Consider the following 72,089-nt stretch of genomic DNA (forward strand, 5'->3'; position numbering starts at 1 on the left):
GAATCGCTTACATCGGTATGCATTATTTCCAATAAGTCGTTAGCTCGCTCCATTGTTTTGGAGAACGGAGTTTTAGTCATCTTGCCCATGAGGCATGGTTCGCAAGTATCAAATGATTCATAATCAAGTGATTCCAAAAGTCAATTCACATGGAGTTTCTTCATGCGCTTTACACCAATATGACCTAAACGACAGTGCCACAAGTATGTTTGCACTATCATTATCAACTTTGTATCTTTTGGCATCAATATTATGGATATGTGTATTACTACGATCGAGATTTAGTAAACCATTCACATTGGGTGTATGACCATAGAAGGTTTTATTCATCTAAACAGAATAACAATTATTCATAATTCATGTAAGTTAGAGAATAATTGTTGTTCAGTTTACATGAATAAAACCTTCTATGGTCATACACCCAATGAAAATGGTTTGTTGGATCTCGATCGTGTGATACACATATTCATAATATTGAAGCCAAAAGATGTAAAGTTAATAATGATAGTGCAACTTATTTGTGGCACTGCCGTTTAGGTCATATTGGTGTAAAGAGCATAAAGAAACTCCATGCTGATGGGCTTTTGGAATCACTTGATTATGAATCACTTGATGCTTGCGAACCATGCCTCATGGGCAAGATGACTAAGACTCCGTTCTCCGGAACAATGGAGCGAGCAACAGATTTGTTGGAAATTGTAAGTGCATCTAGTGCCACCCCTAGTTGGTTTTGGAGTATTGACGACAAAGTTGGTTGAGGGACTAATGCGTTTGTGAGAATTGCAGGATAACGCAGGTAGTGTCCCTCATTGATTCGGTTTACCTACCGGAGATGACCCCTAAAAATGTATGAAGACATTGAAGACAATGGTGGTATGAGAAGATATTCATATTGAAGACTATGACATGAGAAGACATTGCATGAAGACTATGGAGCACGAAGACTGTGTGGATTCGTTACTTCCTTTTCTTCTTTGTTGACTCATAGGAACCACCGTACTGTTAAGTGGGGTCCAAGTGAACTAAGTCAGAGTGACTGAAGTGATGCTCAACTCAAAGCCTATGTCTTCGAGTGAAGACAATGAGAGCAAACCTTATCCAGAGCTGGATGAGTCAGCTTTGCTTGTAGCCCAAGTAAAGTTGCCGCGTGTGTTTGAAATCTGACCGTTGGAACACGTGTCAGTTCCTTAGTGACCCAGGGTCATTTTGGACAAATCAGGTCGGGTTGCCTAGTGGCTATAAATAGCCCACCCCCTACACCATAAATTGGTGGCTGCTCAGAGTTAGTATACGACTTTTGTCGTTTGAGAGCAACCCACCTCGAAGCATTTGAGAGAGAGAAATCCTTGCGAGGACAAAGCCCAAACACCCAGAGCCAAAGAGTGTTAGGCATCACTGAAGTCTTTCTGTCTGTGTGACCTAAAGACTTATTACACTTGAGGACTGTGTATCCTCCAGCCGGTTAGGCATCGCGTTCTGAGCATCCAAGAGTCATTGTGGATTGCCGAGTGAACAAAGTCTGTGAAGGTTTGGAAGTCTACCTTGAAGACTTACCAGAGTGATTGGGCGAGGACTAAGTGTCCTTAGCTCAAGGGGAATAAGGTGAAGACACGGTCTTTTGAGTTGAATCTCAGCCTCCCTAACCAGACGTACAGTTGTCACAGCAACTGGAACTGGTCCAACAAATCCTGTGTCTTCAACAAGTGACTGGTTCTATCTCTTCCCTCCTTTATTTTGAGTTTGTCTTCGTGAAGTCATTGCTTATCTGTCTTATCTGATTGACTTCATTGCTTGACTACTATTGTTGATTGGCTTCGTACTATCTTCCATCCTGATCCTACTACCTAGCTGCTATTAGTCTTCGTACGTTAACACTATTGCATACTTGACTATGGCTTACTTGTTGTAGTTTACCTTCAGCTGCATATCAATTAGGTCATTTCTATTGTTTGTCTTCGAAACTTCCATGTTTTGAAGACTTTGATAAAAATTGCCTATTCACCCCCCTCTAGTCGATAACTAGCACTTTCAATTGGTATCAGAGCAAGGTACTCCCTTGTTCTGTGTGATTCGGTTTAACCACCTGGAGTTTAGCTATGTCGACTGCAGGGATAATCAAAGTCTCCGCTGCTTGCCCCGTGTTCGATGGAACAGAATATCCCTACTGGAAGAATAAGATGCGCATGCATGTTGAAGCCATTGATGCCGACTGTCGTGGTTCTAAGCCTGACAGTAGAGTGGGGGGTAGGTATTGAGAGGCAAGGTCCTAGCTATGGAGAGGTTGTAAGCACAAAGGATGTACGAGTTCAGGCCCTTCTCGGAGGAAGTAACAGCCCTACGTCTCGGAGCCCGGAGGCGGTCGAGTGGATTATGAGTATATGAGTTACAAGGTGCCGAACCCTTCTGCCTGTGGAGGGGGGTGGCTTATATAGAGTGCGCCAGGACCCCAGCCAGCCCACGTAGGAGAGGGTTTAAGGTGAGTTAAGTCTGGGGCGTTACTGGTAACGCCCCACATAAAGTGCCTTTACTATCATAAAGTCTACTTGATTACAGGCCGTTGCAGTGCAGAGTGCCTCTTGACCTTCTGGTGGTCGAGTGAGTCTTCGTGGTCGAGTCCTTCAAGTCAGTCGAGTGTGTCCCTCGTTAGTCGACTAGAAGGCGACTTCTTCTGAGGGTGTCCTTGGGTAAGGTACTTAGATCAGGTCCATGACCCTACCCTAGGTACATAACCCCATCATTAGCCCCCGAATGGATTGAGGCTTCGAGTGAGGAAGGAGTTGATGTCGTTTCCGATTAACCTTTGTGCCCTGGTCGTGCGTTGTCCTGGACCAAAGAATCTCTTCGTCGACAGGGAGCAATTCGCCTTCAGTCGACTCGATCCATTCTATTTTTGCGTCGAGTGATCTTTCGGGCTTCGACGATCTCCGAGCGACGGATCGCCGGAAACACCGCGTCTGACAAACTAATTTGCTGTTCGTGGATTCCGCGGGATGCGAAATTTGGGGACGCGCGCGAAGCGGGGCGGACCGCGGCGTTTGGATGGGACGGGGCATAGACGCCTCGATCTTCGCGCCGCCTTTTTCGCCACGTATCCCGTCTGCATAACTGCTCCCAGATATGATTAGATCGACGGGCCCACCTGTCATCCACTCGGAAGGGACCTTATAAATGTGCCCGGCGAGGATTTCTGTGCTGCGCCTCAGCATTCTCTCCCTCTCTCTGCTTCCTTCTTCCCCGCCCAGCGTGCTCGCTCTCGCCCCCGCACCACTTCCCTTCGCGCATCTCACCGGCGACCATGGCCAAGGAGAAGACGGCGGCGCTGGAGCGCGCAAAGAAGGCGTCGGCGTAGGAGAAGGCGAAGGGGAGATCCACCAGCCGCGGAGGGTCCTCGTCCAGATCCCGCCTGCCGAAGGGCTGGGTCCAAGGAGACTGGATCCAGTCGACCATCACAGAGAATGACCTCCTCGACATGGCCAACGAGGGCTTGATCCCACACGGAGCTGCGAGGCTTCCGGGGAAGGAGTGGCAGCCTCAGCCTGAAGAGGGTGAGTGTGTGCTTTTGGCCACCCATGTTGATCGTGGGTTTTCTTTGCCGCCGAGTGTTTTCTTCCGTGGCTTCTTGAATTTCTTCGGAGCGCAGCTCCACCACTTTAACCCAAACTCCATTGCCTATCTTGCTGCATTCGTGTCCATGTGTGAGGGTTTCTTGGGCTGTCGACCGCACTGGGGTTTGTTCAAACATATATTCACGTGTCGCTCTCAGACCGTGAAGAAGACGAGCCCAGGTGATGAGAGAACCCGAGTCGTCCAAATGTGTGGGGGCCTGGGGATCCAGGTGAGGAATAAGAGCACCTTCCCGCCCATGACCTTTCCCGAGTCCGTCAGAGGCTGGCAGTTGACTTGGTTCTACTGCCAGGTCCAGTCGACGCCAGGGCAGTCGAGTGGACTCCCTCCGTTTACCATGGACCAAGTGAACAAGCCCTCCCCTCTGAAGCTGATTCCGGAGGAGAAAGCTGACGTGAAGATGTTGATGGAGCGCGTGGTGCAGTTGGTTCGGGAGGGAGTGACGGGCATGGACCTCCTGGAGGTCTTCCTCAGGCGTCGCATCCAGCCCCTTCAGTTCCGGAGCCACTGCATGTGGTTGTACTGTGGGACCGAAGATGAGACTAGAGTCCATCCAGAAGCAGTCGACGACGTCACTCTAGAAAGATGGATGGTAGCCGTTACCGGAAATAAGGATAACCCACGCGGAGCCAGAAGGATTCCTCCACTCGACCACAACAGCGACCCAAACAAGGTACACTTGCCCTGCTCTCCACTGCGCTCTTGTCGCATTCATTTCTGTTTACCCTGCCGACTGGTCGACTGATCCTTGTCTGGACATCTGCTAGGCCCTCACCGAGCTGTACTCGATGCCCAATGGGGCACAAGCTTCGACTGAGAGTGCCGAGACGGATCTCTTGGCCCCTGACCAAAACTCCAACAGACACCATGATGAAAGTACTCGGAAGAATTGCAACTTCTCCACAAAATCGCTAAAACACCTGCCCCACGGTGGGCGCCAACTGTCGTGGTTCTAAGCCTGACAGTAGAGTGGGGGGTAGGTATTGAGAGGCAAGGTCCTAGCTATGGAGAGGTTGTAAGCACAAAGGATGTACGAGTTCAGGCCCTTCTCGGAGGAAGTAACAACCCTACGTCTCGGAGCCCGGAGGCGGTCGAGTGGATTATGAGTATATGAGTTACAAGGTGCCGAACCCTTCTGCCTGTGGAGGGGGGTGGCTTATATAGAGTGCGCCAGGACCCCAGCCAGCCCACGTAGGAGAGGGTTTAAGGTGAGTTAAGTCTGGGGCGTTACTGGTAACGCCCCACATAAAGTGCCTTTACTATCATAAAGTCTACTTGATTACAGGCCGTTGCAGTGCAGAGTGCCTCTTGACCTTCTGGTGGTCGAGTGAGTCTTCGTGGTCGAGTCCTTCAAGTCAGTCGAGTGTGTCCCTCGTTAGTCGACTGGAAGGCGACTTCTTCTGAGGGTGTCCTTGGGTAAGGTACTTAGATCAGGTCCATGACCCTACCCTAGGTACATAACCCCATCACCGACCTCTGGTATGTCGTCAAGAATGGCGTTCCCAAAACTGGTGAAGGTGTCACCCCTACTGATGTCAAGAAGTTCATTCAACATGACTCGACTGCAAAGAACATCATCTGTGGTCATCTGACCAAAGGACAGTATGGCCGTGTGAGTGCTCTGGAAACGTCAAAGCCAGTCTGGGACTGGCTGTCCAAGGTCAATGAAGGCGTATCTACACAGAGAGACCAGAGAATCAGTGTTCTTCGGAATCTCTTCAATCGCTTCAAGAGAAACGACAATGAAAATGTCCAGCTCACGTTTGATCGCCTCATCGACATCACAAATGAGCTTCAGGCTCTCGGCGCCACTGAGATCACCAAGCATGAAATTGTCAAGACACTGCTGAGATCACTTGACACCTCCTTTGACACCCTTGCCCTCATGATACAAGAACGTCCTGACTTCAAGACACTCGATCCGTCTGATATACTTGAGAGGCTCAACACACATGAGTTCCAGCTTTCTGAGAAAAGAGATATCTATGGCCCCAACTATGGCCGAACTCATGCTTTGAAGGCAAAAGTTGTTTCCTCATCTGAAGAAGAAGAATCTGACTGTGGTTCTGACGATCCTGAAGACATTGGAAGGGAGCTTGCTATGCTTGTGAAGAAGTTCCAGAAATTCACCAAGAAGAAGGGCTTCAGAAAGTCTTCATGATCCAGTTCAAGAAATGATGAAGCCTCCACTCAAGACAACAAGAAGAGAACATGTCACAAGTGTAAGAAGCCTGGGCACTACATCTCTGAGTGTACTCAGTGGGACAACGAGAAGAAGAAGAAGAAGAGCAAGGAATATGACTCCGATGACAAGAAGAAGAAGAAATCTTTGAAGTCTTCCTCCAAGTCCTCATCAAGGTCTTCATCTCATAAGAAGAGCTCATCTGGCAAGGCTCGTGCTTTTGTTGGCAAGGAAATGGATTCGAAAGAGGGGTCTGCTTCTGAGGAGGCAGAGGTGGAATCTGAAGCTGAGTCCGACTCTGGCGTTGCAAGTATGGCTCTAGCCACAGCCTACGTCGCAAAGTCCATCTTCAACACTGAAGACAATGACTCCCACACCAACGCTGATGATGACAAGGACGATCCTGCTCCCACCTACTGCTTCATGGCACGCGGTGCCAAGGTAAAATCACGCGATGCTTACTTTCAAACATCAAGTGAAGATGACTCTGATTGTGAATCTAAACCCAGCTACAAAACACTTGCTAAAATTGCTACTGAACAACAAAGGGCTATGGAACATGCTCAAAAACTGTTAGACAAAAGCGATGATCTGTTGGACGCGGAAATGACACGTTCACAGTCCTTAGTTGAAGACATAAAAAATCTTCATGCTAAGTATCAAGAACTTGAAAGTCTTCATGAGACGCTCTCAACCACTTATGAAAAGCTCTCCTATGATTATCTTCAAAGGAAGCAAGAGCTTGAGAAACTGAAAGCGACTCATGAGGATCTTCAAAAAGAGAATGAGTCATTTCGCGCTCAACAGATCAGTCCCGCTCAGGATGAATTTGAACCACCATGCTTAAAATGCATTGAGCGTGATAATGCTGCCTCTGTTGCTGAATGTTCCACTGCTGCTACTGTTGCTCTGTCTTCAACTACTGATGTAGTAACTAACCCCTCTTCTGAGGATACCACTACTATTGCTGATGAAAATGCTAGTTTGAAGACATTGCTTGAAACAGGGATGTATAAAAGTCTGAAAGGGCATCGGACACTTTGTGATGTCCTCAAAAAGCAGATTCTGAACCGAAACCCTAGGAAAGAGGGTGTTGGGTTCGAGAGGAAAATGAATGCTGATGGTTCCTACTGGAAGCCTGAGCAGTATCCCAAAACCACATGGGTTGCTGCAAAGGAACCTTCAGTGGATCCATCCACTTTATCTGGCTTTACCTGTGCTAATCCTATTATCATTGATGAATCCTTTGATGCAAACTAGAAACTGTTCAAAAATCAGAATGGTGAAGTGTTTGCCAGGTATATTGGTACTAACTGCAGGAATGGACCACCAATGAAGAAGATCTGGGTTCCTAAACGCCGTCTTGAGAATCTTCCAGTGAATGTCATCATGACACCACCAGGGAAGAAGACAAACTCCAGACCAAAGGCATCATATGGTCCAACGGCTACTTACGAACACAAGACTCAATTGAGTCACCCTAACGCCAATGTTTTGCAGGGAAATCATACTCAGACTCATAAATATGAGCGTGTGTCTTCAAACCGCTATGTTCATAGAACTAAGAACTTTTCTGCTTATTCACATGAGTATCATTCATCTCCTGCAAGGCTATTTGTTAGGGCTTCAAAGCCGAAATTCTCAGATGCTGCACTTAGACTCATTGCTTCTAAACCACCCCTGAAAATGTGGGTGGTGAAGAAGAATTAACTCTCTTTTGCAGAATGTGGTCTCCAGCCAGCAATCAATGGCGTCCAATATAATTGCTGGGGACCTAAAAATAAAGGGACGCATGATAAAATGACTTACTATGTATTCCACATATGAATCACTTACCTGTCATACTATGTGCTAACTTTCATCTATGCTGTGATAATCCAAGTGTGCATCTACTGCTTATGCTTCACAACATACCTTGTGAAGCCTATCCTCCTAACTGCACTGTAGGGCATGTCACCAAAAGCTTCAGAATGGATTATTGACAGCGGATGCACTAATCATATGACTGGTGATCAAAGTCTTCTCATGGACTCAACCTTATGTCCATCCGAGAAGAGTCAAATCACATTTGCTGACACTGGTAAAGGCAAGGTATTTGGTCTAGGTAGAGTTGCAATCTCAAATGATCAACACATGGATAAAGTGATGCTTGTTGAATCCCTTGGATTCAACTTAATGTATGTCTCAATGCTTTGTGACTTGAACATGATTGTGATATTTGGAAAATATCGTTGCCTTGTACTAATGGAATCTGACAAATCTCTAGTCTTTGAAGGGTATATGAAAGGTGATCTATACATGGTAGATTTCTCAGCAGGTCCAGAGCTTGCCGTATGTCTTCTTGCAAAAGCTTCAGAATGCTGGCTCTGGCATCGAAGGCTGGGGCACGCTGTCATGAGGAACTTGCGCACTCTCGTCAAGAAGAAGCATGTCATCGGCATCGAAGGTGTCAAGTTAAAGAAAGATCATTTGTGTGGTGCTTGTGAAGCCGGAAAGATGACAAGGGCAAAGCACCCCTCGAAGACAATCATGACAACGTCTCAACCCTTCGAGCTGCTACACATGGACTTATTTGGACCTACTCACTACTCCACCCTCACAACAACGTCGTGTCTCTATGGCTTCGTCATTGTTGATGACTACTCAAGATATACATGGGTGCACATAATTCTCTACAAGACTGAAGTACAAGATGTCTTCAGACGATTCGCCAATCGAGCAATGAACAATTATGGCGTCAAGATCAAGCATATCAGAAGTGATAACGGCACTGAATTCAAGAACACCGGGCTTGATCTTTATCATGATACAATGGGAATCACTCATGAATTTTCTGCTCCATACACACCTCAGCAAAACGACATTGTTGAGCGCAAGAACAGAACCCTCATCGAGATGGCTCGAACAATGCTCGACGAGTACAAGACACCAAGAAAGTTCTGGCTTGAAGCCATTTATATAGCTTGTCATATCATCAATCGTGTCTACATCCATAAGCTTCTGGGCAAAACATCCTATGAGCTCCTTACTGGCAAGAAGCCAAATGTCAGTTACTTCAGAGTCTTTGGTGCTAGGTGCTGGATCAAGGATCCCCATCACAGGTCAAAATTTGAACCCAAAGCTCACGAAGGCTTCATGCTTGGCTATGGAAAGGATTCGCACTCTTACAGAGTCTTCAACCTCTCCCACTACAAAATCGTTGAAACAGTGGATGTGCGATTTGATGAAACCAATGGTTCACAAAGAGAAATTCTGCCAAGTACACTTGATGAAGCTCCTTCCAGTGAATCTATCAAGCTGATGGGAACTGGTGAAATCATGCCTTCTGAAGCACAGCCTGAAGAGGAACTTATCATTTCTGCACCAAACCAACCTGAAGACAATGCTCAGACCGAAGACAATACTTCCAATGATGACAATGATCAGCATGAGCAAGGTCTTCGTCCAGTTCATCCTCGTGTTGCGAATGAAGTACAAATTGAGAAGATAATTGACAGCATCAATGCGCCTGGTCTGCTCACTCGCTCAAGAGTAACACAGTTAGCAAACTTCTGTGGGCACTTTTCATTTGTGTCAATATCAGAACCCAAGAAAGTTGTTGAAGCTTTTATGGAACCTGAATGGATTCAAGCCATGCAAGAAGAACTTCAACAGTTCAAGCTGAACAATGTTTGGGAACTGGTCAAGCGCCCTGACCCTCGCAAGCATAACATTATTGGAACAAAGTGGATATATCGAAACAAGCAAGATGAGCATGGTCAAGTCGTCAGAAACAAAGCACATCTTGTGGCTCAAGGATATACTCAAGTTGAAGGAATTGACTTCGATGAAACATTTGCTCCTGTTGCTAGGCTTGAAGCTATTCGCATACTGCTAGCCTATGCTAATCATCACAACATCTTGCTATATCAAATGGATGTAAAGAGTGCATTTCTCAATGGCAAGATTGAAGAAGAAGTATATGTCGCACAACCACCTGGCTTTGAAGATCCAAAACATCCCGATATGGTGTACAAGCTAAACAAAGCACTGTATGGTCTCAAACAAGCTCCTCGTGCCTGGTATGATACAATCAAAGACTTCCTGAAGAGCAAAGGCTTCAAACCCGGATCCCTCGATCCCACACTCTTCACGAAGACATATGATGGTGAACTGTTTGTGTGCCAAATACATGTGGATGACATAATCTTCGGCTGCACCAACCAGAAGTACAGTGGTGAGTTTGGGTACATGATGCAAGAGCAATATCAAATGTCCATGATGGGTGAGCTGAAGTTCTTCCTCGGTCTTCAAATTCGTCAGCAACGAAATGGCATCTTCATATCTCAAGAAAAGTACCTCAAAGATTGTCTGAAGAAGTTTTGAATGGAAGACTGCAAAGGCTACACGACGCCAATGCCAGCCAAACACCACCTTGGTCCCGACGACAATGGTAAAGAGTTTGATCAAAAGCTATACCGCTCCATGATTGGTTCTTTGCTTTATTTATGTGCATCTAGGCCAGATATTATGCTTAGTGTTTGCATGTGTGCTCGATTCCACGCGGCACCAAAGGAATCGCATCACTTAGCTGTGAAGCGAATTCTTCGATAGTTGGCTTACACCCCAACACTCGGATTATGGTATCCAAAGGGCTCAAGGTTTGACCTAGTTGGATTCTCAGATGCTGATTATGCTGGTGACAAGGTGGATCGCAAGTCAACATCAGGCACATGTCATTTTCTTGGTCGATCACTTGTCTGTTGGTCTTCAAAGAAGCAGAACTGTGTATCACTCTCAAATGCTGAATCTGAATACATTGCTGCTGGATCCTGTTGTGCTCAGCTTCTATGGATGAAGCAAACTCTCAAGGATTATGGCATCAACCTGAAACAAGTACCTCTCTTCTATGACAACGAAAGTGCCATCAAGATTGCCAACAATCCAGTCCAGCACCCGAAGACAAAGCACATTGAAATTCGTCATCACTTTCTCAGAGATCATGTTATGAAGAAATATATAGATATCATGCATGTCAACACTGAAGAGCAACTGGCAGATATCTTCACAAAGCCCTTGGATGAGAAAAGGTTTTGCAAGTTACGGTGTGAGCTAAATATCTTGGAATCCTCGAATGTCCTGTGATTAGGCACACATCCTAACACTTATGCATATTGATGACTTAGATGTGCAACACATAAAGAAATGTATATCTTCAATCAATGAAGATTTACACTCTGAGTGTGAATACATTAACATGGAATTTGACTTCGGAGCGCCATGATAATTGTGCGCCGTGTCTGGGTCTAATACTTCCTATACGGTGGGTAATGCCACCACCAAATTTCTCTGTTTGAAGTGTTTCACTCATGGCGTTACTTTTGCAAAGACTTCGCATTTGGTTTGTCTTCAGTTTCAATTTATCTTCATGATTTTCCGCGCTATGATGATTTGATTGCATATATGTATACACACTAGCGCTCTGTCCTCTACATCATTCACTTATAGCTATGTCTTCAAGCTGAATCTTTTGAACTAAGTGAATGTGATCGGACCCTAACCTCTCTATGCTTCCTATCTCAAACTCTATCTGTCCAAATCATATGCATTCTATTGAAACTGTCGAATGTCTTCTCTGTGTCCTAGTCAGCAGAAGACAAAGAGACAAACATTAAATCTGTTTTAAATGACTTATCTTTATTGTTGAAATCCGGAGAAGCCGGAACAACTCTCCGACATGCCTGGCGGGCGTGGGAACGTGGGACAATTCTAAGTATGTTGCATGCTTGCCACATACCCCTCAGATGTGAACCGCCAAGGGCACCAGCGTAATTGCGATGTGTCTGTCACCTACTTATAAATACTTGTCCCCTGCGGTACAGAAATCTTTCTTCCACCTCTCCACCTCCGTCAAAAGCCTAGCGCCACCGCTAGCTCGCGACGACGCCGGCGACGAAGCGCTTAGCTGCCGCGACTTCTCCGACGCCGTCCTCACGCCGGCCGCGGACATCGTCCTCTCCGCCGTCACCGTAGGTGTCCTCCGTCGCCAAGTTAGGGCACGGTGGGCTGAACTGCTCGGTCTCTCATTCTTCCCATCTAACAGTTCGTCATGCGGTAATTATTACTCTATTTTTACCACCTTTTTGATCTTCATAGATTCATCCTACTTACCGAAAGTGGTTTCTACCTACTCAATGTTATATCTATTCTGTCTGCATCTCATAATGCCTAGTCTATTCACTTAGATTTCCTATCTAGTTTGATTCCTCACTTGTACTTATTCACGGATTGGTACAAATCTGGAACCAACTCACCACATATAAGTGAATGTCTTCGCATCATGAGGTCAATGTCTTCAAACTGATTTATCTTCAAAATCTTCTGAGAATGCATATGACCTCTTCCCCTTCCCTCGCATCTCTAATGCTGTCACAGGTACATGTCCGTGGGAGAATCCCTTGGTTCTCATAGTCTGCATTCGTTTGCAGAATACTTACAACATCATATCAATTCTCCTGAAGCCAGTTCCTGCTTGACCAACAAGCGTAAATCTCTGAAGCCTCTGACCATACTGAAGCCATTCAGCTTGAAGTTCATGGCTGCAGAAAAATCAGCAAGGAAGGATGGCAGACAGCGTCGTGGGGGAACTTCAAAGGATCTGCCTGAGGATCTGGCAGAAATGTATAAAACAAATCCTGAAGAAGATTACAATCAGCGCAAGACTCGAATCCAATGGATTCGACGCTATTGGGTTGAACAGTGGTACAAGTACAAGTTCGTCACCCAGGAGTACACAGAGAAAAATGCTATCAAGAGCCCTTAGGGTGATATTCTCTATCGAGGCCTTCCCCCCAAGAACAAAGCTGAAGCCATTGCACAAGAATTCTATCCTTGCATGGTCCGTGGGCCACAGCCTGAAGAAGCCGACCCAACATCATTGCTCTGGTGTCGTGACGACAATCTCTTCAAGCGCAACTTCCAGTTTGCTAAGGCTTCGGCAAAGAAAAACAAGAAGTCACGGGGATTAGACTTCAATCCTGGTCCCTCTGCTCCCCGTGATGATGGCACACGTGAAGCTGAAGAAAACAGAATTGGCCCCTTTGCAAACCTTGATGGCCTCATCACTTACATCTTGGTCCAAGGTGCCAAGGTAGATCATTCTGATAATGATGCTGACACTGATGAAGCCCCAGCTCCTCCTTCGAAGCCACAGAAGCAAAAGAAGCTAAAGGCTTCTAAATCAGCACCTCCAAATGCTTAGCGCGCGAAGCCTCTGGCCACTGCACCTCCTGAAGCCAGTGTGCAGTCTGAAGATCAATCCTGTATCTCCAAGAAGACGGAGAAGAAAAAGAACTTGTCAGGCATACGGATCAAACCTTGACTCCTGCCGCCATTCTGCGTGAAGAACCCATTGATCTATTAAGTGATGAAGATCTTGCTGATGATGCTCTTGAGCAGCTGATAAAGAGCAAGGAAGAAGCAGAAATCTTCAACAACTTGCCTCTCTTTGATGTGGCCATCATCCACAATTTCATTGATGAGTGGTTCGACACCCCCAATGTTAGCTTTGAAGATTTACAGCTTCCCATTGGCCTCAGTGTCGCCTTCAATGGCGCCATTGCTTCTGAGCTGGCTCTCGCTCAGCAAATCATTGAGCTCAAGAACAAGATTGATTATGAGAAGGCTCAATTCAAGAAGCATGTGGCCAAGCTAAGTGTTCAAGACATCCGAAACTTCAAAGTCATGCTGCATGAGCTTAAAGAAGCTTTTCTGAAGAAGCGCCAAGAAGCTCAAGGCTCTCGCGAGCGTATGAAAAATTTGGCTGATAAGTGTGTGCTTGCCTACAATGAGGCTGAGAAGCGCAAGTCACTTGGCCGTCCTGGCATTGACCCCAGGATGGCTGCAAAGAAAAAGAAGAAGCTTCCTGCTGATCAGCCTGCACCTTCAAGCCAAGAAGCTCCTCGCATTATCTTCCCAAGTAGCATGACTGGCTCGAAGCCAAAGGCCACCACAACCGCTTCAGAACAGAAGAAGACGAGGGCTGCCGAGGCTGAAGCCAGAAAGAGAAAGAATACTGAAGCCTCTGAGGCCGCTCCCTCCATGAAGAAGCGCAAGACCAAGAAGGGTTGGGCTGCTCCCACAGAGCCCCTTGTTGTTGAACCCATCTCAGTGGTTCGTCCTACATCTGCATCCCAAGAACTTCGCATAACTGTTCATGAGCCTGCTTCCACAGAGGCTCCTGAAGCTAAAGATATACCAGCAACTGAAGACATTGGTCATCATGACAATGTTGAAGATGATGAAGTTCTTCCTCAGATTGAATATAATGTGGTATCATCGCCTGTTCGTATGAACAGCGAAATCATCAGCATTGGTCGTCCTCTGACGCCAATTGCTCAGGATGCTTCATGGGCTGATCGCCCGCAAGAACAAGAAACCCCAAGTACTCCCCAACAACATCAACAAACCACACCATCCATCCAAGTTGAAGAGGATGAGGACCTTCCCACTCCATCTCCAAAGGCGTCGCCTGTACTACAAAGGCTTCACAAAGGACCAAGGCCTCAAGTCTCTCTTCCGAGCGTTCCAGAAGGAGAAGTGCAATGTCAACCTGTTGCACGTCAAGTGTTCTCTGAAGCCACTCCAACTGTGAATGTCTCTGTGTCTGAAGCACAAGCTGCTGAAGACAATCCGGCTGCATCAGCCGATGAAGAACATCAAGAAGAGCTTGTCTCTACTCCCTCCATGCCTGAAGAAACAGTTCATGAAGTGAATGTGTCTGTGCCTGACCCTCTAGCTCGTCAAGAGGAGGTTGAAAATCCTGAAGCTGCCACAACCAATGCAAGTGAAGCCAATGACATTGTCATGGCTGACGCTAATGTGGAGCTTGAACCAACCAGTGTGCCTAAAGCTAATGAGGCCACTGCACCTGCAGCTAATGAGGCTACTGCTCCTGAAGCACCTGTTGTGCAGCCTGAAGCCTCAGCTGCTGCCACTGCTCCTGTTCCGCCCCCAAGGCCCTATACAATTGAGCAAGCATACAACCATGGCGAGCTCATCACAGTAAGATGGCCCGTTCTGGTCCCTCCGCCTAATGTCTCTGGTCCTCAATTTGACTATCAGATTGAGCATAGGCCTCAGGTCCAAAAGCCCAAGCCAAGACTGCCAAGGTTTCCTGGTACTGCCACCGCTGTCGGGTCTTTCAATGCAAATGGCTTCAAGAGCCACAACACATTCTTTGACAGCTCGAAGAACCCCTACACGAAGCCACGAATATCATCAGATCGGTTCTGGAGTCATCAGCAGCGAAGCTATTACTCCTATATTCTATATGATCAAGGGCACATTTTCCCTCATATGCGCCTCGACACTGAAGCCATTACTGGACTGCCCTGCTTAGAAGAAGCACTTGACTGCTTTCGTGATGCTGGGCTGCTCAGTTTTGTCACAGATAAAGAACACTGGAATGAAGAGCTATTGCTTCAATTCTATGCTACTCTGCACATTCGCGGCTACAACAGAGATACGAAGACATGGGTTCTCAAGTGGATGACCGGAAATGTCCATCATGAAGCCAAAGCTATGGATATCATCGAGCCTATAGGCCTATCCACTCCAGGAGAACTCTATGAACCTGGTTGTCAAAATCACCGCAATGCTTTGGAAAGCATCTTTCATAAGCCTGAACCCAATATGAGTCAGATGTTGAGCATGATGAAGCCTTTGCCACGTGATGCTGAATATCCAACAAAGTTCTTTGTTGAAGACCTTGAGTATCTGCCACGCACCATATATCACATCATTAGGCGAACTCTATGGCCTATCAAAGGACATTCATCAGCGGCAAAGCTTGAAGGAGCTATGAAGACTTTGGTCTTCTACATTCTCAATGGCATCAGCTTCAATGCGCAAGATTTCTTCATCAGACAACTTGCTGCTTCCGGCTCCGACCTATTTGGTCTGAAGTTTTATGCTCCATGGGTCATGCGCCTCATCAAGCGACACTCATCTGTCAACTATCAACCTTGTGCTCGCAATCATGTGATTTTTCTACCTGAAGTTGATATGTCAGTTGAAGCTATATACCCTGATCCTGCCAAGAAGCCTCTTTGTCTTCAGAATGCCGAGCACCAAAGCTTCACTCAGCCTATTGAAGGTGTTCAAGCAGCGACACGGATCTATCCTTTGGCTGGAAATACTCGCCTGCCTCATCGAGCACCTACTGAAGCCACTGAAAGCACCATTGCCCAAAGGCCTCGGAAGCATTCTCGTGTTCTCAATGACCGAGAACTTCTTGTGGCCCTTCATCAGAAACAGGATAAGCATCATTTCTGGCTCAAGAGACAGATGCAAAGCATCTTAGTGGATGTCAATCGCATTCACATCCTTGCCACCAAGAATGCCTTTGTTGCTCATGAGACTTGCCGGCGATCATGGAAGAGTTTGACCCTGCTTAGTGCTGAAGCAGATCTTCAAGACGATGGCTTCAATTAAAGATTCCAGTTTGACTCCACTCCTCCCCGGACTGCTGTCCTACATCGTACTCCATCTCTTGAAGACTCTGAATATTCTTCCTCCGCGGCAACGGTAAATGCCAGAGTGATCGATGATGAATATGATGCTACTTCACCACCTCCTACAACTGCGCGCATCGACACTGCACCAAGTTCATCTGCACCGCCACCCAACGACGACGACCCTGCTGCTTCACCTACTCATGTTGGCGAGTAGATGCTCTGTGTCTTCAAACCTTTTTGGTCCTTACTGACAAAAGGGGGAGAAGCATATGAGTTGATAGTCTTCAAGCGGGTTCATATGGGCGGTTGCATTATATTTTGCTGCGTGCTTACAACTCTTGCCTTTTTTTTGAAACATTTGGTTCTCTGAGTTGTAACACCTAAACTTGATGGTCGTTTGCTACTTATTTGCTTCACTGTGATGCGATGATAAATTCCGCATGTGCGATGGTAACTTCCGCACTTAGATCATTCTGCAGACGTCCATTTTTCATTATGCATGTCATTCTACTTGCTATATCAGTTCATGCATGATAAATTATCTTCATAAGTTGAAGTGGATCTCCACAAGTACAACCTGCCATGTGCATTTGCATTCCAAAAGCAAATTACTTACATGCACATCTTCAGCGGGAGCCCTTGCAACTTATGAAGACTATTTCCTATCCTTACAATTTCACATATTTATCCCCGTTGAAAACTTCAACCAGTTTGTCACCAATCACCAAAAAAGGGGAGATTGTAAGTGCATCTAGTGCCACCCTTAGTTGGTTTTGGAGTATTGACGACAAAGTTGGTTGAGGGACTAATGCGTTTGTGCGAATTGCAGGATAACGCAGGTAGTGTCCCTCATTGATTCGGTTTACCTACCGGAGATGACCCCTAAAAATGTATGAAGACATTGAAGACAATGGTGGTATGAGAAGATATTCATATTGAAGACTATGACATGAGAAGACATTGCATGAAGACTATGGAGTGCGAAGACTGTGTGGATTCGTTACTTCCTTTTCTTCTTTGTTGAGTCATAGGAACCACCGTACTATTAAGTGGGGTCCAAGTGAACTAAGTCAGAGTGACTGAAGTGATGCTCAACTCAAAGCCTATGTCTTCGAGTGAAGATAATGAGAGCAAACCTTATCCAGAGCTGGATGAGTCAGCTTTGCTTGTAGCCCAAGTAAAGTTGCCGCGTGTGTTTGAAATCTGACCGTTGGAACACGTGTCAGTTCCTTAGTGACCCAGGGTCATTTTGGACAAATCAGGTCGGCTTGCCTAGTGGCTATAAATAGCCCACCCCCTACACCATAAATTGGTGGCTGCTCAGAGTTAGTATACGACTTTTGTCGTTTGAGAGCAACCCACCTCGAAGCATTTGAGAGAGAGAAATCCTTGTGAGGACAAAGCCCAAACACCCAGAGCCAAAGAGTGTTAGGCATCACTGAAGTCTTTCTGTCTGTGTGACCTGAAGACTTATTACACTTGAGGACTGTGTATCCTCCAGCCGGTTAGGCGTCGTGTTCTGAGCATCCAAGAGTCATTGTGGATTGCCGAGTGAACGAAGTCTGTGAAGGTTTGTAAGTCTACCTTGCAGACTTACCAGAGTGATTGGGCAAGGACTAAGTGTCCTTAGCTCAAGGGGAATAAGGTGAAGACATGGTCTTCTGAGTTGAATCTCAGCCTCCCTAACCAGATGTACAGTTGTCACAACAACTGGAACTGGTCCAACAAATCCTGTGTCTTCAACAAGTGATTGGTTCTATCTCTTCCCTCCTTTATTTTGAGTTTGTCTTCGCGAAGTCATTGCTTATCTGTCTTATCTGATTGACTTCATTGCTTGACTACTATTGTTGATTGGCTTCGTACTATCTTCCATCCTGATCCTACTACCTAGCTGCTATTAGTCTTCGTACGTTAACGCTATTGCATACTTGACTATGGCTTACTTGTTGTAGTTTACCTTCCGCTGCATATCAATTAGGTCATTTCTATTGTTTGTCTTCGAAACTTCCACGTTTTGAAGACTTTGATAAAAATCGCCTATTCACCCCCCCTCTAGTCGATAACTAGCACTTTCAGAAATAATACATACTGATGTGTGCGATCCAATGAGTGTTGATGCTCGTGGCAAGTATCGTTATTTTCTGACCTTCACAGATGATTTGAGCAGATATGGGTATATCTACTTAATGAAACACAAGTCTAAAACATTTGAAAAGTTCAAAGCATTTCAGAGTGAAGTGGAGAATCATTGTAACAAGAAAATAAAGTTTCTACAATCTGATTGTGGAGGAAATTATTTGAGTTACGAGTTTGGCCTTCATATAAAACAATGTGGAATAGTTTCACAGCTCACGCCACCTGGAACACCACAACGTTATGGTGTGTCCGAACGTCGTAACCACACTTTATTGGATATGGTGTGATCTATGATGTATCTTACCGATTTACCACTATCGTTTTGGGGTCTTGCATTAGAGACAGCAGCATTCACGTTTAAATAGGGCACCATCAAAATCCGTTTGAGACGACGCCTTATGAACTGTGGTTTGGCAAGAAACCAAAGTTGTTGTTTCTTAAATTTTGGGGCTGCGATGCTTATGTGAAAAAAGTTCAACCTGATAAGCTCGAACCCAAATCGGAGAAGTGCGTCTTCATAGAATACCCAAAGGTACTATTGGGTACACCTTCTATCACAGATCCGAAGGCAAGTTATTCGTTGCTAAGATGGATCCTTTCTAGAGAAGAAGTTTCTCTCGAAAGAAGTGAGTGGGAGGAAATTAAGAGCTTGATAAGGTAATTTGTACCTTCTCCCGAATTGGAAAGTAGTTCATCACAGAAATCAGTTCCAGTGATTCCTACACCAATTAGTGAGGAAGCTAATGATGATGATCATGAAACTTCAGATCAAGTTACTACAAAACCTCATAGGTCTTCCAAAGTACAGTCCGCACCAGAGTGGTACGGATCCTGTTCTGGAAGTCATGTTACTAGACCATGATGAACCTACAAACTATGGGGAAGCGATGATGAGCCCAGATTCCGCGAAATGGCATGAGGCCATGAAATCTGAGATGGGATCCATGTATGAGAACAAAGTGTGGACTTTGGTGGATTTTCCCGATGATCGGCAAGCCATATTGTATAAATGGATCTTCAAGAGGAAGATAGATGCTGATAGTAGTGTTACTATCTACAAAGCTCGACTTGTCGCAAAAAGGTTTTTGACAAGTTCAAGGTGTTGACTACAATGATATTTTCTCAACTGTAGCGATGCTTAAGTCTGTCCGAATCATATTAGCAATTGCCACATTTTATGAAATCTGGCAAAAGGATGTCAAAACTGCATTCCTTAATGGATTTATTAAAGAAGAGTTGTATATGATGCAACCAGAAGGTTTTGTCAATCCTAAAGGTGCTAATAAAGTGTGCAAGCTCCAGCGATCCATTTATGGACTGGTGCAAGCCTCTCGGAGTTGGAATATACGCTTTGATGAGTTGGTCAAAGCATATGGTTTTATACAGACTTTTAGAGAAGCCTGTATTTACAAGAAAGTGAGTGGGAGCTCTGTAGCATTTCTAATATTATATGTGGATGACATATTGTTGATTGGAAGTTATATAGAAATTCTGGATAGCATGAAAGGATACTTGAATAAGAGTTTTTTAAAGAAAGACCTCGGTGAAGCTGCTTACACATTGAGCATCAAGATTTATATAGATAGATCAAGACGCTTGATACGATTTTTCAATGAGTACATACCTTGATAAAATTTTGAAATAGTTCAAAATGGAACAGTCAAAGAAGTTCTTGCCTATGTTGCAAGGTGTGAAGTTGAGTAAGACTCAAGACCCGACCATGGCAGAAAATAGAAAGAGAATGAAAAGTCATTCCCTATGCCTCAGTCATAGGTTCTATAAAGTATGCTATGCTGTGTACCAGACCTATTGTATACCTTACTCTGAGTTTGGCAAAGGAATACAATTTTTATCTAAGAGTAGATCACTGGATAGCAATCAAGAATATCCTTAGTGAGGACTAAGGAGATGTTTCTCGATTATGGAGGTGATAAAAAGAGCCCGTCGTAAAGAGTTACATTGGTGCAAGCTTTTACACCAATCCAGATGACTCTAAGTCTCAATCTGGATACATATTGAAAGTGGGAGCAATTAGCTAGAGTAGCTCCGTGCAGAGCATTGTAGACATAGAATATCTGCAAAATACATACAGCTCTGAATGTGACATACCCGTTGACTAAGCTTCTCTCACGAGCAAAACATGATCACACCTTAGTACTCTTTGGGTGTAATCACATAGCAATGTGAACTAGATTATTGACTCTAGTAAACCCTTTGGGTGTTGATCACATGATGATGTGAACTATGAGTATTAATCACATACAGATGTGGATATTGGTATTGAATCACATGATGATGTGAACTAGATTATTGACTCTAGTGCAAGTGGGAGACTGAAGGAAATATGCCCTAGAGGCAATAATAAAGATATTATTTATTTCCTTATATCATGATAAATGTTTATTATTTATGCTAGAATTGTATTAACCGGAAACATAATACATGTGTGAATACATAGGCAAACATATTGTCACTAGTATGCCTCTACTTGACTAGCTCGTTGATCAAAGATGGTTATGTTTCCTAGCCATAGACATGAGTTGTCATTTGATTAATGGGATCACATCATTAGGAGAATGATGTGATTGACATGACCCATTTCATTAGCTTAGCACACGATCATTTAGTATTCTGCTATTGCTTTCTTCATGACTTATACATGTTCCTATGACTATAAGATTATGCAACTCCCGTTTACCGGAGGAACACTTTGTGTGCTACCAAATGTCACAACATAACTGGGTGATCATAAAGGTGCTCTACAGGTGTCTCCGAAGGTACTTGTTGGGTCGGCGTATTTCGAGATTAGGATTTGTCACTCTGATTGTCGGATAGGTATCTCTGGGCCCTCTCGATAATGCCACTTAAGCTTTGCAAGCATTGCAACTAATGAGTTAGTTGCAAGATGATGTATTACAGAACGAGTAAAGAGACTTGCCGGTAACGAGATTGAACTAGGTATTGAGATACTGACGATCGAATCTCGGGCAAGTAACATAGCGATGACAAAGGGAACAACATATGTTGTTATGCGGTTTGACCGATAAAGATCTTCGTAGAATATGTGGGAGCCAATATGGGCATCCAGGTCCCGCTTTTGGTTATTAACCGTAAACGTGTCTCGGTCATGTCTACATAGTTCTCGAACCCGTAGGGTCCGCACGCTTAACGTTTCGTTGACGATATAGTATTATATGAGTTAATGTATGTTGGTAACCGAATGTTGTTCGGAGTCCCAGATGATATCATGGACATGACGAGGAACTCCGGAAAGGTCCGGAGATAAAGTTTGATATATGGGATAATAGTGTTTGATCTCCGGAAGGGTTCCGGAATTCACCGGAAGGGGTTCCGGATGTTTCCCGAAATGTTTGGGTACGAGAACACGTTATTTGGGCCAAAGGGGAAAGCCCACAAGGTTTTTGGAAAGCGCAAAAGGAAGTTTTGCGGAGTCTAGGGGCCAGACGCCAGGGTCCCTGGCGTTTGGCCCTGGAGTCCGAGAAGGACTCTTGCCTTTCGGGTGAAACCGACTTTGTGGAGGCTTTTACTCCAAGTTTCAACCCCAAGGCTCAACATATAAATAGAGTGGTAGCGCTAGCACCCAAGACACATCAAGAAATACCAAGCCGTGTGCCGGCAACCCTGTCCCCTCTAGTTTATCCTCCGTCATAGTTTCTGTAGTGCTTAGGTGAAGCCCTGCAGAGATTGTTCTTCACCGACACCGTCACCACGCCGTCGTGCTGCCGGAACTCATCTACTACTTCGCCCGTCTTGCTGGATCGAGAAGGCGAGGACGTCATCGAGCTGAATGTGTGTAGAACTCGGAGGTGCCGTGCGTTCGGTACTTGGATCGGTCGGATCGTGAAGTCGTACGACTACATCAACCGTGTTGATAAATGCTTCCGCTTAGCGATCTTCAAGGGTATGAAGATACACTCCCCCTCTCGTTGATATGCATCACCATGATCTTGCGTGTGCGTAGGAATTTTTTTGAAATTACTACGTTCCCCAACACGTCCATCGGGGACGGCGACTCCTCGTCACCGCGTGGGCAAACCGGCGGCGCCATGGCAGAGATTTGAGAGAGAGAGAGAGAGAGAGAGAGAGAGAGAGGGTGTAGATGAGAATGCAGGCGGGACAACATGAGCAAGGTAGTATTTATTGGTGGCCAGAATCTAGACCAAGGGGAACGTTTACGAGTACTGTAGTTTGAATTACACACAATTCCCGCAGCAAAATTCATGTGTGAACATAATAACTGACGGTTCCCAATACAGAACCGTGTCTAATTAATAATGCTGGCCAATCACCTTCAAAACCTCGGGGCGCGAAATAGAGTGCCAATCGTGTGGGGCTGGTTGTCTGCCAGATTTTACATTTTCTTTTTTGAACACCAGATATTTACATCGTTTGATGATTTTTTAACTATCACACAAGTACACAAATATGATTTTTCAAACTGTTATGGTTAGCGGTTGCATGTAGATGTAGTTCAAATTTGAATTATAGTCATTAGAAAATCACATAAATGTCTTTAAAAAGTAAAATGACCCCTGAAATTTTCCAAATTTTCACATGATAGTTGTATTAGTGCACGTTACGTGTAGAAAAAATTGAAGACCGTAAGAGGAAGCTATCTGCCATTTGTCATTAAACATGCATTGTTCCCTTCTCGGAACCACGAGCCTTCTAGTGAGTTGCTCCGGTTTGTGAGGGATGTGTGTCCAAAATTTCTTCAAACAGACCAATTTTTTTACCACATCTTCTTGGTGGCATGACACTACATCAAGGAAGGTTTCATGTAGTTCAAATTTGAATTACTGTCACTAGAAAATCACTTAAATGTCTTCAAAAGGTCAAATGACCCCTGGAATTTTCCAAATTTTCACATGACAGTTTGTATCAGTGCACACTACATGTAGAAAAATCTTGAAGGCCGTAAGAGGAAGCTATCTGCCATTCGTCATCAAACATGCATTGTTCCCTCTCGGAACCATGAGCCTTCTAGTGAGTTGCTCCGGTTTGTGAGGGGTGTGTGTCCAAACTTTCGTGAAACAGGCCAATTTTTATACCACATCATCTTGGTGGCACGATATTACATCAAGCAATGTTTCATGTTTTCCTGATCATTTTTTAATTTTTTGGAATTAAAATACCATGGCACTCCATGCATGTGTCCATGCCGTGAGATCAATACGTTTGAAAATTTATTCTAATTTTCTGCACATGGAATTAACTTGCACACAAGTAAATAAATATGATTTTTTAAACCATTATGGTTAGCCGTTGCATGTATATCTAGTTCAAATTTGAATTACGGTCATTAAATGGCTAGGAAATCACTTAAATGTCTTCGAAAGGTCAAATGACGCCTGAAATTTTCCAAATTTTCACATGACAGTTTGTATCAATGCACATTACACGTAGAAAAAATTTGAAGGCCATAAGAGGAAGCTATCTACCGTTCGTCATCAAACATGCATTGTTCCCTCTCGGAACCACAAGCCTTCTAGTGAGTTGCTTCGGTTTGTGAGGGGTGTATATACAAACTTTCGTCAAAAATGCCAATTTTTGTACCATATCATCTTGGTGGCATGACATTACAACAAGCAAGGTTTCCTGTTTTCCTGATCATCTTTTAATTTTTTGGAATTAAAATGCCATGGCACTCCATGCATGTGTCCACGCCGTGAGACCAATACGTTTGAAAATTCCTTCTAATTTACTGCACATGGAATTAACTCACACACAAGTACACAAACATGATTTTTCAAACTGTTATGGTTAGCCATTGCATGTACATCTAGTTCAAATTTGAATTACGGTCATTAAATGGCTAGAAAATCACTTAAATGTCTTCAAAAGGTCAAATGACCCCTCAAAATTTCCAAATTTTCACATGATAGTTAGTATCAGTGCACATTACACGGAGAAAAAATTTGAAGGCCGTAAGAGGAAGCTGTCTGCCGTTCATCATCAAACATGCATTGTTCCCTCTCGGAACCACGAGCCTTCTAGTAAGTTGCTCCGGTTTGTGAGGGGTGTGTGTCCAAACTTTCGTCAAAAAGGCCAATTTTTGTACCACATCATCTTGGTGGTATGACATTATATCAAGCAAGGTACCATGTCAAACATGCCAATTTTTGCGACGGCGACAGCAAACGCCGAGAGCGCTCGAGCTGCCGTCCGTGCCACCGATGTCGCCCTGGCCCGAGTCGAGGCCATCCACGCCAAGATATTCCATGCCACCTCGGAATCCAGCATGCAACCCACATCCGAAAAGGCGGTGGTGGCCATGAGGCACCTGCTTCCTCATGAGGTCGTCGAGCGGGAGCTGGAGATGCAAGAGGCGGCGGAGATCAAGGAGCACTGGGAGGAGGACTTGCGCGTAGCCCAGGTCGAGGTAGAGAAGAGTCTGTCCGTCGAGGAATCGGTGGTGGAGTACCAACGCGAGCTCTGGCGCAGCCACTACTACGAGTACTACAACCTTGAGGGCGGTGCCGAGGACGAGGATGAGGACGCGGTCGACTTCAGCAGGGGGGACGCGGAGTTCACCAACGGCGGCATGTCGCCAGGACAAGTCATCAACGTCTCATCTCACACCGGCGATGCATAGGCCGGCACGGCGGCGGATTTGTTAAAATTATTCGTACTTAGGCTTTGTTTTTAATGTTGGTCCTTTGTTAGAGAAATGTTTAGGTGAACTGTCTCTGTTTAATCACTAAAATTGCTCGATTCAGTAAGTCTGGTATGTGTGCTGTACGCTCTTTTCTGTGCCCAAATTAGCAAGCGATGTGAAATTATGCAATGACGTACGCGGGGAAATTTCCACCAAAATTTCAATTATCAAACTCATCCCATGCGCTTTAAGCAGAAGAATCATTTGTGATGCACACTATCGTTCAAAGTGAATGGTGTCCGGCGGCACCGCATGAAGTTTCCCTCCACATTTCGAAATTTTTGGCCTACCGCCGAAATATCTACCCTCCCCCTCCCCATCCCCTTTTCTCCCCGACCACAAGTCACATTTCCCCTGTTTCCCCTTCCTTCCTTCCTCCCTAAGCTATAGCCGCTTCCTCGCTTGCTTCCTCGCTCGCGTTGTCTCCCATCCTACCGTCGGCATAGCCATGGTCTTCTTCAAAGACCTCTCTAGCGGTTCCTCCTCCTCCGACGACTCCTTCACCACCCGGGTATGCCTCTCTTCTCTCTCTCGAGCTATGACTTGGAATGAAGGATTTTTACCCGGCGGTCGATTTGAGTCAATTCTTCCTCTTGTAGTTCCCTAGGACCATCAGTTGCAACGAATGGAGTGGGGTGGCTGAAGATCTGTCTACTTGTTGTCACCATCAATCTCCATGCGTGAAGCTAGTTGCGTTTGAATATGTGGACAGTAGGAGGAAGCTTCTGGCATGTGGAGAGAAGGTTAGACCCTCTTTCGTTGTTACAAATCATTTGTTAGATGTGATTCAGACACTGTCACAGTCCCAACCCATTCATACCACACCTTCAACCAAAGCATCCTAAGACAGTGTCATAGTTTGTACCTAGTATCTAAAAATGTTGCCATGTCATCAGTGGTGCCATTAGAAAATTATTTGGCACCGCTTCAGCAGTTTGTGGAGCCAACTTGTCCACACATCCGAGAAGCCAAGCATTAAAATACTAAACCTTAATGGCACGAAGGAACTGGGCGTCGGAGCAACTAGGTGCTCCTGAGTTCGGGTCCCTGATTTTTTTCCGCTGCATTGGCTCGCCAATGCAGGGCACCGGTGCGAGTTGTAGCAACAGTTTTCTTTACACTAGTTTTGGCATACATAGTGGACGCCTTAGTGCTATTAGTTCTATCTTACTAAATTTGTGCATGTACACACCTGTTAGTATCAATTTGCTGTCATCCAAACATTGTCGCTATGTTGTTGCAATTATATTTACATTCCTCTTAAAATGTTCAATTTGTTATTTATAGTACATGAGTAAGAACTTGTAGTGTTGTTGTAGTTAATTATAGCTTCTCATGTTTCAGAATTTGGTTGTTGTCTCAGTAGCAATTTATTCATTTGCACACTGATCTTTTTGAGAAGATATGTCATAATTAACCTGTTTCTTCATTTTTTTCAAAATAAGTATTGGTGATTTTCTATGTTGCTATAAACCCATTTTCCCTACAATTTTTATTGGTCTAGTTTTAAATATTATAGGATGAATTGAAGTGTTCTTACTTGGAGTGGCCACAGTCTTTGAAGATGTGCCTAGCAAAGCTCTTTATCATGTATCAGGAAGAGAACAGAGGTAGGCTTAGAGAAAGTGTTGTCAACGCTGAAGAATATTTGAAGATGCAGGATAAAAAGAGGAAGGTGGAGAATGAGCTCAGATTTTTTAAATCAGACTTTGCTAAGATGGTGTTGGCGAAGGAGAGACACTTTCCCAGTTGGCCAGTGCAAAACAGGTTCTTACTGAACTGAAATCAGAGGTGGATAAGGCGAGCCTGGATGATCTCGATTAGAGAAATGAATATATTGTTCTAATATTGTTCTTATGAAGTTGAACTATCTATATGCTGTACTGTGCTGTTTTCCGGTAGCTGTCGTACTGTGTTGTTAAAATATATCTATGTGCCTGATATGAAATTGGCAAAAATTTGTTCGATATGAAATGTGAATTTGTGTAATAATGGAATTATTAATTGTAAACTAATAAACCTGCTAAATGGGTCATGGAACTTTGCAAACGGTTCTAGAAGTAAAAGCGCTTGTGATGGATAGCCCAATGCATCACAGTTTTCTTCGTCAAATCGTGTGTGATGTAGTTGATAAAAGCAAATGGTTAACTAAGGCAGAGCGTGTGTGATAGTTACACGTATCACACATGAGCCTATACATAAACCTCTGTGGGATGTACATACGAACGGAAACGTTTTCCCTGGATTGACTGTGTGGGATGTACATACGAACGGAAACGTTTTCCCTGGATTGACTGTGTGGGAAGTACATACGAACGGAAATGTTTTCCCTGGATTCACTGTATGGGATGTACATGAGAACGGAAATGTTCTCCTTGGTTTGACTGTGTGTGATATACATACGAACGGAAATGTTTTTCTGGGATTCACCATATCGGATGTACATACGAACGGAAACAATTGGCTTTCGATGCCTCGCCCGATCGCACACGAGTGGTACGCCTCCAACATATCTATAATTTATGAAGCATTCATGCTATTTTATTATCTGCTTGGAATGTTTATGGGCTTTATTATACACTTCTATATTATTTTTTGGACTAACCTATTAACCGGAGGCCCAGCCGATATTGTTGTTTTCTTGCCTATTTCAGTGTTTCGAAGAAAAGGAATATCAAACGGAGTCCAAACGGAATGAAACCTTCGAGAGCGTTATTTTTGGAATGGAAGCAATCCAGGGGACTTGGAGTGCAAGTCAGGGAAGCTTCAAGGAGGCTATGAGGCAGGGGGGCGCGCCCACCCCCTTGGGCGTGCCCTCCACCCTCATGGGCCCCTCGTGGCTCCCCCGACCGACTTCTTTCGCCTATATATTCCCATATACCCTAAAAACATCGAAGACAACAATAGATCGGGAGTTCTGCTGCCGCAAGCCTCTCTAGCCACCAAAAACCTCTTGGGAGCCCGTTCCGGCACCCTGCCGGAGGGGGCATCCCTCACCGGTGGCCATCTTCATCATCCCGACGCTCTCCATGACGAGGAGGGAGTAGTTCACCCTCGGGGCTGAGGGTATGTACCAGTAGCTATGTGTTTGATCTCTCTCTCTCTCGTGTTCTTGAGGTGATACGATCTTGATGTATCACGAGCTTTGCTATTGTAGTTGGATCTTATGATGTTTCTCCCCCTCTACTCTCTTGTAATGAATTGAGTTTTCCCTTTGAAGTTGTCTTGTCGATCGGATTAAGTCTTTAAGGATTTGAGAACACTTGATGTATGTCTTGCCGTGCTTATCTATGGTGACAATGGGATATTCACGTGATCTACTTGATGTATGTTTTGGTGATCAACTTGCGGTTTCAATGAACTTATGCATAGGGGTTGGCACACGTTTTCGTCTTGACTCCCTGGTAGAAACTTTGGGGCACTCTTTGAAGTCCTTTGTGTTGGTTGAATAGATGAATATGAGATTGTGTGATGCATATTGTATAATCATGCCCACAGATACTTGAGGTGACAATGGAGTGTCTAGGTGACATTAGGGTTTTGGTTGATTTGTGTCTTAAGGTGTTATTCTAGTACGAACTCTATGATAGATTGAACGGAAATAATAGCTTCGTGTTATTTTACTACGGACTCTTGAATAGATCGAGCAGAAAGGATAACTTTGAGGTGGTTTCGTACCCTACCATAATCTCTTCGTTTGTTCTTTGCTATTAGTGGCTTTGGAGTGACTCTTTGTTGCATGTTGAGGTATAGTTATATGATCCAAATATGTTATTATTGTTGAGAGAACTTGCACTAGTGAAAGTATGAACCTTAGGCCTTGTTTCCTACCATTGCAATACCGTTTGTGCTCACTTTTATCTTTAGTTACCTTGCTGTTTTAATATTTTCAGATTACAAAAACTTATATCTACCATCCATATTGCACTTGTATCACCATCTCTTCGCCGAACTAGTGCACCTATACAATTTACCATTGTATTGGCTGTGTTGGGGACACAAGAGACTCTTTGTTATTTGGTTGCAGGGTTGCTTGAGAGAGACCATCTTCATCCTACGCCTCCCACAGATTGATATACCTTAGGTCATCCACTTGAGGGAAATTTTCTACTGTCCTACAAACCTCTGCACTTGGAGGCCCAACAACGTCTACAAGAAGAAGGTTGTGTAGTAGACATCAAGATCTTTTCTGGCGCCGTTGCTGGGGAGGTGAGTGCTTGAAGGTATATCTTTAGATCTTGCAATCAAATCTTTTTGTTTCTTGTTTTATCACTAGTTCAGTTTATAAAAGAAAACTACAAAAAATGGATTTGAGTTTGTCTCATATGCTTCATCTTTTTAATATCTTTCGTGAGTAATGATGAAAAGGAAAATTGTGCTCAACTGCTAGAAGAAGAAGTCTATAAAATGTTTCATACTAAATCTTTGAATGATGAGCATGATTGCAATGTTGTTAGTATGAACGCTTTGAACATCCAGAGTACTAATGATGATTGCACTAGTTATGATGAAATGTCTCCTATAAGCATGTCGATTTTTGTGGAGTACATTGGGTTTGCAAGTACACACCAAATAAGGAAAATAGATATTGCAAGAGGCATAAGCATTTAGAAACTAAATGTTTGCAAGAAAGGCTTAATGTTAGTGCAGAAAATTTAAAATATCTCCGCCGTACTTGTGAACATTTCAATGAACATGGTCATTTAAATCTCCGATGCAAATTGTTTCATGATCGTATCGTGTCCAAAAATTGTGATGATTTGATTTCCCTTGCACATCATAATTAACTTAGTTTCCTTTCGGATTATGAAGAATTGAAACGTGCAACTAAGCATATTCCAGAATTTAACCTTGAGAATTTTCTTGATATTGATCTAGAGAAGATTTATTTGTATTGTGCAGTGAATTGCATTGAAAATCCTTATATTGCCAATTACCTAAAGAAAAGAAAGCAAATAGAAGATGAAGAGAATACTAATGAAAGGGAAGATACTTCCCAATATCCACCTATTATTTCTTATGACGAATCAGGTAACGAGGAGGAGCTTTCTATTAAACCAATCTCATTAATAAGGAGCTCAGAGAAGAAGGTTGAACCCACACATAATGTGAAGAAGAAAAAGAAAAAACGGAGAAGCAAAGGTAAAAAGGTATCCCTCCCAAATGATGTTGCTCCTACCACTCATTGTGATGATGATAATTGCTATACTATTGGTGCTATCCATACTATTAATTATGAGAGTGATTATGCTTATGATATGAAAAGTCCCAAGCTTGGGGATGCTATGTTTGATGAGGATGACATATTTGAGAATATATTTGCTGAAATTAATGTTTGTCCCAAGCTTGGGGATGCTATGTTTGATGAAGATGATATTTTTTGCCCCCCAAGTTTTGATGAGCAAATTTATTATGATGAAAGCATGCCTCCTATTTATGATGATTATATTGATGAAAGTGGATTTGGAGAGGTCATGACTTTATTTAGTGACAAATCCACTATTTCGGAAGAGGTTCCAATTGATTATGAAAATAAAGTTCCTATCTATGATGATTATTGTGATGACATGTATGCTATAAAGAACAATGATAACCATGAAAAATGTCATCTTGATTTTAATCTTCAATTGGATTATGCCTCACATGATAGTTATTTTGTTGAGTTTGCACCCACTACTATTCATGAGAAGAATTTTTCTTATGTGGAGAGTAGTAAATTTTCTATGCTTGTAGATCATGAAAAGAATGCTTTAGGTGCTGGTTATATTGTTGAATTCATTCATGATGCTACTGAAAATTATTATGAGGGAGGAACATATGCTTGTAGGAATTGCAATAATATTAAGTTTCCTCCCTATGTGTTGAAAATCTTGAAGTTATGCTTGTTTAGCCTTCCTATGCTAATTGATTATTGTTCCCATAAGTTGTTTTCTCACAAAATCCCTATGCATATGAAGTGGGTTATACTTAAATGTGCTAGTCATATGCTTCATGATGCTCCCGTTATGTTTCAATTCTTATCTTTTATGTGAGCATCATTGCCATCATCATGCCTAGCTAGAAAGGCATTAAAGAAAATCGCTTGTTGGGAGAGCATTAAAGAAAAGCGCTTGTTGGGAGACAACCCAATATTTACTGTTACTGTTTTGTGTGTCCACATGATTATGCTACTTTAGTAATCATGTTTTATAGCTTTTGTTTCAATAAAGTGCCAAGTAAGACCTTTAGGATAGCTTAAGGTGATAGTTGTGTTGACCCTGCTGAAAATCAGAAACTTTTGCACTCAGTAAATTAGTTTTGATAATTCACAGAAACGTGATTCTGATATGATTCCTTCTGCTCTGGATTGGTACACAAATTTCTTAGGACTTCCTAATTCGGTAGAAGTTTTGGAGTTCTAGAAGTATACGTTTGATACAGATTACTATAGACTGTTCTGTTTTTGACAGATTCTGTTTTCTATGTGTTGTTTGCTTATTTTAATGAATCTATGAGTAGTATCATAGGGTATGAACCATAGATAAGTTGGATTACAGTAGATATTACACCAATAAGAATTTAGAATGAGTTCATTACAGTACCTAAGTGGTGGTTTTATTATACTAACGGAGCTTACGAGTTTTCTGTTGAGTTTTGTGTTGTGAAGTTTTCAAGTTTTGGGTAAAGATTCGATGGGCTATGGAATAAATAGTGGCAAGAGCCTAAGCTTGGGGATTCCCAAGGCACCCCAAGGTAATATTCAAGGACGACCAAGAGCCTAAGCTTGGGGATGCCCCGGATGGCATCCCCTCTTTCGTCTTCATTCATCGGTAACTTTACTTGGAGCCATATTTTGATTCACCACATGATATGTGTTTTGCTTGGAGCTTCATTTTATTTTGTTAGTATTTTCTTTCTGTTATTTAGAATAATGTTTTGCATCTATATTTTCAATAAAAATGTCAAGGATAGCTTTTACCATGCTTATTTTGCTAGTATACGTGTTGCTGTTTGAAAACAGAAAGTTTACCGTTGTTGCAAAAATTCCCTAGAAAAGTCAGAGAATGATATAATGTTGAAACGTTTTGCATAATGAGATATGATAAATCTTCTACAGCGTAGTATTTTTCTCATAATTTTTGAAGTTAGGGAAGTATGATGAATCTTGCATTCTTTACAGACTATACTGTTTTGGCAGATTGCTGTTATGTTTGCGTTGTTTGCATATGTTTGCTTGTTTAATGATTCTATTTGAGGATAGGAGTATTAAATATGCAGATACATTTAGTATGCAATGTTGAATAATAATTTTAGTGATTTGTTACAGTAGAAAATGATAAGGTTTTTGCATTGGTTTATACTAACTTATCTCACGAGTTCTTGTTGAGTTCGTGTGGATGAAGCTTTCGAGATTTAGGAAACCGAGATATAAAAGGAATTAAGGAGACACAAAAGCTCAAGCTTGGGGATGCCCAAGGCAGCCCAATATAATATTTCAAGAAGTCTCAAGCATCCAAGCTTGGGGATGCCCCGGTAGGCATCCCACCTTTCTTCTCGAACAACTATTGGTTAGTATCGGTTGAACCTAAGTTTTTGATTCTTCACATGAGTTGTGGAATCCTTGCAATGTCATTTTATATTGATTTGCTTGTTGTTTGAATAAAATACCAAGATCTGAAATTCTTAAATGAGAGAGAGTCTTCACATAGTCACACAATTATTTAGCTAGTCATTGATCTTCACTTATAGCTTTTTGGAGTAGTTTGTCATTTACTCGTGTGCTTCACTTATATCCTATGAGTAAATGGTTGAATGAGTTGAATGTCATAAATCTGAAATTATATATGTTTCATTTGCTTATCCCATGGGGAGTAATGACTTCACATCTAAGAAGTAGAGGTTGTAAATTTATTGAAGGTTAGCAAGCATTGTATTGGTCATTTGAACAATTCATGAAAGAATATTGAAGGAAGAGAAATTTCACATATAAATATACTATCTTGGACATCTTTTATAATTGTGAGCACTCATTAAGTATGACATGCTAAAGATTTGATGTTGGACAAGGAAGACAATGTAATGGGTTATGTTTTCTCACATCTTAGTTAAAGTATATTGTCATGGATCGTCCAACATGTTGAGCTTGCCTTTCCCCCTCATGCTAGCCAAATTCCTTGCACCAAGTAGAGATACTACTTGTGCTTCCAAATATCCTTAAACCCAGTTTTTTGCCATGAGAGTCCACCATACCTACCTATGGATTGAGTGAGATCCTTCAAGTAAGTTGTCATGTTGCAAGCAATAAAAATTTCTCTCTAAATATGTATGACTTATTAGTGCGGAGAAAATAAGCTTTATACGATCGTGTGATATGGAAGTAATAAAAGCGACGGACTGCATAATAAAGGTTCATATCACAAGTGGCAATATAAAGTGACGTTCTTTTGCATTAAGATTTTGTGCATCCAACCCTAAAAGTACATGACAACCTCTGCTTCCCTCTGCGAAGGGCCTATCTTTTACTTTATGTCTTTTACTTTATGCAAGAGTCAAGGTGATCTTCACCTTTCCCTTTTTCATTTTATCATTTGGCAAGCACCTCGTGTTGGAAAGATCCTGATATATATATCCAATTGGATGTAAGTTAGCATGAACTATTATTGTTGACATCACCCAAAGGTGAATACGTTGGGAGGCGATATTGTAAGCCCCTATCTTTCTCAGTGTCCGATTAAAACTCCATAACCATAAGTATTGTGTGAGTGTTAGCAATTATGGAAGACTATATGATAGTTGAGTATGTGGAGTTTGCTAAATCAAAGCTCTGACATAGACCCTTCCTGAAAATAAGATGAATTGCAATTGTTTGATGACGAAGAATGAAGTTTGCTAGTTTACAAGAAAGTTTATGGTCTTTACTTTAACATGTGAATAGCTTGTTACTTGATCTTGAGAAGTTTTATGAGATGAACTACTGTTATGACATATAATCATGATAGAAAAGGTGATTGAAATTATCATTGATCAAACTTGTGCACCTTCTAGCATTCACACTTCATAAATTCTTTCTTTTATCATTTACCTACTCGAGGACGAGCATGAATTAAGCTTGGGGATGCTGATACGTCTCCAACATATCTATAATTTATGAAGCATTCATGCTATTTTATAATCTGTTTTGAATGTTTATGGGCTTTATTATACACTTTTATATTATTTTTGGGACTAACCTATTAACCGGAGGCCCAGCCCATATTGTTGTTTTCTTGCCTATTTCAGTGTTTCGAAGAAAATGAATATCAAACATAGTCCAAACAGAATGAAACCTTCGGGAGCGTTATTTTTGGAACGGAAGCTATCCAGGGGACTTGGAGTGCAAGTCAGGGAAGCTTTGGGGAGGCCACGAGGCATGGGCGCGCCCACCCCCTGGGCACGCCCTCCACCCTCGTGGGCCCTCATGGCTCCCCCGACTGACTTCTTTCGCCTATATATTCCCATATACCCTAAAAACATCAAAGACAACAATAGATCGGGAGTTCCGCCGCCGCAAGCCTCTGCAGCCACCAAAAAACCTCTCGGGAGCCCGTTCCGGCACCCTGCCGGAGGGGGGATCCATCACCGGTGGCCATCTTCATCATCCCGGCGCTCTCCATGACGAGGAGGGAGTAGTTCACCCTCGGGGCTGAGGGTATGTACCAGTAGCTATGTGTTTGATCTCTCTCTCTCATGTTCTTGAGGTGATACGATCTTGATGTATCGCGAGCTTTGCTATTATATTTGGATCTTATGATGTTTCTCCCCCTATACTCTTTTGTAATGGATTGAGTTTTCCCTTTGAAGTTGTCTTGTCGGATTGAGTCTTTAAGGATTTGAGAACACTTGATGTATGTCTTGCCGTGCTTATCTGTGGTGACAATGGGATATTCACGTGATCTACTTGATGTATGCTTTGGTGATCAACTTGCGGGTTCAATGAACTTATGCATAGGGGTTGGCACACGTTTTCGTCTTGACTCTTCGGTAGAAACTTTGGGGCAATCTTTGAAGTACTTTGTGTTGGTTGAATAGATGAATCTGAGATTGTGTGATGCATATCGTCTAATCATGCCCATGGATACTTGAGGTGACAATGGAGTATCTAGGTGACATTAGGGTTTTGATTGATTTGTGTCTTAAGGTGTTATTCTAGTACGAAATCTATGATAGATTGAACAGAAAGAATAGCTTCGTGTTATTTTACTACGGACTCTTGAATAGATCAAGCAGAAAGGATAACTTTGAGGTGGTTTCGTACCCTACCATAATCTCTTCGTTTGTTCTCCGCTATTAGTGGCTTTGGAGTGACTCTTTGTTTCATGTTGAGGGATAGTTATATGATCCAAATATGTTATTATTGTTGAGAGAACTTGCACTAGTGAAAGTATGAACCTTAGGCCTTGTTTCCTACCATTGCAATACCATTTGTGCTCAGTTTTATCTTTAGTTACCTTGCTGTTTTTATATTTTCATACCATTGCAATACCTTGTTTCCTACCATTGCAATACCATTTGTGCTCACTTTTATCTTTAGTTACCTTGCTGTTTTTATATTTTCAGATTACAAAAACCTATATCTACCATCCATATTGCACTTGTATCACCATCTCTTCGCCGAACTAGTGCACCTATACAATTTACCATTGTATTGGATGTGTTTGGGACACAATAGACTCTTTGTTATTTGGTTGCAGGGTTGTTTGAGAGAGACCATCTTCATCCTACGCCTCCCACGGATTGATAAACCTTAGGTCATCCACTTGAGGGAAATTTGCTACTGTCCTACAAACCTCTGCACTTGGAGGCCCAACAACGTCTACAAGAAGAAAGTTGTGTAGTAGACATCAACAAGCTCATTTTGCCCCAGCTTGTGTGCTAGAAGGGCCTATCCCCGACAGTTTCTGGGTCATGTGGGAAGGACCCCCCTATCGCCCACACTCACTTGGCGAAGGTTCCAAATGCCGTCGCGGAAAGGGGTTAAAAACCATCTGTATAGAACCGACGCGTACTAGTGGACGTCCTCTATTTTGTTGTTGCAAGTTCTAGCAAGAACCGTTCTTAACTAAGCAAAAACCACAACGGTGATTTATCAAGTTTGTTTTTTTAACCTTTTTCAAGGACCGGCCGTAGTCAAATTCGATTCAACTAAAGTAGGAGAAACAAACACCCGCCAACCACCTTTATGCAAAACTAGTTGCATGTCAGTCGGTGAAACCGGTCTCATTGCATGGACATGTAAAGTTGGTCCGGGCCGCTTCATCCCATAATACTGCCAAATAAAAATAAGAGGTTGGTGGTAAGCAGTATGACTATCACCGCCCACAACTCTTTGTGTTCTACTCGTCCATATCATCTACGCATAGACCTGGCTCGGACGCCACTATTGGGAAATGTTGCATGAAAAACAAAATATTTCTACGCACAGGCAAGATCTATCCATGTAGATGCATAGCAACGACGGGGGGAGTGTATCTATGTACCCTCGTAGACCGTAAGCGGAAGTGTTTAGTAACGCGGTTGATGTAGTCTAACTTCTTCGCGATCCAACCGATCAAGTACCGAACGTAGGGCACCTCCGCGTTCAGCTCGGTGACGTCCACGCCTTCTTGATCCAACAAGACGGCGAGGTAGTGGATAAGTTACGGCAGCACGATGGCGTGGTAACGGTGATGGTGATGCTATCTCCGCAGGGCTTTGTCTAAGCACGACGAAAATATGACCGAGGGACGAAATTGTGGAGAGGGTGCCGCACACAGCTAAGAGATTGTCGTGGCCTTGTGTGGCCCTCCCCTCCCACATATATATAGGTGGGGGGGGAGGGAGGAGCAGCCAAGGAGGCACCCCAAGTGGGGCCGAATCCCACTTGGGGTCCTCCCATTGCCGAGCCCCCTGCCTTTCTAGGCGCGCGGGGAAAGTCAGGGGAGGGTGGCGCCCCCTTTTCCTTTGTCCCATGTGGAGGGGAAGGCAGGAGGGGCTAGCCCTCCTCCGTTTCCTTCCCTAGGGCCGGAGGCTAGGGAGAGGGGCGCGCCAGCCCCCTTGTGGCTGGTGTGTCTCTCCCCTTGGCCCATTAGGACCATAGACCTCCCGGGCGTGTCCGGAACCCCTTCCGGCGACCCAATGACTACCCGGTGCACTCCAAAACTCTTCCAGTATCCGAATATCATTGTCCTATATATAAATCTTTACCTCCGGACCATTTCGGAGCTCCTTGTTATGTCCATGATCTCATCCGAGACTACGAACAACATTCGGTCACCAAATCATATAACTCATATAACACTATATCGTTAACGAACGTTAAGCGTAACTCATATAACACTATATCGTCAACGAACGTTAAGCATGCGGACCCTACGGGTTTGAGAACTATGTAGACATGACCGAGAAACCTCTCCGGTCAATAACCAATAGCGGAACCTGGATGCCCATATTGGTTCCTACATATCCTACGAAGATCTTTATCGGTCGAACGTTGTGACAACATACGTAATTCCCTTTGTCTGTCGGTATGTTACTTGCCCGAGATTTGATCGTCGGTATCTTCATACCTAGTTCAATCTCGTTACCGGCAAGTCTCTTTACTCGTTCTGTAATATATCATCTGGTAACTAACTCCTTAGTCATTTTTCTTGCAAGGCTTCTTATGATGTGTATTACCGAGAGGGCCTAGAGATACCTCTCCGATACACGGAGTGACAAATCCTAATCTTGATCCATGCCAACTCAATAGACACCTTCGAAGATACCTATAGAGCATCTTTATGATCACCCAATTATGTTGTGACGTTTAATAGCACATAAGGTATTCCTCTGGTATCCGGGAGTTGTATGATCTCATAGTCGAAGGAATATGATATGAAGAAAGCAATAGCAATAAACTGAATGATCATATGCTAAGCTAACAGATGGGTCTTAACCATCTTTGATCAACAAGCTAGTCTAGTATAGGCTTACTAGGGACACAGTATTTGTTTATGTATTCACACATGTATTGAAGTTTCTGATCAGTACAATTCTAGCGTGAATAATAAACCTTTATCATGAATAAGGAATATAAAATAACAATTTTATTATTGCCTCTAGGGCATATTTCCTTCATGTCATTGTCCGGGATGATGTCTGTAGGGAGTTCAATACTCTAACACAAGCTCTTCCACATATATATCTTTGCCTGCCTACCATGGTTGGGGTGGATAGGGATGGTTGTTTTCGACATATTATTGACAAGGTCTGCCATAGATTAAAAGGTTGGAAGGAAAGGTGTTGTCAATGCAAGGAAATGAGATTTTGTTGAAATATGTAGCTCAAGCACTGCCTTCTTATGGCGTGTCAGTGTTGAAATTACCAAAAGGAACTTGCAAATCCATTACCAATGAAATATCTGGCTTTTGGCGGAGATATGGTGAAGAGAGAAAAAAGATGCATTGGTTTGCATGGTGGAAGATGTGCATTTCAAAGAAGAAATGGGGTATGGGGTTTAGGGACCTTCACAATTTTAATCTTGCTATGTTTTGTTGACCGGTTAATCTTGAGGTGTTAGCAAAACAATGTTTGGCGACTACTCTAGAACCCATATTCTTTGTGTACACGTGTGTTGAGTGAAAAATACTACCCGGCGATATACTTAAGCTGGACCAAGGAAATGGCCCCCCTTTACTTGGCAAAGCATTGTCTCAGAAATCCAAACTTTTAAGAGAGAGTGTATATGGAGAGTTGGCTCGGGCTCACAGATAAATATCTGGCAAGATCTTTAGACCCCGTCAAGTGAAATGAGAAGAGTGATCAAACAACTGTGAGGAATTATGTTGTCAAAGGTTGAGGAAATTATTGATCCACATTCCAAACAGTGGAACAAAGAATTGATTCGGTCAGTTTTCTCCCCTGTCGTTGTAGCTCAGATCTTTTTTTTGAACACTTTTTTGAACATGATGTAGCTTGGATCTTGCAAATTCCCCTTCGTGTACACGCTATCGAAGATTTTATTGCATGTAACTATACTAGATCTGGTACTTTCTCCATTCGGTCGGCCTATCACACTAAATTTGATCATCAGTTTGGGCATCGCCTGGTGTGGTTTGATGGTCAGGGAAGTGTTCTGTTAAACTCTATCTGGAAACAAGTGTGGCAACTGCAAGTCCAGGGAAAAGTCAAACATGTTGGCTAGAATGTGTTGAGAGGAGTTCTTCCATGTTATGGAGTTCTCATAGGAAGACACATACCTCTAATACCCCAATATCCGATATGTAAGAGAGGAATGAAGATACCCAACACTATATTTTTACTTGCCCGCGTGCATTGAAGGTTAGGACATAGCTTAGTTTGAATGAAGTGATTCAGAAGGTTGTTATTGAAGATCGACCAGATTCTGTTATGACAGAAGTTCTTATGAGACAAAATGCAAAGGCTGAAGATTTGCCACAAGCAGAACTAATCATTATGGCTGCTTGGTACATATGGTGGCAATGTGGTCGGTGGGTCAAGGGCGAGACCATCCAGAACCCAGAACGAACTATTACATCGAATAAGGTAATCACTTCTAATTTTGTTAAAGCTTGTACTCCAAACCAGCTGGTTAGAAAGAAGAAACATATGTGGAAGAAGCCTGCGACACGAGTAGTGAAAATCAACGTAGAGGCATCATTTTATGATGATACTATGACGGGAGCCACTGGTGTTGTTGTGTGGACGAGCATGGTGAATTTATAGCAGCTTCAACATGGTACATACCTCATATCGGTGATGTGGATTCAGCGGAGACTATTGGTATTCGGAACGGACTGCTCTTGGCAGCAAATGTCGGCTGCAGTCGAGTGTTTATCTAGTCTGATAGCACCTTTGCGGTTGAAGCAATTGTTTAAGATGAAGCATACCTAGGGTATGAGCTTCCGATTATCATGAAATGCAAACACTTGCCGTTTGAATTAGTACATCGTTTGGTCACTACTTTAGAGAGGCTAATGAAGTAGCTAATAGCCTTGCAAAAATTGTTCTAGTACTAGATTGTTAGGCTTTTGGGATACAAATGTCCCTGATTTTATTTCTCCAATTCTAGTGAATGGCGTCGCCATTATATGAGGAATAAAATCTGGTAATTACATTAAAAAAACTATAAGGGAGGGGGTTTGCGCCCGAGCACTAATATGATGTATTCCTTTACACCACAAAAGAAACTAATATGTATCCCTTATTGCAAGACATATGGAGTCGTAGCCTAACATATGGGCTAGGCTGGCCCATTGGCCCACACCATGGATCGCTAGCTTCAAGCATACATGGAGGATCATCTGAAGGAAGGAACTCCCCTGTCAAGATGAGGACCCCAAAGCCAAAGTCATGTTTCTGAGGAAGATTTGTCGTCCCTGGAATCGAAGACCAGTTAGCGGCTACGAACGGTGTCCTGGACTAGGGGGTACCAACCTAGTTGACCCACAGTCCATGGGCCAAGCTTACGGCCCACCGTTCTTACAAGGAAGGACTCCGGAGGCCTCGCACTTCGGCGTGATCAAGGTGGACTTCACCGAAGACATGCTGTGTACTCAAAGGACTGTGTTGGCCCCCGACATGTGTATCCCTAGATTCGCAACTAGCCATGTGTAACCCTAGGTACCCACTGGCTATATAAACTAAGGGGTTTAGTCCAGAGAGACCACAGTCATAATTACAACCATCTGACCTTAGGGTTAGAACACAATGATCTCGAGGCAGATCAAGCTTGTACTCGATACATCATCGTCGATACAGTCAAAGCAGGGCGTAGAGTTCCACCTCTTCGAGAGGGCCCGAACCTGGGTAAATATTGTCCCCCTTCATCTCTTATTACCTATAGATCTGAGATGCACAGTTCGGGACCCCTTACCCGAGGTCTGCCGGTTTTAATAGTGACACATCTGGGGCTGTCGCCTAGCATATGGGCTGCCCTGGCCCACTGGCACACGCCATGCATCGCTAGATTCAAGCATACATGTAGGTTTTGTGTTTTTCGTACCATCTGTTTTTTTCCTTTTATATGAGTTCAATAAGGTTCGTCAAATTCAAAAAATGTTCTTGAGTTATAAACCAACATTGTTCACAAGTTCCAAAAATATTCATGAATTCAAAAAATGTTTGCGAATTCAAAAATCATCACAAACAAAAAAAGATGTTTGCGAATTTGAAAATATTGTCATGAGTTCAAAAACCATCGTGGATTTGAGAATGGCCATTATTTCAAAAATATTTGGGAATTTAAAAATGTTAATGATTTCAAAACATATTCGTTAATTTATAAATTGTTGATGAGTTTTGAAAACTATTCATGAATTATAATTGAAAAATGTCTGTGAATTCAATAAAGCTCATAAATTTTTAGATGTTCTTGAATGTACATGGAAAAAGAAAGAAAGACAAAAAGAAAAAGGTACAACAAACAAAAACAAATGAAAACGGATCAGAAAACCAAAAACCGATATAGAAGAAAAAACAAGACCAATAGGAAACCTCCCAAAAAATGGTGGTAGAAGCTTCCAAAATCCCCTCTAAGTGTTTCCCCTGATGGGCTGGCCCAACGGAGGCGCTACGTGAGCTATTAGTGTGATATTACTCGCGTTGAGCGAAACATATCATTCTTGGCCATGCACGAAAACATTTCAAACGCCGAATAGTCCTTTTTGGGTGTGGTCCTAATCGGCGCTTAAGGTGCTGGTTGTGCCAACCAGTGCTCACTCACATGGTCAGTTGGGCCAGCAAGCACCGATCGCTCGCTCATTGCTCGCCAAATCGTCGTTCATCCATTGACAATTGATCATTTGACGCTTTGAGCACTAACCGTTTAACCCTTTGAATTTTTCAAAATTTGAAGAAAAATCATTAGTTGAAAAAAAATCATGAATACAAAAAAGTTAATGAATATAAAAAACTCACAAATTGAAAAAAGCTTGTGAATTTACAAATACTTCATGCATTTGGAAAAGAAGCTTGTAAATTTGAAAAAAAATCATGAATTAAAAAAGTTCACAAATTAGAAAAAGAAAAGTGCATGAATTTGGATATTGTTTTGCGAATTTTAAAGAAAATGAAAAACAAAAAACTAAAAGAAAAACTATTCTGAAAACAACAAGGGAAAAACCGCCCCAAAAAACTGGAGAACCATCAAGAAGGTTACCAAAACAGGTTGGAGAAGACTAAAATGGGTCGACCTAGTTACACTACCTAACGAAAAAACACCTAGCCGCCAGCTATGGATAACGCTGTAGCTGGCGCCTTAAGCGCTGAATAGGATTGGGCCTTTTCAAGGCACAACGGTAGAGGGAGCGGTTCACGCTGTAGACCCCTCTGTTGAGTATAATGTTTATTAGGAAAGACGAGATAGACTAGGATTTGTTCTGACTTGTCTTGTACTCCAAGTAGATAATTGTACTTCTATATATATGCCCACGAGGCTCAAGCAATACAACAACTATTCCACCAAATCCCTCTCTCCCTTCTAACACCCTCGAAGGATGTAGATGTAGCTGGCGCCTCGGCACATTGAAGTTCCTCGTCTTGCGGGAGTAGAAAAGATGAAGGTGGATGGTGCAGTGACGAAAGCTGCAAATTTTTTGATCTGTTAGTTTTGTTTGCAGGGATTCTGATGGGGGTTTACCTCAGACCTTGGCCTGCCGGGAGGCCCTGCATCTGGCTTCAGATTTATTGCTGAATCAGGTGATTATTGCCTCAGACAGCAAGGATGTTATTGCGGACATCAACAGTGGTACAGGAGGAATCTACGGGAATATCATTTGCGTGATTGCTATCACGGCCTTTGATTTTCACGCTTGTACCTTCATTTTGGAAGGAAGAAAATGTAATGTCGAGGAACATAAAGTCACTAAGCACGCTCTAGGTCATTTAGAGCATCTCTAGCAGACCCCTTAAAACGTACGAAACTGTAAAATAACCGTCGGTTTATAGTTTTAGGCGAAAAAAACGACCCGAGTAGACCCGTAAACGACTCCGGCCCGTAATTTTTTTAAGGGGCGCGGAAAACATCCCCGCCAAACCCCTGAAAATAAGAATTTTGGAGGCAACCGGAGGGTGTCCTGTATACGCGAAAGACCGTTGGCGGGAATCCAACTGCCATCGGAACCTTCATGAATCGCTCCGGTCCCTAGCCGCCGGCGGTCCGCCCCGGCCGCCGCGCCTGTCCCTACCGCCGCGCCCGCCGGCCGTCCGCCCAGACCGTGATGCCCGCCGGCCGTCCGCCTTACGGAGTAGCTAGCTAGCTACGAGCTCGAATCGGCGGACGAAGGAGATTGGATTGATTTGGCTTCGTATTTTGTTGCTTCCAGCTAGCTGGTCGCCGGGGGCTTCATATTTGACCGCTTCGTGCGCTGTCTGCTGGTTTTGTAGGAGCGAGCTAGCTGATCGTGGATACAAGCGAGAGGAGGAAGAAGACGTGTGGAAAAATATATGTGAAAATTCGGTTTTACAGTTTAAGTTTAAGGGGTCTATTCGGCCGCAGCTCAAACTGGCCCTTAAAACGCGTTTTCCGCGAACTGTAAACTGCGTTTTCAGTTCCGCGGTTTAAGTGGTCGGCTAGAGATGCTCTTAGCCTCCTTGTTGGGGAACGTAGCAGAAATTTAAAATTTTCGTACGTGTCACCAAGATCTATCTATGGAGAAACCAGCAACGAGGGGAAGGAGAGTGCATCTACATACCCTTGTAGATCGCTAAGCGGAAGCGTTCAAGAGAACGGGGTTGAAGGAGTCGTATTCGTCGTGATCCAAATCACCGGAGATCCTCGTGCCGAACGGACGGCACCTCCACGTTCAACACACGTACAGCCCGGTGACGTCTCCCATGCCTTGATCCAGCAAGGAGAGAGGGAGAGGTTGAGGAAGACTCCGTCCAGCAGCAGCACAACGGCGTGGTGGTGGTGGAGGAGCGTGGCAATCCTACAGGGCTTCGCCAAGTACCGCGGGAGAGGAGGAGGGAGAGAGGTAGGGCTGCGCCAGGGAGAGGTCAAAACTCATATGTCTGGCAGCCCCAAAACCTCAAGTATATATAGGGGAGAGGGAGGGGGCTGCGCCCCCTTAGGGTTCCCACCCCAAGGGGTGCGTCTGCCCCAAAAAACCCATCTGGGTGGCGGCCAAGGGGTGAGAGGGGGGAAACTTGCCCCCCAAGTAAGGTGGAAGCACCCCCTCCCCAAACCCTAGGCGCCTTGGGCCCTTGTGGGGGGGGGGGGGGGGCGCACCAGCCCACCTGGGGCTGGTCCCCTCCCACACTTGGCCCATGCAGCCCTCCGGGGCCGGTGGCGCCACATGGTGGACCCCCGAGACCCTCCCGGTGGTCCCGGTACGTTACCGATAAAACCCGAAACTTTTCCGGTGACCAAAACAGGACTTCCCATATATAAATCTTTACCTCTGGACCATTCCGGAACTCCTCGTGATGTCCGGGATCTCATCCGGGACTCCGGACAACATTCGGTAACCACATACAAACTTCCTTTATAACCCTAGCGTCATCGAACCTTAAGTGTGTAGACCCTACGGGTTCGAGAACCATGCAGACATGACCGAGACGTTCTCCGGTCAATAACCATCAGCGGGATCTGGATATCCATGTTGGCTCCCACATGTTCCACGATGATCTCATCGGATGAACCACGATGTCAAGGACTCAATCAATCCCGTATACAATTCCCTTTGTCTAGCGGTATACTTGCCCGAGATTCGATCGTCGGTATACCGATACCTTGTTCAATCTCGTTACCGACAAGTCTCTTTACTCATTCCGTAACACATCATCCCGCGATCAACTCTTTGATCACATTGTGCACATTATGATGATGTCCTACCGAGTGGGCCCAGAGATACCGACAAATCCCAGTCTCGATTCGTGACAACCTAACAGACACTTTCAGAGATACATGTAGTGCACCTTTATAGCCACCCAGTTATGTTGTGACGTTTGGTACACCCAAAGCATTCCTACGGTATCCGGGAGTTGCACAATCTCATGGTCTAAGGAAAAGATACTTGACATTTAGAAAAGCTTTAGCATACGAACTACACGATCTCTATGCTAGGCTTAGGATTGGGCCTTGTCCATCACATCATTCTCCTAATGATGTGATCCCGTTATCAATGACATCCAATGTCCATGGTCAGGAAACCGTAACCATCTATTGATCAACGAGCTAGTCAACTAGAGGCTTACTAGGGACATGGTGTTGTCTATGTATCCACACATGTATCTGAGTTTCCTATACAATTATAGCATGGATAACAAACGATTATCATGAACAAGGAAATATAATAATAACTAATTTATTATTGCCTCTAGGGCATATTTCCAACAGTCTCCCACTTGCACTAGAGTCAATAATCTAGTTCACATCGCCATGTGATTAACACTCACATGTCACATCGCCATGTGACCAACATCCAAAGAGTTTACTAGTGTCACTAAACTAGTTCACATCATCATGTGATTAAGACTCAATGAGTTCTTGGGTTTGATCATGTTTTGCTTGTAAGAGAGGTTTTAGTCAACGGGTCTGCAACATTCAGATCCATATGTACTTTGCAAATCTCTAGGTCATATTGTAAATGCTGCTTCCACGCTCCACTTGGAGCTAGTCCAAATGGTCGCTCCACTATACGTATCCGGTTTGCTACTCAGAGTCATTCGGATAGGTGTTAAAGCTTGCATCGACGTAACCCTTTACGCCGAACTCTTTATCACCTCCATAATCGAGAAACATGTCCTTATTACTCCAAGGACAATTTTGACCGTTATCTGGTGATCCACTCATTGATCACCTTTGTACCCTCTTGCCAGACATGTGGCAAGGCACACATCAGGTGCGGTACACATCATAGCATACTATAGAGCCTACGTCTAAAGCATAGGGGACGACCTTCGTCCTTTCTCTCTTTTCTGCCGTGGTCAAGCTTTAAGTCTTAACTTCATACCTTACAACTCAGCCAAGAACTCCTTCTTTGACTGATCCATCTTGAACACCTTCAAGATCATGTCAAGGTATGTGCTCATTTGAAAGTAGTATTAAGCATTTTGATCTATCCTTATAGATCTTGATGCTCAATGTTCAAGTAGCTTAATCCAGGTTTTCTATTGAAAAACACCTTTCAAATAACCCTATATGCTTTCCAGAAATTCTACATCATTTCTGATCAACAATGTGTTAACAACATATACTCATCATAAATTCTATAGTGCTCCCACTCACCTTTTGGAAATACAAGTTTCTCATAAACTTTGTATAAACCCAAAATCTTTGATCATCTTATCAAAGTGCATATTCCAACTCCAAGATGCTTACTCTAGTCCTTAGAAGGATCGCTGGAGCTAGCATACCTTTTAGCATCCTTAGGATTGACAAAACCTTTCTGATTGTATCACATACAACCTTTCCTTACGAAAACTAGTAAGGAAACTCGTTTTGACATCCATCTGCCAGATTTCATAAATGCAGCTTGTGCTAACATGATTCTGACGGACATAAGCATCGCTACGGATGAGAAAATCTCACCGTAGTCAACTTCCTTGAACTTGTGCAAAACTCTTCGCCACAAGTCAAGCTTCACAGACGGTGACATTACCGTCCACGTCCGTCTTCTTAAAGATCCATTTATCTAAATGGCTTGCCGATCATCGGGCAAGTCCACCAAAGTCCATGCTTTGTTCTGATACATGGATCCTATCTCGGATTTCATGGCTTCTAACCATTTGTCGGAATTTGGGCCCACCATCGCTTCTCCATAGCTCGTAGGTTCATTGTTGTCTAGCAACATGACCTTCAAGACAGGATTACTATACCACTCTGAAGCAGTACGAATCCTTGTCACCCTACGAGGTACGGTAGTGACTTGATCCAAAGTTTCATGATTACTATCATAAGCTTCCACTTCAATTGGTGTAGGTGCCATAGGAACAACTTCCTGTGCCCTACTACACACTAGTTGCAGTGATGGTTCAATAACCATATCAAGTCTCCACCATCCTCCCACTCAATTTTTTCGAGAGAAACTTTTCCTCGGGAAAGGACCTGATTCTAGAAACAATCCTTTTTGCTTCCGGAACTGAGACTGGAGGTATACCCAACTGTTTTGGGTGTCCTATTAAGATGCATTTTATCCGCTTTGGGTTCAATCTCAAAAACCTGAAACTTTTTCACATAAGCGTCGCAGCCCCAAACCTTTAAGAAACGACAACTTAGGTTTCTCCAAACCACAGTTCAAACGGTGTCGTCTCAACGGAATTACGTGGTGCCCTATTAAACTGAGTGCGGTTGTCTCTAATGCCTAACCCATGAACGATAGTGGTAATTCGATAAGAGACATCAAGGTATGCACCATATCCAATAGGGTGCAGTTATGATGTTCGGACACACCATCACACTATGGTGTTCCAGGCGGTATTGGTTGTGAAACAATCTCCACAATGTCTTAATTGTGTGCCAAACTCGTAACTCAGATACTCATCTCTATGATCATATCATAGACATTTTATCCTCTTGTCACAATGATCTTCAACTTCACTCTGAAATTACTTGAACCATTCAATAATTCAGACTTGTGTTTCATCAAGTAAATATAATCAACATCTACTCGAATCATCTATGAAGTAAGAACATAACGATATTTACTGCATGCCTTAGCACTCATTGGACTGCACACATCAAAATGTGTTACTTCCAACAAGTTGATGTCTTGTTCCATCTTACTGAAAACGAGGCTTTTCAGTCATCTTGCCCATGTGGTAAGATTTGCATATCTCAAGTGATTCAAAATCAAGTGAGTCCAAACGATCCATCTGCATGGAGTTTCTTCATGCGTATACACCAATAGACATGGTTCGCATGTCTCAAACTTTTCAAAAACGAGTGAGTCCAAAGATCCATCAACATGGATCTTCTTCATGCGTTTTATACCAATATGACTTACATGGCAGTGCCACAAGTAAGTGGTACTATCATTACTATCTTATATCTTTTGGCATGAAAATGTGTATCACTACCATCGAGATTCAATAAACCATTCCTTTAGGTGCAAGACCATTAAAGGTATTATTCAAATAAATAGAGTAATCATTATTCTCCTTAAATGAATAACCGTATTGCGATAGACATAATCCAATCATGTCTATGCTCAACGCAAACACCAAAAACAATTATTCAGGTTTAATACTAATCTTGATGGTAGAGGGAGCGTGCGATGTTTGATCACATCAAACTTGGAAACACTTCCAACACATATCGTCAGCTCACCTTTAGCTAGTCTCCGTTTATTCCGTAGCCTTTTATTCCGAGTTACTAACACTTAGCAACCGAACCGGTATCTAATACCCTGGTGCTACTAGGGGTACTAGTAAAGTACACATTAACATAATGTATATCCAATATACTTCTATCGACCTTGCCAGCCTTCTCATCTACCAAGTATCTAGGGTAATTCTGCTCCAGTGGCTGTTTCCCTTATCACAGAAGCACTTAGTCTCGGGTTTGGGTTCAACCTTGGGTTTCTTCACTAGAGCAGCGGCTGATTTGCCGTTTCTTGAAGTATCCCTTCTTGCCCTTGCCCCTTTTGAAAAGTAGTGGTTTTTACTAACCATCAACAATTGATGCTCCTACTTGACTTCTACTTTCGCGGTGTCAGACATCGCGAATACTTCAAGGATCATCATATCTATCCCTGATATGTTATAGTTCATCACGAAGCTCTAGTAGCTTGGTGGCAATTACTTTGGAGAAACATCACTATCTCTGGAAGATCAACTCCCACTGGATTCAAGTGATTGTTGCACTCAGACAATCTGAGCACAAGCTCAACGATTGAGCTTTTCTCCCTTAGTTTGCAGGCTAAGAAAATCGTCGGAGGTCTCATACCTCTTGACGTGGGCACGAGCCTGAAATCCCAATTTCCGCCCTCGAAACATCTCATATGTTCCGCGATGTTTTGAAAACATCTTTGGTGCCTCTACTCTAAACCATTTAACTGAACTATCACGTAGTTATCAAAATGTGTATGTCCGATGTTCGCAACATCCACAGACGACGTTTGGGGTTCTGCACACTGAGCGGTGCATTAAGGACATAAGCTTTCTACTGATCGCATAATTGCTACTGTCAACTTTCAACTATATTTTCTCTAGGAACATATCTAAACAGTGGAACTAAAGCGCGAGCAATGACATAATTTGCAAAGGGTCTTTTGACTATGTTCAGGATAATTAATTTCATCTTATGAACTCCCACTCAGAAAGACATCCCTCTAGTCATCTAAGTGATTACATGATCCAAGTCAACTAGGCCGTGTCCGATCATCACGTGAGACGGACTAGTCATCATCGGTGAACATCTTCATGTTGATCGTATCCTCCATACGACTCATGCTCGACCTTTCGGTCTCTTGTGTTCCGAGGCCATGTCTGTACATGCTAGGCTCGTCAAGTTAACCTAAGTGTTTCGCATGTGTAAATCTGGCTTGCACCCGTTCTATGTGAACGTAAGAATCTATCACACCCGATCATCACGTGGTGCTTCGAAACGACGAACTTTCGCAACGGTGCACAGTTATGGGGAACACTTTCTTGAATTTTTTAATGAGGGATCATCTTATTTACTACCATCGTTCTAAGCAAATAAGATGCATAAACATGATAAACATCACATGCAATCAAATAGTGACATGATATGGCCAATATCATTTTGCTCCTTTTGATCTCCATCTTCGGGGCTCCACGATCATCATCGTCACCGGCATGACACCATGATCTCCATCATCATGATCTCCATCATCGTGTCTCCATGAAGTTGTCTCGTCAACTTATTACTTCTACTACTATGGTACCGGTTAGCAATAAAGTAAAGTAATTACATGGCGTTGTTCAATGACACGCAGGTCATACAATAAATAAAGACAACTCCTATGGCTCCTTCCGGTTGTCATACTCATCGACATGCAAGTCGTGATTCCCATTACAAGAAGATGATCAATCTCATACATCACATATCATTTCTCACATTCTTCTTGGCCATATCACATCACATAGCATACCCAGCAAAAACAAGTTAGACATCCTCTAATTGTTGTTTGCATGTTTTACGTGGCTGCTATGGGTTTCTAGCAAGAACGTTTCGTACCTACGCAAAACCACAACGTGATATGTCAATTGCTATTTACCCTTCATAAGGACCCTTTTCATCTAATCCGTTCTGACTAAAGTGGGAGAGACTGGCACCTGCTAGCCACCTTATGCACCAAGTGCATGTCAGTCGGTGGAACCTGTCTCACGTAAGAGTATGTGTAAGGTTGGTCCGGGCCGCTTCATCCCACAATACCGTCGAAACAAGATTGGACTAGTAACGGTAAGCATATTGAACAAAATCAACGCCCACAACTACTTTGTGTTTTACTCGTGCAAAGAATCTACGCGATAGACCTAGCTCATGATGCCACTGTTGGGGAACGTAGCAGAAATTCAAAACTTTCCTACGTGTCACCAAGATCTATCTATGGAGAAACCAGCAACGAGGGGAAGGAGAGTGCATCTACATACCCTTGTAGATCGCTAAGCGGAAGCGTTCAAGAGAACGGGGTTGAAGGAGTCGTACTCGTCGTGATCCAAATCACCGGAGATCCTAGTGCCGAACGGACGACACCTCTGCGTTCAACACACGTACAGCCCGGTGACGTCTCCCATACCTTGATCCAGCAAGGAGAGAGGGAGAGTGTCGTCAGTGTCAAAACCGGCGGATCTCGGGTAGGGGGTCCCGAACTGTGTGTCTAGGCGGATGGTAACAGGAGACAAGGGACACGATGTTTTACCCAGTTTCGGGCCCTCTTGGTGGAGGTAAAACCCTACGTCCTGCTCAATTAATATTGATGATGTGTGTTACAAGAGTAGATCTACCACGAGATCAAGGAGGCTAAACCCTAGAAGCTAGCCTATGGTATGATTGTTGTTCGTCCTATGGACTAAAGCCATCCGGTTTATATAGACACCGGAGAGGGCTAGGGTTACACATAGTCGGTTAGAATGGTAGGAGATCTACATATCCGTATCGCCAAGCTTGCCTTCCACGCCAAGGAAAGTCCCATCCGGACACGGGACGAAGTCTTCAATCTTGTATCTTCATAGTCTTGGAGTCCGGCCGATCACGATAGTTCGGCTATCTGGACACCCCCTATTCCGGAACTCCCTCAGTAGCCCCTGAACCAGGCTTCAATGACGACGAGTTCGGCGCGCATGTTGTCTTCGGCATTGCAAGGCGGGTTCTTCCTCCGAATAATTTATAGAAGATTGTGAACACCAGGATAGTGTTCGGCTCTGCAAAAATAAATTCCACGTACCACCGTAGAGAGAATAATATTACACAAGTTCAATCCGCTGACGTATTTTGTGGCGTGACGTCACACCACTACCAAGCCTTTACTCAAATTATTTTTATTGTTCCACCTCAGCGCGTTTAGCGAAGCGGTTTCCTTGGCACGTCTTGTCGAAGCAGAGATTCTGTTCCCCTTATTCCGGGTTTCCCATCAATACGGACGTGGGTAACCCAACCACGCCATTGATTGTGGCGCTTGGGAGATAAGCGAGTTTTACCAGGCCGGTGGGGACACATGTTTTTATCCGCCCATATAAGGGGATAAAGATCCAACCCTTTTACCTGCGCCTTCTTTCTCCTTGGCTTATCCATCTCGGCGAACTCGAGCTCCAGCGCCCAAGTCCGCACTTCTCACCTCAACCTTCTCCGACTATGTCCGGAGTGGGAGGCAAGTGGATGGCTTCCTCCGTCACGGAGGGGCAGATCCAGAAGCTGCGCGACGCCGGATATTTGTCCAGCAACATTGCGCACCGGCTCCCCGACGAGGGAGAGCTCATTCCCACCCCCAGGCCCCATGAGAGGGTAGTATTTCTTCCCCATTTCCTCCCCGGACTGGGCTTCCCACTTCATCCCTTTGTCCGGGGGCTCATGTTCTACTACGACCTGGATTTCCATGATCTGGCCCCGAATTTCATCCTCAACATCTCGATGTTTATCGTCGTGTGCGAGGCCTTCCTCTGCATCCAGCCTCACTTCGGCTTGTGGCTCAAGACCTTCAGTGTCAAGCCGAAGGTTGTGAAGGGCAGCCAAGCGGAGTGCGGAGGCGCCATGGTGGGCAGGATGTCCCACGTTACTTGGCTGAAGGGCACTTTTGTGGAAACCATTAAGGGGTGGCAATCGGGGTGGTTCTACATCACCGAGCCGCGTGACCCTGATTGGGCAGCGGCCCCCGAATTCAGATCTGGAATCCCTACACGGCTCACCTCCTGGAAAGAGAGTGCCCGGATCTGGGGTGATTCGGAGGAGCTGACCGGACTCCAAGCCTGCATCCAAAAGCTGGTGGACAAGAAGCTCAAGCTTGTCAACGTAGTCCAGGTCATGCTCATCCGCCGGATTCTCCCGTGCCAACGACAGGGCTTCAACATGTGGGAGTTCGATCCGGCGTAGGACCAGACTCTGAGCGGGCTCTTCGACACGACGTACGAAGATGTCTGGAAGGTGCTGTTCAAGGGCGCCGAGGCTCCCGCATCCGCTACCGAAGATCGCAGATTCCGCTCGCAGCGTCCAGCTGACGAGGTAAGTGATTTTGCCACTTGTTTTCCATAGTTTGAATCTATGCGGGATCTAAACTCCCTTTACCTTTGACAGGACTGGCTGGCGAAGGCCGAACAGACCATCTGTCCGGCCCCATTGCTAGAGGACCCAGCGGATGCCCGCCTAACGGGGCTGCTGGCTCCGGCACCCCACGTGGTGCCGGAGAAGAAGGCCAAGAAGAAGGCCAAGAAGAAGGCCACGGGTACTCGAAAGAGTTCCCGTTTTCAAGTGTTATCGGATGATGAATCCGAGGCCGACTCCTCCCACCAAGGCGAGGAGGAGAAGAAGAAAGCCTCTCCGCCAGCGGGGGGAGGGAAGAAAAGGAAGGCCTCCCCAACAAGGGAGGCCGAAGGGTCCAAGAAGGGAAAAACTCTTCCCCCGGCTGCTCTGCCAACGCCAGTGACGACGACGAGGACTGGCCTCCAAGGGCCAAGCCCCTGGCGAGATCGTAAGTATCCAGATTCCCGAATAACTTCAAGGTTTTTCCTTTTCGCCACATAATGTCTTTCTAATGCCGCATACAACCCTGCAGTCCGCCCAAGGATGATCTTCCCGCTTCGTCGAGTGGGTCCTTAGGTCCATCGGATATGGATTCTCTTCCGACTGCCTCCACCCCCCGTGACGCGGACGATGCCAAGGTGGGATCCCAGGAAGGGACCCACCAGGAGGAGGAGGCCCTGGAGGTGTCGCAGGACAACCTCCTGGACTTTACACCGGACTCGGCCTCGGAACCCACAGTGGCTCCGGAGTCCGGTGGGCGACCCCTTCGTAAGAAGGGCAAGACCGTGACGCCGGCAGCCTCCGTCCAACCGGAGGCGCCGGATAACTTGCTGGAGGCGCTCAATGGTGCCTCCATTGAAGAGGAGCACCGCACTGTTATGAGTGCGGTGATTCAGAAGGTTCAGCTCGCCAAGAGTGGGCTGACCGAAGCCTGTAGCAGCCTTCTAACAGGCTTTAAGGTAAGAATTTTGATATATATAAAATGGTACTGCATAGACAGTAGCCCCTGATGCTCGGTTCGGTGTTCGGAAAGAAAAGCCGGACTGAGGATCTAAAAAGATATACGCAGGAGTCATAAAAAATATGTCAATATGGGATTGCAGGCTGCGCTGTTGACCTCTGCCGCACTGACTGCGGAGGTTAATACTTTGAAGGAAATCCTCGAGCGGTCCGAGAACGAGCTCGGCCGTGCCAAGAAGCAGCTCGAGGACAAGGAAGGTGAGTAACACCTTATTAAAATTGTACCTTACAGAAAAGGATTTTGGTTGCAAAAAGAATGACAAGGATAACGTGGGTATTGCAGGGGCCACTAACGAGGTATAGACCCTGAAAGAGGCGGTGGCCGCGGCCGAACGCAATGCGGCCGCGAAGTGCACCGAGCGAGAGAAGCAGGAGGCGCGGGTGGCGGAGGTACAGCAAGAGCTCCAAGATCTCGTGAAAAAACATGAGAGCCTGGAGCGTGACTCGAAGACTCGAGAGTCCGAGCTTGCAACGGCTCTTGAGAGTGCCAAAGCCGCTAAGGCCGAAGCCTACAAGGCCCTCCAGGAAATCGAGGCGTTGAAGAAAATAGCAGCGGGTAAGGCATTTTTCATGCAAAGTAAGCATGTGAGTGTTAATTACCTGTTGCTTACCCGAATTCGGAGCTCTCCAGGAGCGTTCACAGATCTTCCTCGCAGCGTGTCCGATGCTACCGCATTCTACCGGGCCGAGGAGGGGAGCTCAACGGAGAAGGTTTTCTGGTCTCAGTATGCTGAGGCCGGACATCCGGTGCCCCTTAGCGACCAGCTGAAGCAGCTGGTCGAGCTCCACAAGGCGGCCGAGTAGGCCATGAAGGGCCTCGTAGTTCGGCTGTGGCCTAAGGAGGCCATGCCTGGGAGCTACTTCGGCCTGGTGCGGCGGCTGGTGGATGCGTGCTCGTGGGTTGAAGTCATCAAGCACTCCGCCTATATTGAAGGTGCCCGTCGGGCCCTTGCCCGCGCAAAGGTGCACTGGGGCAAGATGGATGCCCAGAAACTCGTGACGGACCCGCCACCAGAGGGCAAGGAGCATCGCACGCCCGAGATGTATTATAAGAGTGTGCTGAAGGGCGCCCGCACTATTGCGGGTGAGTGCTCCAAAGATGTAATATTTGAGTAGACTCACATTTTGTTATCCTGTGTGCTGAAAACTTAGTTCATATGCGCTAAGCAACGCTTGTTAATTTAAAATATTACCTTCTGTGCGGCTGTTTATCAAATCTGAGAGATGGCAAGTCGTCGGCTTCAGCCCCCATGCCACGAGTGCTGGGGTGTTCAGGATAAACTTGAGCACTCTTGTTCCCATTTTTGGGTCCATCTAGGGAGGCGCTCAACACAGCGAACAAGGCAACCGGACTTATAATGCTTGAACACTCTCACTTAGCCATAGAATTCTATAATTTTAAATTTCGGCGAAGCCCCTAGTCTTCGGAAGGCCGAATTTGGGGCGCTATCCACGCCTGGGCCGGACAAGATCCGGCTCCTCGCTCTAAGCGGCATAAGTCTTTAAGGACTCACAAAAAAACTCTTGAACAGCGACCGACTCTCGCCTCATCATGACGGTCAGTTTTAGCTTTCTCCACTGAGGCGTTAACCCAGCTCAACTGGGGCGCAATCGCAGTGGTTCTCCCAGTGCTACCTTAGCCGATACAACGGAACGTAAGGTACCAAAACATGGGAGCCGGGCAAACCCAACTATTGTCCCAAGACATGATTCGGAGCCGATGCATATAATGCTATAAGTTCGGGGTGCCGCACTTGTGAAAGTGTTCGGACTTATCACACCATGATGCGGGAAACATAAGCCCCTGGTGTACTTTAACCGTACCAAAGTGTACGGATGCAACATGTCATAAATGAACATATGTATAAAAAGAAATGCAATTATAAGCAAAAAGGTGCTGCATTGTTTTATTCAAGAAGTGCTGCTATGAATGCAGAACGATACAAATAGTGCGATAAGCAAGGGACGGGACTGTTAAACATGTCCCCCTCCAGGGGTAGGCTGCGAAGTGGTGTATAAAACAGATTTAATGCTCGTAATGGAGACCACCTGGATATTCGTTGTAGCCTTTATCCTTCCCTGGATGTTGCATCGTGAGGTCGGCAGGTCTGCTGCCGGACAGGGCCTCTGACGAACGGAGTCCTGTGGGTAAAAAATAAAAAGGAAAAAGAAAAAACAGAACGACACACTTGATAGCCCCTGGTGTGGTTGAGCCGCAGTCTGGGCTTATCGTGGTCGTGCCCCTCTCCCCATGCCCATGGTATCTTCAGGGCGTAATGGTGTACGCGAAGGACCTATTTTGACGTTTTACAGGGGCTGGGGTTGGGGCCGCACTGCTACGCGTGCTCGGAACATGCCAGGTGGTCTTGTTGTAGGTTACTCCGGGCGCACTTAGCTGTGTCCGGCCGCTTAACGGCCGGACTCGAGAATTGCCTTAAGAGGCTGCATTGTACTTCTGCCGCGAGAGCCGATGTATGTCCTCCGTTCGGAGAGAACGTTCAGTGTTTCCGTTGACCGTGATGACTCCTCGAGGGCCTAGCATCTTGAGCTTGAGGTATGCGTAGTGCGGCACCGCGTTGAACTTTGCAAACGCGGTTCGTCCGAGCAGGGCATGATAGCCGCTGCGGAACGGAACTATGTCGAAGATTAACTCCTCGCTTCGGAAGTTATCCGGGGATCCGAAGACCACTTCCAGTGTGACTGAGCCTGTACAATTGGCTTCTACACCTGGTATGACGCCTTTAAAGGTCGTCTTGGTAGGTTTAATCCTTGAGGGGTCTATGCCCATTGTGTGCACTGTATCCTGATAAAGCAGGTTCAGGCTGCTGCCGCCGTCCATCAGGACTCTGGTGAGGTGAAATCCATCGACGATTGGGTCTAGGACCAATGCGGCGAATCCGCCGTGGCGGATGCTGGTGGGGTGGTCCCTTCGGTCAAAAGTGATCGGGCAGGAGGACCATGGATTGAACTTCGGGGCAACTGGCTCCATCGCGTATACATCCCTGAGTGCACGCTTCCGCTCCCTTTTGGGTATGTGCGTTGCGTATATTATGTTCACCGTCCGCACCCGTGGGGGGAAACCCTTCTGTCCTCTATTGTTCGGTGGTCGGGTCTCTTCCTCGTCATCGCTATGCAGCCCCTTGTCATTGTTTTCAGCAATTAACTTGCCTGCCTACTTGAATACCCAACAGTCCATGTTGGTGTGGTTGGCTGGTTTTTCGGGGGTGCCGTGTATCTGGCATGAGCGGTCGAGTATTCGGTCCAAATTGGACGGACCTAGAGTAGTTCTTTTGAATGGTTTTTTCTGCTGACCGGGTTTAGAGCCTCTGAATCCGGCATTGACTGCCGTATCCTCACTATTGTCGCCGTTGATGCGGCGCTTGTTTTTGTTACGACGCGACCTGCCATTTCGGTCCTTGAAATCCGGACTGCCAGAATTTTTGCTGAGATTGTTGTTGCGTGCTAGCCAGCTGTCCTCACCCGCGTAGAAGCGGGTCATGAGTGATGTGAGGGCTGCCATGGATTTCGGCTTTTCCTGTCCCAGGTGCCGGGCAAGCCACTCGTCGCGGATGTTATGCTTGAAGGCCGCGAGGGCCTCCGCATCCGGACAGTCGACGACTTGTTTTTTCTTGGTTAAGAACCGTGTCCAGAATTGTCTGGCCGATTCGTCTGGCTGCTGAATTATGTGGCTTAGGTCATCAGCATCTGGTGGTTGCACATACGTGCCTTGGAAGTTATCGAGGAATGCGGCTTCCAGGTCTTCCCAACTCCCAATTGACTTTGCTGGCAAGTTGTTAAGCCAATGCCGGGCTGGTCCTTTAAGCTTGAGGGGGAGATATTTGATGGCGTGAAGATCGTCACCGCGGGCCATGTGGATGTGAAGAAGATAGTCTTCGATCCAAACCGCGGGGTCTGTTGTGCCATCGTAAGATTCGATATTCACGGGTTTAAACCCTTCGGGGATCTGATGATCCATTACTTCATCTGTGAAGCATAGTGGGTGTGCGGCGCCTCTGTACTGGGCGATATCACGACGGAGCTCAGAAGAGCTTTGTCTATTTTGTTCGGCCCAGCCGGACTTACTGTGTCCGGCGCGACGGTTGTCGTCACAAACCGTGGGGCGCCCACGCGATCCATAGATCGATCTTAATTGTCTTGCCTTATCCTCCAATATATATCGCAAGTCTGGAGCGTTCCCCTGTGGCCTTGTGCTTTTCGAGCGATGCCAGGGTACGGGTCTAGTGAAGGGCCTAGAGGCCTCTCTGTCGCGACCACGGGGTGGTCGGTCAGCCGTATTGTCTCCTGGTGATGCGGGTTCATACGCTTCCTCCTCTAATCGGGGGAGCAGCTTGTGTTTAGGGTAGCTTTTGGAGGGGCGTTCGAGCTCATGCTCTTCGGCCGCGAGGACTTCAGTCCATCTGTCAGCTAGCAGATCTTGATCAGCTCTAAGCTGTTGCTGCTTTTTCTTGAGGCTGTTCGCCGTGGCCATAAGCCTGCGTTTAAAACGCTCTTGTTCGAGAGGATTCTCAGGCACGACGAATTCATCGCCGTCGAGGCTTGCCTCGTCTCCGGAGGGAGGCATATAATCCTCTACCTCTTCTTCTGCCGCTCTCTCATGAGGGCTGGCGTCTCCGTCCTCCTGCGCTGGATCTTGCTGGAGTGGGTTGTCTTCGGCACTGTCCGGTGTATTATTATCTCCGGTGCCGGAATCTTCATTCTTGCTGTGGCGAGATTTAGAACGGCATCACTGACGCCGGCGCTTGGGCTGTTTCTTGGAGGGGTCATGCTCCGCTGTTCCTTCGCCATTCCCATCCTTTGGGATATCCACCATGTATATGTCATATGATTAGGTGGCTTTCCAGTGCCCGGTGGGCGCTTGTTCTTGGTCGTCTCCAGCATCGTCGTCCATACCGTCGATGTCTTCGGAGTCGTAGTCTAGCATGTCGGTTAGATCGTCGACAGCGGCTACCAAGTGGGTGGTGGGTGGGCTTTGAATTTCTTCGTCGTCCGCATCCCAACCGTCCTGACCGTAGTCCGGCCAGGGCTCTCCTGATAACGAGAGATACTTTAGCGAAATCAAGATGTTGCCGAAAGGTGAGTGTTGAAAGATGTCCGCTGCGGTGAACTCCATGATCAGCGCCCAATCGGATTCGATCGGAGGGGGCGTGGGAGGTTCGGAGTCCGGCGAGGAGTCTGGCACCTCGGAGTCACGAGCTTTATGAGGGACAAGGTCAGTGTTTGGCTCTATCGCCGTAGAGGTTGCAGCCCCCGAGGCGGTGTCTAGCCATCCTTCCTCGATCTGCGCAGCTGGCTCCGAATTGAAGATCGGGGCGGGTTCGAGTGCGGCCTCCAGGGTACTGTCCGGCTGCAAAGCTAAATCATGCTCGCCGTGACAGTGCGGCACGCTCGGCTGTGGCTCGAATCCATCGAGGATCAAGTCCCCGCGGATGTCAGCCATGAAGTTCAAACTTCCAAATCTGACCTGATGGCCAGGGGCGTAGCTTTCGATCTGCTCCAGACGGCCAAGCGAGTTGGCCCGCAGTGCAAAGCCGCCGAATATGAAGATATGTCCGAGGAGAAAGGTCTCACCCTGGACTGCATCGTTGATGATGGTCGAAGAAGCCATCGAGCCTATCGGTGACGACACAGAGGAACTCTCAATGAAAGCACCAATGTCGGTGTCAAAACCGGCGGATCTCGGGTAGGGGGTCCCGAACTGTGTGTCTAGGCGGATGGTAACAGGAGACACGGGACACGATGTTTTACCCAGGTTCGGGCCCTCTTGATGGAGGTAAAACCCTACGTTCTGCTCGATTAATATTGATGATGTGTGTTACAAGAGTAGATCTACCACGAGATCAAGGAGGCAAAACCCTAGAAGCTATCCTATGGTATGATTGTTGTTCGTCCTATGGACTAAAGCCATCCGGTTTATATAGCCACCGGAGAGGGCTAGGGTTACACAGAGTCGGTTACAATGGTAGGAGATCTACATATCCATATCGCCAAGCTTGCCTTCCACGCCAAGGAAAGTCCCGTCCAGACATGGGACGAAGTCTTCAATCTTGTATCTTCATAGTCTTGGAGTCCGGCCGATCACGATAGTTCGGCTATCCGGACACCCCCTAGTCCGGAACTCCCTCAGAGAGGTTGAGGAAGACTCCGTCCAGCAACAGCACAACGGCATGGTGGTGGTGGAGGAGCGTGGCAATCCTACAGGGCTTCGCCAAGCACCGCGGGAGAGGAGGAGGGAGAGAGATAGGGCTGCGCCAGGGAGAGGTCAAAACTCATATGTCTGGCAGCCCCAAAACCTCAAGTATATATAGGGGAGAGGGAGGGGGCTGCGCCCCCCTTAGGGTTCCCACCCCAAGGGGTGCGGCTGCCCCAAATAACCCATCTGGGTGGCGGCCAAGGGAGGGAGAGGGGGGAAACTTGCCCCCCAAGTAAGGTGGAAGCACCCCCTCCCCAAACCCTAGGCGCCTTGGGCCCTTGTGGGGGGGCGCACCAGCCCACCTGGGGCTGGTCCCCTCCCACACTTGGCCCATGCAGCCCTCCGGGGCCGGTGGCCCCACTTGGTGGACCCCCGGGACCCTCCCGATGGTCCCGGTACGTTACCGATAAAACCCGAAACTTTTCCGGTGACCAAAACAGGACTTCCCATATATAAATCCTTACATCCGGACCATTTCGGAACTCCTCGTGATGTCCGTGATCTCACTCGGGACTCCGAACAACATTCGGTAACCACATACAAACTTCCTTCATAACTCTAGCGTCATCGAACCTTAAGTGTGTAGACCCCACGGGTTCGGGAACCATGCAGACATGACCGAGACGTTCTCCGGTCAATAACTATCAGCGGGATCTGGATACCCATGTTGGCTCCCACATGTTCCACGATGATCTCATCGGATGAACCACGATGTCAAGGACTCAATCAATCCCGTATACAATTCCCTTTGTCTAGCGGTATAGTACTTGCCCGAGATTCGATCGTCGGTATACTGATACCTTGTTCAATCACGTTACTGACAAGTCTCTTTACTCGTTCCGTAACACATCATCCCGCGATCAACTCTTTGATCACATTGTGCACATTATGATGATGTCCTACCGAGTGGGCCCAGAGATACCTCTCCGTTACACGGAGTGACAAATCCCAGTCTCGATTCGTGGCAACCTAACAGACACTTTTGGAGATACCTGTAGTGCACCTTTATAGCCACCCAGTTACGTTGTGACGTTTGGTACACCCAAAGCATTCCAACGGTATCTGGGAGTTGCACAATCTCATGGTCTAAGGAAAAGATACTTGACATTTAGAAAAGCTTTAGCATACGAACTACACGATCTCTGTGCTAGGCTTAGGATTGGGTCTTGTCCATCACATCATTCTCCTAATGATGTGATCCCGTTATCAATGACATCCAATGTCCATGGTCAGGAAACCGTAACCATCTATTGATCAACGAGCTAGTCAACTAGAGGCTTACTAGGGACATGGTGTTGTCTATGTATCCACACATGTATCTGAGTTTCCTATCAATACAATTATAGCATGGATAATAAACGATTATCATGAACAAGGAAATATAATAATAACTAATTTATTATTGCCTCTAGGGCATATTTCCAACAGTCTCCCACTTGCACTAGAGTCAATAATCTAGTTCACATCGCCATGTGATTAACACTCACATGTCACATCGCCATGTGACCAACATCCAAAGAGTTTACTAGTGTCACTAAACTAGTTCACATCATCATGTGATTAAGACTCAATGAGTTCTTGGGTTTGATCATGTTTTGCTTGTAAGAGAGGTTTTAGTCAACGGGTCTGCAACATTCAGATCCATATGTACTTTGCAAATCTCTAGGTCATATTGTAAATGCTGCTTCCACGCTCCACTTGGAGCTAGTCCAAATGGTCGCTCCACTATACGTATCCGGTTTGCTACTCAGAGTCATTCGGATAGGTGTTAAAGCTTGCATCGACGTAACCCTTTACGCCGAACTCTTTATCACCTCCATAATCGAGAAACATGTCCTTATTACTCCAAGGAAATTTTGACCGCTATCTGGTGATCCACTCCTTGATCACCTTTGTACCCTCTTGCCAGACATGTGGCAAGGCACACATCAGGTGCGGTACAAAGCATAGCATACCATAGAGCCTACGTCTAAAGCATAGGGGGCGACCTTCGTCCTTTCTCTCTTTTCTGCCGTGGTTGAGCTTTAAGTCTTAACTTCATACCTTACAACTCAGCCAAGAACTCCTTCTTTGACTGATCCATCTTGAACACCTTTAAGATCATGTCAAGGTATGTGCTCATTTGAAAGTATTATTAAGCATTTTGATTTATCCTTATATATCTTAATGCTCAATGTTCAAGTAGCTTAATCCAGGTTTTCTATTGAAAAACACCTTTCAAATAACCCTATATGCTTTCCAGAAAATCTCCATCATTTCTGATCAACAATGTGTCAACAACATATACTCATCATAAATTCTATAGTGCTCCCACTCACCTTTTGGAAATACAAGTTTCTCATAAACTTTGTATAAACCCAAAATCTTTGATCATCTTATCAAAGTGCATATTCCAACTCCGAGATGCTTACTCCAGTCCTTAGAAGGATCGCTGGAGCTAGTATACCGTTTAGCATCCTTAGGATTGACAAAACCTTTCTGATTGTATCACATACAACCTTTCCTTATGAAAACTGGTAAGGAAACTCGTTTTGACATCCTTCTGCCAGATTTCATAAATGCAGCTTGTGCTAACATGATTCCGACGGACTTAAGCATCGCTACGGATGAGAAAATCTCATCGTAGTCCACTTCCTTAAACTTGTGAAAAACTCTTTGCCACAAGTCGAGCTTCACAGACGATGACATTACCGTCCACGTCCGTCTTCTTCTTAAAGATCCATTTATCTAAATGGTTTGCCGATCATCGGGCAAGTCCACCAAAGTACATGCTTTGTTCTGATACATGGATCCTATCTCGGATTTCATGGCTTCTAACCATTTGTAGGAATTTGGGCCCACCATCGCTTCTCCATAGCTCGTAGGTTCATTGTTGTCTAGCAACATGACCTTCAAGTCAGGATTACTATACCACTCTGAAGCAGTACGCATCCTTGTCACCCTACGAGGTACGGTAGTGACTTGATCCAAAGTTTCATGATTACTATCATAAGCTTCCACTTCAATTGGTGTAGGTGCCACAGGAACAACTTCCTGTGCCCTGCTACACACTAGTTGCAGTGATGGTTCAATAACCATATCAAGTCTCCACCATCCTCCCACTCAATTTTTTCGAGAGAAACTTTTCCTCGGGAAAGGACCTAATTCTAGAAACAATCCTTTTTGCTTCCGGAACTGAGACTGGAGGTATACCCAACTGTTTTGGGTGTCCTATGAAGATGCATTTTATCTGCTTTCGGTTCGAGCTTAAAAACCTGAAACTTTTTCACATAAGCGTCGCAGCCCCAAACCTTTAAGAAACGACAACTTAGGTTTCTCCAAACCACAGTTCAAACGGTGTCGTCTCAGCGGAATTACGTGGTGCCCTATTAAAGTGAGTGCGGTTGTCTCTAATGCCTAACCCATGAACGATAGTGGTAATTTGATAAGAGACATCATGGTATGCACCATATCCAATAGGGTGCAGTTATGATGTTCGGACACACCATCACACTATGGTGTTCCAGGCGGTATTGGTTGTGAAACAATCTCCGCAATGTCTTAATTGTGTGCCAAACTCGTAACTCAGATACTCATCTCTATGATCATATCATAGACATTTTATCCTCTTGTCACAATGATCTTCAACTTCACTCTAAAATTACTTGAACCATTCAATAATTCAGACTTGTGTTTCATCAAGTAAATATACTCAAAATCTACTCGAATCATCTGTGAAGTAAGAACATAACGATATTCACTGCATGCCTCAACACTCATTGGACTGCACACATCAAAATGTGTTACTTCCAACAAGTTGCTATCTTGTTCCATCTTACTGAAAACGAGGCTTTTCAGTCATCTTGCCCATGTGGTAAGATTTGCATATCTCAAGTGATTCAAAATCAAGTGAGTCCAAACGATCCATCTGCATGAAGTTTCTTCATGCGTATACACCAATAGACATGGTTCGCATGGCTCAAACTTTTCAAAAATGAGTGAGTCCAAAGATCCATCAACATGGATTCTTCATGCGTTTTATACCAATATGACTTACATGGCAGTGCCACAAGTAAGTGGTACTATCATTACTATCTTATATCTTTTGGCATGAAAATGTGTATCACTATGATCGAGATTCAATAAACCATTCCTTTAGGTGCAAGACCATTAAAGGTATTATTCAAATAAATAGAGTAACCATTATTCTCCTTAAATGAATAACCGTATTGCGATAGACATAATCCAATCATGTCTATGCTCAACGCAAACACCAAAAACAATTATTCAGGTTTAATACTAATCTTGATGGTAGAGGGAGCGTGCGATGTTTGATCACATCAAACTTGGAAACACTTCCAACACATATCATCAGCTCACCTTTAGCTAGTCTCCGTTTATTCCGTAGCCTTTTATTCCGAGTTACTAACACTTAGCAACCGAACCGGTATCTAATACCCTGGTGCTACTAGGGGTACTAGTAAAGTACACATTAACATAATGTATATCCAATATACTTCTATCGACCTTGCCAGCCTTCTCATCTACCAACTATCTAGGGTAATTCTGCTCCAGTGGCTGTTTCCCTTATCACGGAAGCACTTTGTCTCGGGTTTGGGTTCAACCTTGGGTTTCTTCACTAGAGCAGCAGCTGATTTGCCGTTTCATGAAGTATCCCTTCTTGCCCTTGCCCCTTTTGAAAACTAGTGGTTTTTACTAACCATCAACAATTGATGCTCCTACTTGACTTCTACTTTCGCGGTGTCAGACATCGCGAATACTTCAAGGATCATCATATCTATCCCTGATATGTTATAGTTCATCACGAAGCTCTAGTAGCTTGGTGGCAATTACTTTGGAGAAACATCACTATCTCTAGAAGATCAACTCCCACTGGATTCCGGTGATTGTTGCACTCAGACAATCTGACCACAAGCTCAACGATTGAGCTTTTCTCCCTTAGTTTGCAGGCTAAGAAAATCATCGGAGGTCTCATACCTCTTGACGTGGGGATGAGCCTGAAATCCCAATTTCAGCCCTCGAAACATCTCATATGTTCCGCGACGTTTTGAAAACGTCTTTGGTGCCTATACTCTAAACCACTTAACTGAACTATCACGTAGTTATCAAAACGTGTATGTCCGATGTTCGCAACATCCATAGACGACGTTTGGGGTTCTGCACACTGAGCGGTGCATTAAGGACATAAGCTTTCTACTGATCGCATAATCGCTACGGTCAACTTTCAACTATATTTTCTCTAGGAACATATCTAAACAGTGGAACTGAAGCGCGAGCAATGACATAATTTGCAAAGGGTCTTTTGACTATGTTCTGGATAATTAAGTTCATCTTATGAACTCCCACTCAGATAGACATCCCTCTAGTCATCTAAGTGATTACATGATCCGAGTCAACTAGGCCGTGTCCGATCATCACGTGAGACGGACTAGTCATCATCGGTGAACATATTCATGTTGATCGTATCCTCCATATGACTCATGCTCGACCTTTCGGTCTCTTGTGTTCCGGGGCCATGTCTGTACATGCTAGGCTCGTCAAGTTAACCTAAGTGTTTCGTGTGTGTAAATCTGGCTTACACCCATTGTATGTGAACGTAAGAATCTATCACACCCGATCATCACGTGGTGCTTCGAAACGACGAACTTTCGCAATGATGCACAGTTAGGGGGAACACTTTCTTGAATTTTTTTAATGAGGGATCATCTTATTTACTACCGTCGTTCTAAGCAAATAAGATGCATAAACATGATAAACATCACATGCAATCAAATAGTGACATGATATGGCCAAGATCATTTTGCTCCTTTTGATCTCCATCTTCGGGGCTCCACGATCATCATCGTCATCGGAATGACACCATGATCTCCATCACCGTGTCTCCATGAAGTTGTCTCGCCAACTTATTACTTATACTACTATGGCTACCGGTTAGCAATAAAGTAAAGTAATTACATGGCGTTGTTCAATGACACGCAGGTCATACAATAAATAAAGACAACTCCTATGGCTCCTGCCGGTTGTCATACTCATCGACATGCAAGTCGTGATTCCTATTACAAGAACATGATCAATCTCATACATCACATATCATTCATCACATTCTTCTTGGCCATATCACATCACATAGCATACCCTGCAAAAACAAGTTAGACGTCCTGTAATTGTTGTTTGCATGTTTTACGTGGCTGCTATGGGTTTCTAGCAAGAAAGTTTCTTACCTATGCAAAACCACAACGTGATATGTCAATTGCTATTTACCCTTCATAAGGAACCTTTTCATCGAATCCGTTTCGACTAAAGTGGGAGAGACTGGCACCCACTAGCCACCTTATGCACCAAGTGCATGTCAGTCGGTGGAACCTGTCTCACGTAAGAGTACGTGTAAGGTCGGTCCGGGCCGCTTCATCCCACAATACCGTCGAAACAAGATTGGACTAGTAACGGTAAGCATATTGAACAAAATCAATGCCCACAACTACTTTGTGTTCTACTCGTGCAAAGAATCTACGCAATAGACCTTGCTCATGATGCCACTGTTGGGGAACGTAGCAGAAATTCAAAATTTTCCTACGTGTCACCAATATCTATCTATGGAGAAACCAACAATGAGGGGAAGGAGAGTGCATCTACATACCCTTGTAGATCGCTAAGCGGAAGCGTTCAAGAGAACAGGGTTGAAGGAGTCGTACTCGTCGTGATCCAAATCACCGGAGATCCTAGTGCCAAACGGACGGCACCTCCGCGTTCAACACACGTACAGCCCGGTGACGTCTTCGATGCCTTGATCCAGCAAGGAGAGAGGGAGAGGTTGAGGAAGACTCCGTCCAGCAGCAGCAAAACGGCGTGGTGGTGGTGGAGGAGCATGGCAATCCTGCAGGGCTTCGCCAAGCACCGCGGGAGAGGAGGAGGGAGAGAGGTAGGGCTGCGCCAGGGAGAGGTCAAAACTCATATGTCTGGCAGCCCCAAAACCTCAAGTATATATAGGGGAGAGGGAGGGGGCTGCGCCCCCCTTAGGGTTCCCACCCCAAGGGGTGCGGCTGCCCCAAAAAACCCATCTGGGTGGCGGCCAAGGGGGGGAGAGGGGGGAAACTTGCCCCCCAAGTAAGGTGGAAGCACCCCCTCCCCAAACCCTAGGCGCCTTGGGCCCTTGTGGGGGGGGGGGGGCGCACCAGCCCACATGGGGCTGGTCCCCTCCCACACTTGACCCATGCAGCCCTCCGGGGCCGGTGGCCCCAATTGGTGGACCCCCGGGACCCTCCCGGTGGTCCCGGTACGTTACCGATAAAACCCGAAACTTTTCCGGTGACCAAAACAGGACTTCCCATATATAAATCTTTACCTCCGGACCATTCCGGAACTCCTCATGATGTCCGGGATCTCATCCGGGACTCCGAACAACATTCGGTAACCACATACAAACTTCCTTTATAACCCTAGCGTCATCGAACCTTAAGTGTGTAGACCCTACGGGTTCGGGAACCATGCAGACATGACCGAGACGTTCTCCGGTCAATAACCATCAGCGGGATCTGGATACCCATGTTGGTTCCCACATGTTCCACGATGATCTCATCGGATGAACCACGATGTCAAGGACTCAATCAATCCCGTATACAATTCCCTTTGTCTAGCGGTATAGTACTTGCCCAAGATTCGATCGTCGGTATACCGATACCTTGTTCAATCTCGTTACCGACAAGTCTCTTTACTAGTTCCGTAACACATCATCCCGTGATCAACTATTTGATCACATTGTGCACATTATGATGATGTCCTACCGAGTGGGCCCAGAGATACCTCTCCGTCACACGGAGTGACAAATCCCAGTCTCGATTCGTGACAACCCAACAGACACTTTCGGAGATACCTATAGTGCACCTTTATAGCCACCCAGTTATGTTGTGACGTTTGGTACACCCAAACATTCCTACGGTATCCGGGAGTTGCACAATCTCATGGTCTAAGGAAAAGATACTTGACATTTAGAAAAGCTTTAGCATACGAACTACACGATCTCTGTGCTAGGCTTAGGATTGGGTCTTGTCCATCACATCATTCTCCTAATGATGTGATCCTGTTATCAATGACATCCAATGTACATTGAGGGAGTCCCGGATTAGGGGGTGTTCGGATAGCCGAACTATCATCATCGGCCGGACTCCAAGACTATGAAGATACAAGATTGAAGACTTCGTCCCGTGTCCGGATGGGACTTTCCTTGGCATGGAAGGCAAGGTTGGCGATACTGATATGTAGATCTCCTACCATTATCACTGACTCTGTGTAACCCTAGCCCTCTCCGGTGTCTATATAAACCGGAGGGTTTTAGTCCGTAGTACCCAACAACAATCATACCATAGGCTAGCTTCTAGGGTTTAGCCTCCTTGATCTCGTGGTAGATCTACTCTTGTAATACCCACATCATCAATACCAATCAAGCAGGACGTAGGGTTTTACCTCCATCAAGAGGGCCCAAACCTGGGTAAAACATCATGTCCCTTGTCTCCTGTTACCATCCGCCTAGACGCACAGTTCGGGACCCCCTACCCGAGATCCGCCGGTTTTGACACCGACATTGGTGCTTTCATTGAGAGTTCCTCTATGTCGTCGCAATCAGGAAGGATGCCTCTTCCCGTCTTTAAAGACGGTACCATTGCCAAAGGAGCTTTGGCCGCCGGTCAAGCTATCCGGCTAGGTGGTTTTCTTATGACCGCCTGTTCAGCCACCGCTTCGACGATGACCTCTCGGGTCATCAAAAGTGATCTTCGCGTCAACCCTTAATTCACCGAGCAGCTGGATCCGATGGAGCTCTCTTCCGTAAACGAGCTCTTGGATCGCATCGCTGCCCTGGGAGTCACTACAGACTATGATCAGATTGGGCTTAAAACCGATCTGAGAGAAATTTACTCTCCCTAGGCTACCCACCACGTTGCTGTGGTAGAAGAACAACGCGGCGACTCTTCTTCTATGTTAAAAACCAGTTATGTCCGGATTCCCGATCCCTCCATGCCGGATTCCTGCGGAGGGACAGACGTCAATCGAGTACTGAACCTAAAGTCTGGCAGCAGACTAGATTCGTTGGACGATGTCCAGCAATCCAAGCTTCCAAATCTGGAAACTCCTCGGCCTTTGAGCCTCAGATTGGGCGGGGTTCCGAATTTAATTCCACCCGCCCACCCAAACACAAGCGATCTATCTCAAATACGGCAAGAGCCCGATGAAACAGTACATAATTACTGGGCCAGATTCCTCCTGGTTATGGACAGGATAAAGGACTACCGTGAGGAAAGCGCAATCTCTATTTTCTACAACAATTGCACTGACAAGGGAATCATGAACGCCATAAGTCGTCGCAAAGTTACGCGCTTCGCCGCCTGGCGACCATAGTACGAAAATACTGTGCGATGGAGAGTGCCTGGAAAACCAAAACCAGATTTTGGGACAATCCGGCCCTGAACACAACCCTAGTCCGGAATAAAAGGGTGCACCATGCTCAAGCACCTGGGTCAAAAACCAAAAAGCAAAAAACCCCTAAAGGGTACGGAACCATACTAGAGGGATGGCTCAGCGGACCCTGCAAAATCCATAATACATAGGGCGCCACTCCAACACATAGCCTTCGAGCATGTTGGATACTACTGCAGGTGGCCAAAAGTGGCGAAGGTCTTCTAGCCCCTGAGAACCAGCCCAACAGTACCAGTACGGTATTAACAGTCTTCGAGACTTTCGCATCAAATAATATGCGGAAACGAACAATCCGCAGCCTCGCCGAAGTCTACCAAGTTGCAACACCAATCCATGGAGCGACACGGCTATCACCTTCAATGCCAGCAACGAACCTAAATTCCGAACAGCCCGAGCACTAGCCGCATTGGTCCTCAGTCCAATAGTGGACGACTTTCGTCTTACCAAGGTACTCATGGATGGCGGCAGCGGATTAAACCTCATCTACGAGGAAACCCTCCAAAAAATGGAACTAGACTGGAGCCGCATTGAGCGAAGCAGCACAACCTTTAGAGGAATAATCCCTAGTCGGGAAGTACGCCGCACAGGAAAAATCACACTAGATGTGGTGTTTGGCTCGCCGGACAACTACAGGTCCGAGGAAGTCACGTTCCAAGTGGCCCCGTTCAGCAGCGGATATCACGCTCTATTAGGGCGAGAGGCATTCACAATTTTCCAAGCTGTACCCCACTACGGGTACATGAAGCTTAAAATGCCCGGGTCCAATGGAATCATCACTCTGGTCAGTGATCCGGACATAGCACTCCGCGCTGAAAATAAGACAGCCGCACTAGCCCTAGAGGCACTATCCGAAGCTCTAGCGGCAGAGGAACTCACTGCACTGCGCTCCACGGTGAATAGGGATGATGTGATACTCGATAAGAGATCTAAGTCCACCTTTTTTAAACCAGCAGACGAAATAGTCAAATTCCAGGTCCATCCAACGAACCCCACAAAGACGGCCTCCATTGGGGCACAATTAAACCCTGATGTAGAAGCCGCACTACGAGAATTCCTTCGGGAAAATTGGGACATTTTTGCCTCGCACCCTTCAGATATGCCAGGAATCCCACGCAGGCTGGCAGAGCACAGCCTAAATATCCTAAAAGGATTCAAGCCAGTCAAACAGGCTCCTCGACGATTTTCCGAACCCAAAAGACAGGCAATGGGAGAGGAGCTAGCCAAACTATTAGAAGCCGGATTCATCAGAGATATAAAACATCCGGACTGGCTAGCGAACCTGGTAATGGTACCAAAAAAGGACAAATCCTGGCGCCTTTGTGTCGATTTTAAAGACCTTAATAAGGCCTGTCCAAAGGATCCTTTCCCCCTTCTCCGCATCGACCAAATCATCGATGCTACCACGGGGCACGATTCATTGTGTTTCCTCGATGCATACTCCGGATACCATCAAATCAAGATGGCGGAAACAGACCAGGCTGCAACGGCATTCATTACTCCATACAGACCATTCTGCTTCAACACAATGCCCTTCGGACTCAAAAACGCCGGCGCAACATATCAGCGCATGATTCAGACATGTCTGGCTACCCAGATCGGCAAAACAGTGGAGGCATACATAGACGATGTGGTCGTTAAGACCAAACACGTCAAAACTCTAGTAGACGATTTGAGGCTCACATTCGACAACCTCTGAGCATATGACATTAAGCTCAACCCGGAAAAATGCGCCGCTGCGTACCAGCCGGAAAGCTCTTGGGTTTTATTGTATCCGGTAGAGGAATTGAAGCAAACCCAGCCAAGATCCGAGCTCTGTCACAATTGGATATCCCAAAAGACCTCAAACAAATACAAAAACTGACTGGATGCGTGGCGGCTCTAAGCCGCTTCATCTCCCATTTGGGAGAAAAGGCATTGCCTCTCTACCGCCTCCTCCGGTGCACCGAACACTTCGAGCGGACGGATGCTGCCACGGCCGGACTCGAAGAAATAAAGGCCATATTAGCAACAAATCCGGTCCTGGCCGCGCCCAACCTAGGCGAACCAATGTTATTATATATCGCGGCAACACATCAGGTTGTAAGCGCAGTGCTCGTCGTCGAACGAGAAACAGAAGGACACAAATTCCCTCTTCAAAAACCAGTGTACTACGTATCCACTATCTTAACTCCATGCAAGTCCCAGTATCCACATTATCAAAAGATAGCGTACGCGGTGTTCATGGCATCCCGGAAGCTGCGACACTACTTTCAAGAGTGCTCGATAACAGTGGCCTCCGAAGTACCTCTCAACGACATTATAAACAACCGCGACGCGACGGGCAGGATTGCAAAATGGGCCATTGAGCTCTCACCATTTGACATAACCTACAAACCAAGGCGAGCTATAAAGTCGCAAGTTTTGGCTGACTTCATCGCCGAATGGACCGAAGCCGAACTCCCTAAAGAGTACGGCGCATACTCCAATTGGATCATGCATTTCGACGGCTCCAAAATGTTGGCCGGCTTGGGGGCTGGCGTCGTACAATCCCCAAACGGAGACACAGTCCAATACGTACTTCAGATAATGTACACGGACTCCAACAATGCAGCCGAATATGAGGCCCTTCTACATGGTCTCCGGATGGCAATCTC

Source organism: Triticum dicoccoides, chromosome 1B (assembly GCF_002162155.2).
Source record: "Triticum dicoccoides isolate Atlit2015 ecotype Zavitan chromosome 1B, WEW_v2.0, whole genome shotgun sequence".
Lineage (NCBI taxonomy): Eukaryota > Viridiplantae > Streptophyta > Magnoliopsida > Poales > Poaceae > Triticum > Triticum dicoccoides.